General features: G+C 45.6%; 5 protein-coding genes across 7 annotated transcripts in view; 2 read left to right on the forward strand and 3 right to left on the reverse strand.

Annotated features, from left to right (window-relative positions):
- LOC135823305 (trans-1,2-dihydrobenzene-1,2-diol dehydrogenase-like) overlaps positions 1-4,417 on the forward strand; it is an 8,734-nt gene extending 4,317 nt beyond the window's left edge. Inside the window, exons 3-6 of the mRNA XM_065336168.1 lie at positions 384-623; positions 851-998; positions 2,184-2,332; positions 3,621-4,417. Coding sequence (XP_065192240.1) covers positions 384-623; positions 851-998; positions 2,184-2,332; positions 3,621-3,767 — 684 coding nt within the window. The 3' untranslated portion in view covers positions 3,768-4,417. The remainder of the gene's footprint in view (positions 1-383; positions 624-850; positions 999-2,183; positions 2,333-3,620) is intronic.
- Positions 4,418-9,144: 4,727 nt separating this feature from the next.
- LOC135823311 (uncharacterized protein C16orf52 homolog B-like) lies at positions 9,145-14,386 on the forward strand. The gene is made up of 3 exons (XM_065336171.1): positions 9,145-9,354; positions 10,612-10,833; positions 13,244-14,386. Exons 1-3 carry the CDS (start codon positions 9,249-9,251, stop codon positions 13,435-13,437), a joined length of 522 nt encoding a protein of 173 aa, XP_065192243.1. The 5' UTR covers positions 9,145-9,248; the 3' UTR covers positions 13,438-14,386.
- An 82-nt stretch (positions 14,387-14,468) lies between these two features.
- Positions 14,469-19,711, reverse strand: LOC135823309 (uncharacterized). 2 transcript variants are annotated; one of them, XR_010554659.1, is made up of 4 exons: positions 19,411-19,711; positions 16,378-16,823; positions 15,686-15,840; positions 14,469-15,226 (listed from the first exon to the last, which is right to left on the reverse strand). XR_010554659.1 is itself a non-coding variant. In XM_065336169.1 (4 exons), exons 1-3 carry the CDS (start codon positions 19,612-19,614, stop codon positions 15,721-15,723), a joined length of 1,359 nt encoding a protein of 452 aa, XP_065192241.1. In that variant the 5' UTR covers positions 19,615-19,711; the 3' UTR covers positions 14,471-15,226; positions 15,686-15,720. The 2 variants fall into 2 exon arrangements, 1 of the variants encoding a protein (XP_065192241.1); XM_065336169.1 differs by having other exon boundaries at positions 14,471-15,226; positions 18,822-19,711.
- A 4,483-nt stretch (positions 19,712-24,194) lies between these two features.
- LOC135823310 (uncharacterized) lies at positions 24,195-56,339 on the reverse strand. 2 transcript variants are annotated; one of them, XM_065336170.1, is made up of 4 exons: positions 55,408-56,339; positions 54,103-54,548; positions 53,693-53,847; positions 50,873-51,386 (listed from the first exon to the last, which is right to left on the reverse strand). In XM_065336170.1, the coding sequence occupies exons 1-3, from the start codon at positions 56,198-56,200 to the stop codon at positions 53,728-53,730; spliced, it is 1,359 nt and encodes a 452-aa protein (XP_065192242.1). In that variant the 5' UTR covers positions 56,201-56,339; the 3' UTR covers positions 50,873-51,386; positions 53,693-53,727. The 2 variants fall into 2 exon arrangements, 1 of the variants encoding a protein (XP_065192242.1); XR_010554660.1 differs by lacking the exons at positions 50,873-51,386; positions 53,693-53,847; positions 54,103-54,548; positions 55,408-56,339 and adding exons at positions 24,195-24,618; positions 27,359-27,513; positions 27,769-27,879.
- On the reverse strand, positions 38,288-48,468 carry LOC135823091 (uncharacterized). The gene is made up of 4 exons (XM_065335920.1): positions 47,630-48,468; positions 40,834-41,279; positions 39,563-39,717; positions 38,288-38,656 (listed from the first exon to the last, which is right to left on the reverse strand). Exons 1-3 carry the CDS (start codon positions 48,426-48,428, stop codon positions 39,598-39,600), a joined length of 1,365 nt encoding a protein of 454 aa, XP_065191992.1. The 5' UTR covers positions 48,429-48,468; the 3' UTR covers positions 38,288-38,656; positions 39,563-39,597.
- Positions 56,340-61,269: the final 4,930 nt, after the last annotated feature.

Here is a 61,269-nt window from a genome sequence, read left to right on the forward strand (position 1 = left end):
CATTGCGGTACACTGATAGGTTGCACTCTAAAAACAAAACATGTGATGTAAACACTAGAACACTAGAGTGGTGTTCGTACTGTTGTGCTCGCTGAAATCCGACCAGAAGTGCAAAGCTGGTGCCCTGGACCAGTTTCGACTACATCACTGTATTTGTACATGTGTATGTCCAGCCGTATTCGTGCCACTTCCAGGGCGTAAAGGGCCGTGCAAGTTGAGGGCGCCAAACGTGCACGTCAGGTCGGATTTCACCGAGCGCAACCGTGTGTGATAGCATTACAGCGAGAGAGGTAGGGCTGACGGTGGTCATGTAACAAGAACAGTCGGTCACGTTGTAGGCCTGCCCAAAGCTCTCCATGATCTATGGGTTTGTTTACCTGCAGGCGTTGTGGACCGCTTTTATGCCAGCATACGACTTTGTCCGTGACCTTCTGAAAGAAGGCAAGAGTGGACCAATCGGGCAACCCAAACTGGTGACTTGCCATACAGGGTATAAGGAGAGGCCCTGCTTACCACTGCACAAGCTGAAGGACAAGGGGCAGTCTGGCGGGGCAATGATGGATATCGGCATATACGGCCTGTATGTGGCTTTCATGGCGTTCGACGGAGACCACCCAAAGCAGGTGAGGACTCGGTCTGTGTACTACTGACCTTGGTCTCTATCCCGGCTACAGCTATCTATCACAGCCGCTGTGCAGTCGGCATGTAATCGTACGTCACATGGTTTTGGCCGGGTAATATGGCAGGTTTTCACCCAGATCTCCACTTTCGGCAAGGTTGTACTGATTCTCTGTAGTACACATGTGAATGCTGATATTTGTGTGTCACGTATCGTTTCCCTGTTTGCCAGGTCGCTGCGTGCGGTACCCTTTACGACACGGGCGTGGACGAGATGGTGAATATCACGCTGAAGTACCGAGGCAATCGCATGGCCGTCAGCACTGTCAGCACGAACACGGCGCGGCCTCTCAGCGAGGCAACTATACATGGCACTAAGGGTAAGCCTTAGCGTCCTCTACGGAAGATTTTTGAAATTTAGAACCTAAGTGCCGGGGGCGAAAGGTGGTAAGGTCACTCTTGTAATTTGTAAATGTTTTTGCATTGTTTTTGCTTACTGCCATGGCTGGCTATCGCCCCCTCTCTCCATATTGGCCTATATTCCCTGGGCACGGGAAGGTGAAATAAAATAAAATAAAAAATAAAAAATACCATAGTATGATAGTGACTGCAGGCGCATAGCTCGTGAATAGTCAGTGTAGTCCAGTCAGCACACCAGCAAACTGCCACCATAGGTTCTACATACCGTATTTTTCGGAGTATAGTGCGCACCTTTGTATAACGCGCACCCCCAATCTTCATTGGGGGTGCGCACTTTAATCTTCATTGAAGTACATGCATTTCATATTCGGAGCATAGTGCGCACCTGCGATTTAGGGCCTAAAATAGCACATCTAAAGTGCGCACTATACTCCGAAAAATACGGTAGTCGAAATGGGAGAACAAATGTGGCTGCTATGAGGTTGCCGGTGGTACATGGTCATCACACCACAGATGTACTCCAGTACAAGACCACCACACCAGAGATGCGTGAGCTATGCCCCTGGTACTGTAGCATGTCTGATAAGAGATACAGTGCTGCTAATAGCTGCGAGTTCATGCTTTGAGCACTGAACCGAATATCTGACACCATTGCCTTGTGTGTGTGTGTGTGTGTGTGTGTGTGTGTGTGTGTGTGTGTGTGTGTGTGTGCGTGTGTGTGTGTGTGTGTGTGTGTGTGTGTGTGTGTGTGTGTGTACGTACACATAATGTGCAAGCATGCATGTCACATCGCTGTGCATTTTGGTGCATTGAGCATTGTAATGTTGTTTGAGCTGTCTTGACTACAGCTGATCATGTATCGATAAGCAGTCTAATTTGGTGTAGCTTTCGGATTACTCACTCAGCTGCTACATACCTATTGCTTTGTGTGTAGATAACAAACCTGTGGCATGGTGCATCTTGATGATATATGTATCTTCACTCCACTGCAACTACGAAAGTACTCCTTTGTACACAGTGACTCCAATGAGTTGATCTCCTTTTCTCCATTCCTCTTCTGATATGGTTTCATGTCCCCATTTATCAGGCTTATAGCCTCAAGCTCTTTTTTTGAATCACCAAACCTGCTGTTTCCGTTCGTCCAGGCTGGGTGCGCCTCTGCCATCCGTTCTGGTGTTGCACGAAGGTGATGATTCAACGTGAGGATGGCAGCCAGGAAGAGAAAGAATTTCCCGAGGACAGTGGCCGCTACAATTTTGTCAACAGCTCCGGACTTCGTTATCAAGCAGATGCTGTGAGTACATGCACCTCTGTACCTTTAAAAATCATGAAATTGTCCGTTTCCAAGCTTTGAGCTGAGCTTCAAGGTTTGCCAATATTCTTACCTCTAAATCTTTTTCCGTCAACAGCGACAATGGGATCCCACAAGACTTATATTGTAAAGAGGGTGCTGGCCAAGAAGGCCAAGCAGAACCGTCCCGTGCCCCAGTGGGTGAGACTGAGGACTGGCAACAAAATCAGATACAATGCCAAGCGTCGCCACTGGCGCAGAACTAAGTCTTCTCATGAATCGATCTCCAGGCTTGTCAGCCCGGAGATCTGAAAGAACCTGATTGTGGGGACGGTTTGTCCTCATTATTGTGGAAAGCTCTGTACACCTATTTAAAGTGGCCGATGCGTGCATCTTCATTTCCCAAACATGATATGCAAGCTGTCAGAAGTGGAGAGGTGATTCTGGACTACCAGTATCCTGATCTAGAAAATCAATGTGTAAAATACCATTTTTTATTTCCTCCTGTCACTATCTTCATAAAAAAAACACTTAGATTTGATTGTGGCCATTGTGATCACATGATTGTATCATCCAATGTGGCAGGGAGTATGTTGGTGGATTGTGCTTGCCAAAACCACATGACGAGTATTTGTTTGGCTAAATGTGAGTATTTAGTTCTTCAAGTAGAACCGGTGGGGGCCTTGCATGATATTAACATTGAGAACAGCCTCAAAGAGAAGTGGCGAGCACACATGCTCATTCCCGGCTGGGCACTGCAAAAGTCACAACTCATTTCACAGAATCATTTTTCGACGATTCGTCAAATTGCCCTCATCAGGATGCAATATGAAGCGGAAGTCTTCGAAGGAGCAGTTATATGCAATACAATAATCTGGTGTTATTTTCAGTGAGGTGTTGATAATATTTCTACTTTAAGTATGACTACATATGTTACCTCTGTTAGAACGGTCTCTTTCTGCAATTTGCTCCTTAAAGAGCCTGATCTATCAACATCGAGAACACACATATTCTTGCACAGAAAACTCATCATATGCTACTCATTCTTCTGCCGGCACTAAAAGCCGCTCACATTTTCCAGCAAAGTGACTTTGGTGCAAAACTCCAACAAATGAAGAGACATTCGCCTACAGAAGTAGATGAAGCAGGCTTTCTACAGAGCTCACAAGAAAGTGAGAAATGCCTCTAGTCTGCTGTGAACGTCCCTGCAACATTAGCTCACTATTAGTATTTTTTTATGGGTTGTTCATTTCGAATGTGTTTCATGCCTGCCTGTGCCTATTTCACCTAGCTACGGGACTGTTTTCTGGCTGATAATGAATTGGAAAGTTCAGTGCTGCCTCTCGAAGCTAGCAGCCAGTTCCGACGCATCACGGACGAAGTGCGTAGGCAGCTGGGCGTCCAGTTCTCCGAAGATGCTGGGCACTTCAAGACCTAGGGATCGATGAATCACACCACACACACACTGAACAAGCTTAATTACACCGACTTGAAAGCGGTATGGAACACGGATTGTCGTTGAATTTAGTTTTCGTGATAGAATATCAATAACCGTCTGCGATAGTCTTGGTGAAAATTTAAAATCTGCATTGAGCCACCAATTTTATTCCCGCATTGGCTTTGGTCACGTAAACGTGTTGAAGAAATAGATAGCACGCTATCTGTCCAAATTGCTAGTGGTGACCTCCTACTTTGCTCTTTTCATATAATCCCTGCGTCTGTTCTTTTCATAGGGACTTTTTCCTCTAGGTTACAAGACACACCATTATGGTCCTGGGATCAGTTGGGTTGGGATCAGTTGGGTTCTCCCCCCCCCCCCCCCCCCCCCTCCTCCCCACCCGCCTACACACAGAACCACTATCCTTACTCCTCCATTTCGGAGATTGATGCTTCCGGCTCAGCTATTGATAGGAGTGTCAGCAGCAACATGATTTTTCTTGGCAAAATCCATAGTTGATTGTTTGCAAGGCGCATAGCAGGTGTAATATCTCGCCACTTCCATTTCCATCTTCTTTCTTTACCTCTACTGTGGTTGTTCTTTTCTTTGAGCCAGTTTGGTTTTCGTAAGGACAATTGCTTCATACAGTAGGTGCGTGAATCATGGTTTTGTATGGGGAGGGGAGAGATAATACTGCACAGAGAAGAACTCACAGAGTTGTCCAGCGCGCTCTTCGACCATCGACACTTTTGCTCGCGTGCAACGTATAATCGTGAGCACAAGGGCCCCGGCCAAGTTCAAAGATCAATTGCACGTGCGTACGTGTCCAAGTTTATCATATTCGAGTAAATATCCTTGGAAACGGTACGATAAAAGTGAGTTTGCACGTCGTGTAGCCATTCACATCTGGGGCCAGCTGTACACCGGAACCTTTTGAGGGGCCATGGCGCATGAGTGGTCGGCTAGTATTAGTAATACGTACTGTAAAAGCCATTATTCTAACGAGGCGCATATATATAACGATTTCCTAAAATTGACCAGTTTACGTGTATCAAAGGTAACGATTCTCACTCATTCTCAACGCTCAATAGCAACACTATGACATAGTTGTATAGATTTCTGTCTAACGTTTTCTATTTTAACGACAGATTTCTCCTCGTTAATTCGTTAGAATAAGCACTTCGTTATAATATGGCTTTTACAGTATCTATTATTGACTGAGTACGAGGTCAGTATAGGAAATAAAACCTCGTGAAAGACGGCGCCGCAGTACGGGAGACCGCCGGACGATCACGTTGACAAACCCGACGGCGGTAACGGGAAGAGCGTCACGAGGACGAAGCGATAACAAGACAGATCTGAGGAGAAGCCAGAGACTAAGGGGCGTTCGAATTGTCTTCATCAACTTTTCGAACAAATTTTTGAAAGAGATAAGTTGAAGTGTCCCAATAGAACGGTTTCTATCATTTTAGAGTTTTTCAGTGGAATGGACCGTATGCGTGTTAAAACAAAATGGCGTCACGATTTATTGAAAGTGGTATAGTTGGTGGAACGAGTGTTCAAACCCATTTGAACTTCATACTGTTCGTCTTCTTTTTGACATGCTCTCTTTCCATCGTCCTTAGCTTTTGTTTGTTGAGAGCTGTTTTGGCTTTCTCCTATACCTCTGGGGGATGCCAAGTGATGGTTTTGAGAGGCTGGTGATGGCTGTGAGCGAGAGTTTGCCAATCGGCGTCGTCCTCGCTATAGCGATGAAAATACTAGTTACTGCGCACCTGGCAGATATCACAACACGTCGGAGCGTCCAGGAGCAAAGGAATCTTGGGTTTTCACTGGAATCTAGTTCCTCCAGCATCGTGTAGCCCACCGTCGGTGAATGGCGGTCCAGAAAGGTCGAAACTGGTCTTCTGCAGCATCTCGCAGTCCTGCGAGGCACACTGAATACGCCTGTCATGTATTCTACAAATAAAAATCACGAAGTAGTGGACTTTACAGTGATGAGTCTATCCTGTATGCTGCAAAAGACGCAGGAAATGTGACTGGTGTCCGTACACTGGACGCCAATATCATCCCAGTCTTCTCCTGCAGGATCTGTTTGACATTGACATACCGGTATGCAGTGGGTCGACATTGGCCTGGTTTGGCAGCTATCTGCCTGGGTGGATGTAGCAGGTTTGCATTGGCGCGTCGTCCAGTCCGACATTTTCTTGTAACTGTGGAGTACCGGCAGGGTCTGAGAGGTTGCTCGTGCTGTGAACACATCTCTACTGCCTGTCTCGTCCTGGAAGTGCCGTCTCGCCGCTTCCTTGCTCTACAGTCACGCCGTTATTTCGCTTTGTTTCGTGGTGCAGCTCAAAACCTGCCCAAACAACTGTGAGCTCGCAACATGGTATGGACAAATTGCACCACTCATGTTGATTAACTAAAACCGGGATAGTCGAGTAAGCGAGTTCACTCCCTGGGCCATGGCAAGATCTGTTCAGCGCGGGCTATTCCAACCTCCAAGTGCATAGTCACCGATCGATCCATGCGATGGTGGTTGACCTACAAAGAGCCAAGGTCTACGAGTACTACTATTGGATGCTGTCTACATGCAGTCAACAAAATCAAAGTACCTCAGTATGCCCCAGAACAGGGCATGTGCATCTATAGCATGACACAACAGGGGTTCTGGCGGCACCTGTCAAACAAGCAGTAGCGACTAGTGCCAGCTACCTATTGGAGGCTAGCCGCTACAGTCTGTCACTGGAGATAATTATCATGTTCACTGTTTAGACTGAGCACAATCAATGATGCCCAATCAATCTGCCCAATGTGTGTTCTGTTCCACCTAATTATAACGTCCCATCGCATCAACCCTACTACACGCACATGTCGTCACTCTAGCACGACTTGTGTTATTATTGTTTATTTTGATTCGCACGATAAATAGAGCACAATAAACGTTAACTTGACCGAAGGTTAAAGGCGACTGCAGATAGAGGAACACATCGAGGTACAGGTACCGGCATCAATACAGTATCAGAGAGGTACGCAGAAAAAACTCTCGTAAGCCCAAGGGGAAGTGGTTGATGAGGGATGAATGCACTCTCCACGCTCGTCTACACTGTTCGTGGAAATGCACACATACATACAATAATATACAACATAGCAATAGCATGCACAGAACCGAACAATTTCATGCTCACACATGCAAGCACAGACCTGAACATTAGTACCAAAAGCCGATACAGACAATATCCCCATACACACAGACGCACACACACACAATGTCCCATGTATGCGCCCGTGGCGAGAAAAGCACGCAAATCTAAAAATGCACTGGATGTGAACCCACAGGTTTTCTCTAATAGCAATGGTAGCGGATCTGATTCTGAATGAAACACACACACAATACAATTATTGAATGCCCATCCGCAGATGATGGCAGGTCCTGAAAGAACAGGCAGTGTTCCAGTGATGGGGAACAGAACTTCGAGTGGCGAGTGAGGTATACACACACACGTGCGTGCGCGGGCACACACCAAAGTATAAAGAAAAAGAATCGACATCGTAGTATTCATTGGTTGGGGAATGGAAAGGAAAATAAAACATTGCTGTAGGTTATTGTTGTAAGGACACTGGGAGCACAACAGAAAGGTAAGCAACTTGCTTTGAAGCAAAGAAAGTTATTATTCCACGGATCTCAGAAGGAAGGAACGTTCCAGAATGCTGCACTGGCAACAGGCGGCCTGCATGTGCGCGGCCCCTGCAGTCGGTCCAGCTGCCGGCCTTGCAGTGCTGAAAAGAATGTGCAGTACAGCATGTCACATAGTATCGCAGCCTGGACAAATAGGCGCTGGGAAGTCCTAGTTATGTGCTCACCTACACCACGATGCACCAATCTTCTGAGCTACTTTGGCAACAATTTTGTCCACTTGAGACTCCCATGGGCTGAGCCAGTTGTTGAGGGCTGCATCAAGGTGGACGGCAATGACCGCTGATGGCAAGGCAATCCATGACACACAGTCACTAGGGCATCGTCAACATGGCGCTGAGGCTGGATGAATAAAATCAACCTTTAGGCTGCCGCGGGATTGACAACGAGGCCGCTGTCTCGAAGCTAGTCAGTCAGCCTGGTCACCGCCATTGACGAACCAGTCGCCACCGCCAGCAGTGGCGGTAGGTTGTGACAAGTATGGTGCAATATTGTCAGCAAATTCAGTACTCAGGATAAGATGAGTGACAAAGGGAACGTTGTGTTTGATAATATTGAAGTGAACAGGGATGATCACAAACCCTGCGTGTACTCCACCGTGAGTTACAAGAAAATTCCGGACTGGACGACGAGCAAACACCAACCTGCTACATCCAACCAGGCAGATACTACAACGATAGCTGCCAAACCAGGTCAATGCCGACCTACTGCATAATGTCAATGTCAAACAGATCCTGCAGGAGAAGACTGGGGTGTTGGCGTCCAGTCACTGAGTGTACAGACACCCGAGTCACATTTCCTGCGTCTTTTGCAGCATACAGGATAGACTCGCCACTGTAAAGTCCACAACTTCGTGATTTTTATTTGTAGAATACATGACAGGCGTATTCAGTGTGCCTCGCAGGACTGCGAGATGCTGCAGAAGACCAGGTTCGACCTTTCTGGACCGCCATTCACCGACGGTGGGCTACACGATGCTGGAGGAACTAGATTCCAGTGAAAACCCAAGATTCCTTTGCTCCTGGACGCTCCGACGTGTTGTGATATCTGCCAGGTGCGCAGTAACTAGTATTTTCATCGCTATAGCGAGGACGACGCCGATCGGCAAACTCTCGCTCACAGCCATCACCAGCCTTTCAAAACCATCACTTGGCATCCCCCAGAGGTATAGGAGAAAGCCAAAACAGCTCTCAACAAATAAAAGCTAAGGACGATGGAAAGGGAGCATGTCAAAAAGAAGACGAACAGTATGAAGTTCAAATGGGTTTGAACAATCGTTCCACCAACTATATACACTTTCAATAAATCGTGACGCCATTTTGTTTTAACATGAATATCGCGGATTGTCCTGGCGGTAATGACTTCCGATCAGATCGACCATCTCCACGTACATGTAGCTATTCCAAACTCTTCGGAACTAATCCACCTCTCCCATCGGATGAGGTTGTGGAGTTTCGTTTTTATGAAGAGGCCAATAAGCCACCTATTCAGAAAAACGAAACTCCTCGAAAAGTCAAAGAGTGACGATTCGAACGCACCCTAGCCTAGGACAGATCAGTCATCATCATGACTCATTCTACAAACATTTTGTCATACATGATACAGCCTACAGCTATACAGGTTATTTTCGCTACATTTTTTGTTCTAATCGACAATACCGATCGTCGACAAGATCAGATCTGCACAGTGTCTTTACTACTTGTAGCTGCTGATGAAGTAAGTAAGTTTTGTAACCAGTGCTTGTAACATTGTTGAGTGTTGGGAACGGGAGGCCGCTCACGACCATGGAGCGCGCTGCAAGCGTTGGAATGGTCGCGTCGTGCTTCGGATCCGCTGCCCTAGCGGTTGCGTCTCTGGCTACTCCGTCGTGGATCGTATCTAATTTTGCAGGTAAGAAAGGGCACGACACTGACAAGGTATATCACTATCTCCAAGCCTGAATACTGCAACCAGTAGCGTCACGTGTGTTCATTTTGTCTTGTATGCACCCATGGGTTTGGTTATGGAAAGCCCCTCGAAAAACTCCCCACAGCCTTTGCCTTGGTCAATCCCTAGATCTAAATTTAATTCAATGAATCAATCAGAATTTCCCTGAGGTTGCCCTGAGGATATTCCAGTCTAGAAATATCCTCTTGTATCTGTTTACTTTGGTACCAGCCAATGGACCAACCAAATGAGTAGCTAAGCTCTGTGTCTGGCAATACCAGTGTTCTCCTAAGCATCCATGGAGTGCCACTACTGGTTCATCCTCGGTTCCAATACGACAATATCTTCTTGCCGAGGAGCGAATCAATTCTGATACTGACTGAAACGATGCAGTCGGGAAGCTAAAATAGCTCTTCAAAACATTGCCCTTGCATGAAAACTGCTGTAATGAAATCAGTCAAATAGGTCTGAAGAACATGATCAATATTTGCAAGTATTGGGATGAGGTGCAAATTAAAATTTAATAATTTGAGTCCTGCATTATACTCGTAGGCTGTTGATGGAACATTGCAATACGGCGAATACGCGTCGCGTTTTTGTATTCCACGTACTGGCAGACGTCGTTTTCATGCAAGTGCATCCACACAGGCATGTACACGTTGCTCGTACAGCTGTGCGTACAGCTTTTTTGCCGAACACAAACTGCCGGGAGTGACAGAGCGCATCTCGAAACAGGGGTCTGGATACGGTTTCATATGAAGCGTTCTAATTTCCTGCCACATTCCATGTTGCCATGGTTTTCCATGTTGCCATGGCTATCCGGGCGAAAACATCACGCATCCCAGGTTTTTGGGCGTATTGTGAATGGCCCATAACTTAGTTCCTGCCATGTGCGTACAGGGGTGTGCATTTTCAAACCTGTGTGAGCGTGTCCCTGTATGAGAGTGTCCATGGCAGTGTACACAGCATGATAGGTGCGGGAAGGCACTTGGAGCAAGTTGTACTAGCTCAAGAGAGTGCTCCATACACCTGGGTACAGAGCATAGAAGGTAAAGGAAACCTTGCTGTTTCTCGGAGGTTTTTGCAGGAAACGATCATCAGACAGCGCATGCATGTGTGCAGGAATCCATGTGCTCTTCTTGTGTGTGTGTGTGTGTGTTTGTATGCGTTCTTGTGCACTGCCGTCCGTGTGTGAATGTGCCACTGAATGTATCTGTTCAGGCTCAAAGAAGCTTGGACTGGTGTTTGCGTGCCGTCAGCCGACTGGCTTTCCAGAGTGGTGCGGTGCAATGACAAACACGCCGCGTGAGTGGATGGTAACTACTTGCTTGATAACGGCTGGAGCGCTGGTTCTACTCGGTGCCGACGTGTGTTTGCTCCTCGCCGAGTGGAAGAAGAACAGGAGGTTTCTGACGTGGACAAAGCTGTTGGCAGCCGGAGGAGGTGAGTACGGTTTCCAGCCTTAGAGGGTGTGTATGCCTGAGTTGTACTTTCAAACCGTACACTAAGGCAAAACAACAGAGACTTTCCGTATTAGACCCAAGTTTCGTGTTCAGAAGCATTCATCAGACAGTTGGTACTATTTGCAGCAAGAACCCTGGAAACTCTTGTCTAAGTTCTTTTTTACTACCATACTTTCCCAGTTCAGAGCCTCACCCCATTGGTGTAACCCCTATCCTCACACCCCGTCACTTATTCTCAAATAATAATTGCCCGTTGGGGCTTTATCAGGGAGTACTGGAAATCACCGTTGACCTGCCCCATTTTCAGTTTCAGCCCATCATTATTTTCTGCCTGTGAAGCGACATCAGCGCACATGCATACGCCGAAATTGGCCCTACGGTCTCGAACTGATGCATCATGCACTGCTGTATGTAGCACAGGAAAAAATCATTTCATGGTTCGGGTAGACACAGTTTCGGTATCCGTGCCACCCCCAAGGATCACTCTAGGATCATTCAAGGCGCAGTTGCAGCTCCATAAGTGAACGTTTAATGTATGGTAAACACCCGGCTCTTCGTTCTGGGCACATTGTACGTCACTGTGCAGTGCTGCTCAGTGCAATCCAATCATGTGAGTGGAGTCTGTGCCATATATTATTATATACAGGTGTCACTCACTGACTTGTCAGTTTGAGCACTCTGGCAAGGTACGTTCGGGCCTGATTGGAAATTTTTTATTTCCATTGCTATCAGGTTCGGCCTCATTTCTCTGTGCTGCGCTGATGAGTTCAAAAAGAACGAAACAGCATGCTGTCCGCAGATTGAGTATTATATAATTATATAGAAGCCTTGCTTGATACAGTGAAACCTGTCTAGGCGACCACTCGGATACGGCCACCACCTGTTCTACAAGACCACTGAAACCAGAATCAAGGGATGCTCTTTCCAGTCAAACGACCCTGGATAAGGAGACCACCTGGTAACAAAGACCACATTTCAAAGGTCCCTTGAGCGGTCGTCTTCGGCAGGTTTCACTGTAGTTTAAGCCGGGGGTTGTCCCCATACGGTTCAAATGGTCGCAAGACCGGGACTCTGCCGACCGGGTTATGGTTGTAGTCAGGAGCACTATGCGTCCTCGCCTTGTAACATGCTGTCAAAATCGAAAACAAGTCTGTGCCCCGCACCAACCGATTCACATCCCAGTGTCTAGGGCGGCTGCATAGCGCCCGGCGTGCACTGGACTCGTGCAATCGGATTTCATCGAGCAGCACTCACTGTACACGACATACCGCCCTTTAAGTTTTATGTCAGGTGAGTTTCACCGGAGGATGCCTTTAATCGGTGCATCTAGAAATCTAGTCGATTAGTGATGAATTCTGAATTCTATCAGAAATTGAGTTAGGGATGGCGTTCCCTCCGGCGCTGTATCAAAGTAAACGGAAAAGGGGTGCTTTGGAAAGCATGCAATTTACAATGTGGTGTATTTACTGCTTAAAGGGGAAGTTAAGGCAACAATTAAAATTTCACCAGTTGTAGTCTTCGGGGTGCTGAGTCGAATGGTCTTGGTCCGAGAAAGCTGAGACGCTCCCTTCCTACTTGAATCCCAATCGAACTCGCGCACTTCCACCGAAACTGGGTGACTGCGCCCTACTAGATGGGGATTTGTATGCAAAATGTCACTAAAAGCGCCATTTCGTTCTTATAAAAGCACGGATGACCGCGATTGGCCCATATGTTGTAGTCTTTTGGACGCTGAGTCGACTGGTTTTGGTCCGAAAAGGCTGCGATGCAGCGCTCCTCCTTTATTCCCAATCGAACATGGTTGAACAAGCGGTCACGTGCTCGTGGGTGCCCAAATCACCTGGTCACCACGCCAGCAGGCGACAAATTTCACACCAAGGTTCAACACGAGTGACAGGAGTGCACCCAAAAAAGGTCAAACAGGCTAGTAAGTTGTACCCTGCAGGCACGGTGACCAGGTGACTGGTGTACGCAGGAGCACGTGACCGCTTGTTCAAGCATGTTCGATTGGGAATAAAGGAGGAACGCTGCATCGCAGCTTTTTCGGACCAAAACCAGTCGACTCAGCGTCCAAAGGACTACAACATATGGGCCAATCGCGGTCATCCGTGCTTTTATAAGAACGAAATGGCGCTTTTAGTGACATTTTGCATACAAATCCCCATCTAGTAGGGCGTAGTCACCCAGTTTCGGTGGAAGTGCGCGAGTTCGATTGGGATTCAAGTAGGAAGGGAGCGTCTCAGCTTTCTCGGACCAAGACCATTCGACTCAGCACCCCGAAGACTACAACTGGTGAAATTTTAATTTTTGCCTTAACTTCCCCTTTAAGTTGTTGCGGCTGAAACAGTGCACTGTACTTCTTCTTCTTCTTTTTTTTCTCTCCACTACAGTGATGTTCCTGTGTTTGGGGACATTGGTGTTTCCAGTCGGTTTTGCGCTGGATGAGATAGGCGGCGCACCATACAAGCTCCCTCACTTCATGAAGCTCGGTCCTTCCTTCTCCATGTTCATCATATCCGTCTTTCTGTCCATCATCTCAAACTTTCTGGCTAACAAGACCTGTGAGCGACCTCACTTCAGATAGCACGGATTGGCGAAGGGACGTCACCATTCTTTTAGCTGTTCACTGCCGTCCCTCATGCGCCTAAAGGCATAATCCTCTCCTCCCCAGACTAGTCAATGTTTCTTGATTCGATTGAGTCGGTGCATGTGACTGCATGCAGGGAAGCAGCGCAGCACATCATCGTCACACTGATTGTACGTTCTCAGTACTGAGCATGTACCGGTGGTACTAACGTTTCTTGAGCAAGCATGTATGTTCATGTGTCAAGTTAGTTCGCTCTGAAGAGTGAAGTAATGGTCAAGGGTTGTCACGGCGATCCGAATATAGCATATGCTGAACATCATAATCGTGATACTTGAGTATGTACGAAACGTTTTTTTTTTTACTGTGAAAACCCAGTACGGTGTTTTTTTTTAATACTCCCTGGCCTGTATCTGTACATCGTTTTGTGCCTGATGCATGTGAATGAGCATTGATCACTGTCTACAGTCATAACGAGCACTTCTCCAGCCACAATTCTATTGGATCCCACATTCCTATAATATTACTGTCATCATTGAAGCACTAAAATGCTAGACTATTCCCGTTTCAACCGCACAAACAGTTGAATACCGGTTATTTAAATAGATTTTTTTATTCTTGTGCTAATATCAGTCACATCACCACTTCGTCTTTCGTATCACCACTTCCGTTGAGATATTGATACCTCAGACCCATCCGCAGACATCTGTTGTGCTCCAACAGAGCTCATTATAGTGTTGGTGCAATGTAGCTAGTGTACGCTGCTATCACACACAATTTGCATTGCCAGATCTCCAATTGTACGCATACAAATTTCACGGTTCGCGTGAGACTCGCTTAGGTCGAGTTTTCCGCATCCATAGGATCTACTCAATGCCTACCTCTTTAGGAGCTGCATCTGCACCTTCATTCACGTGCATTATAACGAAGCCAACAACCGTGAACTATGCGAGGAACATGCACTATAATGCAGGAAATGCACAACGCATGCACTGGCATTGTTCAATAGGTCACAGACAGAGGCGTTGTACGAGTATCTGGTGAGGCATGCACCCTTCAGTGCAGACAGATCAGCCGCTGCTCACGGTTTCATCAGCAGACTTTGACAGAAACGCCGAGCGCCAGTGATTGTATCCTGTGCATGCTGGTTAGTAGTGGTCTTCATTCAAACGTTTCAAGGACTATGCTAGGTCAACGCGGAACTTGTGTCAGAATTGGAGCGCACAATCGTGTAATCAGCAGGGGGGGGGGGGACGATTCAGGTGTAAGGAAACACTTGTGTCTAGTACCTCGGATACATAGGGAATCACAAACGTCGGTAATAGAAAAAGCACACGTGCGCCAGTTTTGGGTGATCGCCGCAAATATGATTATCAGGAGCCAGCATATGATGATCCACGAGATGAGATTAAAATGACCTGAGCCCCTGAACGTGAGCATGTACTAGTACCCGGTGGATTGAAGAAAAGGCAGGACAAATTTGGAATGTTACTTCAAAAGAAGTTTAAACAAACACGGCTGCGAGTATCTTTGATTGTTATCATGTAAACGTGGTTCGAAGCACTTGAACATGTGTTGGATATGTAATGTTTACCAGTAAGGAGTTCAATAGGACCTACACAGGTATCATCAGACTGAACAAATTGTGTGTGTGTGTGTGTGTGTGTGTGTGTGTGTGTTTGTGAATGTGTATGTGGTTAGACCAGTATCATATCACAGCATGTTCATGTACCAGCCTCATATGATATCGCACACAATCCGGCCTCAGTATACTGCTGTTCAGAGATATCTGAGAGAACACAATCAAATAACGGAAACACAAACCAAACAGCAAATGCAACTGCTTAGGAACAGGAAAGTATTACACAGCTCACTTTTTGCCGAGACTCGCTACATGTACATGCAGCTCCGCTCTGCCCCCCCCCCCCCCCCCCCCCCCCCCGCTCAGTGTCGAGTACTTTCTGCAAGTATTGAGTGACTAGTCTGGGCTCTATGAGCGGCCACATCACTTCATGCACTAAAAATGGTCCATGACCGGTAAAAAAACCATAACCAGTGCGAACGTCCACTGTGCCCCAAGACCAAGTCACCGGAATTATATCAGAAGGAAATTTGACATTCTGTCCACAGACTCCACTATGCTAGTATTATAATTCTGCAATCAGTTCTAGACATTGGACCTATTGATGTTACAACCGTATATGAACAAACCCACACAAATACAGTATCTAACATTCTGTTAGCTTACCATCTTGTAGACTATGACATCAGTGTGTATGTCCATCACTGCTTGGCAGATAACAGGTCTTTGAACACGGTGATGTGATGCGGATAATTGATCCGCAAATCCGGGATCATGTGGCTGCTTTTCTGCGAGTGCCGAGCGCCATATTTGAGTACCATCTATCAATGTTGAAGTAAATAGTGGAGTAATTCAAAATTAAAGCTCATCCAGGAGATAAACGTCTCTATATTCAATCCGTCACTGAAGATAATCTTCAGAAGGGTGAGGCTATAGTGCGTTCCAAAAGTATAGACCTCTACTTTTTGAATAATTCAAATTTGGTTTGAGCTTTTTGAGAAATTTCTTACCATGTGGTAGGAATGTTGCTCAGGAAGGTCTCGCAATTTTTTCATATAAGTTTCTAAGCGATTGGATAAAATAAGTCCAATTACGGAAAGTTTATGCACAAAGTGATCACAGATTTAATGTGGTATATATAGATGCGATCCTAACGGGTTTTTTGAAACCAGAGGTCTGGACATTTGAAATGAACTATAACTCGTACTAGGAGACTTGCGCAACAGGAGGTAGTCAACACACCCAAACTCTCATCATGTACAAGCTCGTTTCTCCAACATGAACTGTTAGTCTGTAGAATCAAGACTGGCATTGTCAACAGGCATCATCAAAGTCACAACACTAGCACTGGAACTCACCGGAATAATATAACATCCTTGAGATTTGAGTGCCCATGCCTCAAGAGTGTTATACCCATTAGGTGTGCGTACAGGATGACGTAGTAACTGAGTGTCACTCACACCCCGACATGCCACAACACTGAAACCATGACGTTTAGCTGCTGTCATATCTACTGATACACCGTTGCATACATCAGCTGGATACGCATCAGTCTCCACTGGTTCATAGTCTTGGTTGAATATGCACAATGCCTGAACGTTCACACCATCAACCAGAGAAATGCCAGTGGTGTACTTTGAGCCAATTAAGTATGACAGCATATCATACATTCGACCTGACTGCCGACTGGTCACATCCTTCTGGAGCCGCACTAAACACCTGTCCAATATCTGTAGCCGCTGGTCGTTCGTGACAGGGAGGGTGTTGTGCAAATATAGCAGTTGCACAAGGCGAGGATCGCATTCTGCACAGAAGTCAGGGCGGAGAGAATTGAGAGAAACACACAGTGGTATGGACAAAGACCAACAGATACATTTTATAGAAAAGAATATGGACCAAGGAACTACAAGTTACGCTATAATGTCGACTAACACCACCGGTTACTAAACAATCAGCTCATGCCATAACATTGCACAACACTGACCGACTGTACTGACGTTCTACAACAAACTGGCTAACAGCTCTAGCACATCTTGGATGCGCACTCCAACAGCCCTCCAACTACATTCTAGGATGACATTGTGAAAATGAAAAAAATCAAAGATTAATGACATCTGAAAGACTAAGTGATCCATTTGTCATTTCCACGCCAACAGACTACTTCCTATAAAACAGACACAGTCAGGGGAACAACACTGGATGAATTTTTGTTGGTGTGTGAGTTACGAATTTGGTGCACATACTTCTTGAAGTACACACAAGTCCATACTGTCTGTCCTGTTTACAAACATCATCAGGATGCACATTGCAATTGTACTGCATTCTGGTGATAGCAATTTGTCGAAATGTCAAAACTGATACAGTGAACTGAGATGTGACTTTGCATAGCTGAGGAATAAAGCAGGTGTGCTCAACACTTCCCATAGTATTATGAAGCTGCAGGATGCCCCATCCATATCCCTAAAATGTACTCGACTTCAAAAATACTAACCCAAGTTTGGAATGGCTGCAGACTTTCCATCTGCATGATTCAAAATCATACCCATAATCCTGCCATCATGACTTTATTTTAAAACCCCAAGTGGAATCACCAGTTTACAACAGGGTCCTAGCCAAAGGGGGGGGGGGGGCAGCCCCCCCCCCCCCCCTACTCTGTTTGGGCACCCCCTGTGAAAAAAGTGCAGCCCCCTACTCATTCTCCGATTTTCATGTTTTTCATGCAATTCAACGAAAACACAGTGGAAAGTCACTATTAGATTGTTCATAAAAGCACATTTGTCTGGGGCAAAGTCGGGGATTCGCCCCATACGTGGCATTTAGCGTGGCAAGACAATATTGGAAAGCGAAAAAATGGGATACGGGGTACTATTTTAACCTGGCTAGAACCCTGTTACAACAGACATTATCATATGTCTAGGTGGCCATGAAGTGGAGACCCCAGGTCGGCGGAGCTCCCTAAACCTCACCATCACTGCCACTACTCATGCTGTACATGCTTCCCTAGGTGCAGGCCGTGTTTGGCATTTAAGTGGCCGTTGTAAAAAAAATAATAATAAGGGACCATCGCAAAAGTTCGCAGAAGCCCTCGAAACGAAGACCGTGAGTTTCGGGCCTGACCACCCTCCCTCCCCCCTCAAACGAAACGACAGTCACAATATGGGCTTCATTTTTTCACCTGGATGCTCACACATAATAATTATTATAATACTACACAAGCATTGTTGTATCAGTGTGTAACAATGTACAGCACTTTATAAATGCAACGATGATATCACCTTGCAGTGGGTGATCTAAGAACGAGAACAGCTAGAGGCTATGCAGTTGTATCCTTTGAGCATTACAATGAACGTTGATTGGTGTATATTGCTTTCACATTCCCCATACGCGTCCTGACAAGCGATCTACGCCGGCTGTGATGGCATGCTAATCCTACAGCTCCTATAATTATGTCGTCAATACCTTTTTGAATTGAAGCCCGGTTTGCGATTTTCGCACCGACTCCCTCCCCCCCAAACGTATGCTCTTCGTTTCAGGGGCTTCTGCGAACTTTTGCGATGGTCCCTAACAATAAACTGTATGCGATAGCGAACTTGTATTACCGGAATACTGTGGAGCAAAACCATAAACTGAGATATTTCTGTTCTTGTTTAAATGAACACCTGGTTTCGACATTGAGACACCAAGGACAATAGCTATAGAGGATTGTGGCATGGGTGTCAATTGCAACTCCGTGTGAGCGGAAATTCCACAACCTACAGACACAAGTCTCTATACAATCGTTTTCCTTCCAAAACAGACTTACTCTGTATCAGATGATCAACACTGATCAGCTCCAGCAAGGCACTGCACTCTACACCACACAGTGTACAGTAGAGAAGTAGTCTCAGTACTTCAGTATGACGATGCTTGGGATCGCCTGTACTGTGTATGGACAGGTAGCGATTCATCAAGTGTTGGGCCAGGTGACGATCAGGCATATTCAACATAAGCAATGCATGTGCACAATGATCAACATCTCTACATTCCTCAATGCACATGACATCAAGCTGCTGTTGTAGTAACTTCGTGAATCCTGGAGTTGAACATCGACACTTTGCGGCCCAGTATAGTGCCCATAACAGGTTGTGTTGGTTCTTGTTTTCTTGCCAGACGTATGTAGGTAGACTGGCTAGTTGCTTCAGAGCAGATACTGCCAACTTGGTCACGTCAGTGTTCTCCTCACTGATAAGAGCACACGCCTGCAGGATATCCCCAACCTTGCTTGGATAACGTAGTTCAGTAACATGTCGTTGAATGAGAGAACGTTGTGACAGTAGATAGCTGGGTTGAAAAGTGCGCGACTTCACGATGCTATGAAAGATTGATTCAATGGCATCATAGGCATCACGTACCGTAGTGACTTGACGACCAGGCTGATCTGATCTCCACCTAACTGACTGCCTGGACTGTGCTGATGTCTGATTCACCTTGCTAGTAACACATAACCTTGATCTGCTGGTTGACTGGACTAACCGGCTCTGTACATTCACAGCATAAACACGCTGAACAAACTTACTGACAGTCTTGAGATTGCCATGTAACTTTGAAGCAAACATGTTCTCCTGGTGATGTTGTATATTCAGTAGTACACGGGTGTATAGCGTACAGTGTATGGTGTGGATTACTGAGAATTTGTCAGAAGATTACGTACTGACGGTCTGTAGAGAATACCACACAGTGCGGCAAAATACACACACACACACACACACACAACAAACACACACAACATACACATACACACACACACACATACAACAGATAAGATACGAATATACATGCAACTGTACACAATATCTACAGCCGCAGTGCTAGACATGATGAAATCCGGGATCATGAATAATACATTTCCATACAGCGGTGCACAACCCAATGTTGGAAAGTCTACGGCTGCACAGTGTCCAGTACTAGCTGACTTTCATGAACCAGATTTCAGTGACCAACACTTACTGCCTCAATCAGATCAGTCACGAAGGACATGATTCGTAAAATTGCTTTTGGGTTTTTTCAGTAAAATGCAAAAGATCACTTCAGTCAGTTTATAACTACATGTACACGTGTTGTTTGACTTGAAAACAAACTTCAGTCAACCACATCGAAATTCTCTGGCAATTAACCCTAACTAAGGATGGGTAAACGAGTCACCAACATGTACCCCGGCGTACTCGTTCTCTACTACATGTATTTTTAGGAGTTGTTAAACCTCTCGATTTTTTCGTCGGCCAAAAGGTCGGATAGGGTGGTAAGATTATGCATATCCGATACACAACACAGTATGACATTGCCACATTGGGCGCGTTCCATTACACACAAATCAGTCAATTCTACAATAAGTTTATTGTTGACGCACTGTTCGATTACACATATTCCGTCGTTAGAATTGAATTTATCCAATTCCGTCAATTCTGAAGAGAAGGCGGAATTTCTCTAATTCTGGCGCCAGAATTGCACGCTCGGTGTGTTACCGGTCTGGTCATGCATGACTCAGGTCAAGGAAGAGCCTCCCTGGTCGGTGTGGCGCGAAAGCAGGGCTACAACTGCATGTAATTGCTACTGTCTTATGTCTTCCCGAAAAGCTATTTGCCGCAGATGAGTTTCCGCTGGGAGGTGATTGTTAGAGCAGATCATTTTGGGTGGTCCTTTCGCACACGCGTTCAGCTTTATCGAAGCCCAATATTGTTGCAGACATGGAGCCTTCACGATCACCGGGATGGACCGGTAGTCCGGTACACGAAGCTGGATCCACGTGCACGCGAGGGTGTACGTAATCTCTTTTTACGACCAATTTTGTTTGTGATATGCCATGAATAAAATGCGTTGTGAATTCCGGTCGTTTACTTACATGGCCGGAATTCGCACATTTTGGTCATTCGAGAAGTACAAAACCAGCGAAATAATTTGGGACCCTAAACTAGATGGTTACCCAGTTCCAGAATTGTGTAAACGTGTAATCGAAAGCGCCCATTGAAATCCGGAAAACTCGAACGCACTCAGCGGTCTCAGCCCGGCAGTCAACTATTGTTTCTTCAACATTCATCTTCTTTTTCGTACATACATAATTCTCTTACCCAGGTAAGTTATGATACTGATAGTGATAGCGGTATGATACAGTTGCACAGTGAATAGAGATGTTCAGGGCTGCGCAGATTACCACAGCAACACTGTTGTGAATGTAACAAACTATTAGCCACGTCAGTAGCCAATACTAGCAATAGTGCACCTTCTCAGCGATCGACGCCAGGATAAGGAATATTCTTCAACTGATTATAAACCAGCGAGTGCCACTAAGTCCTTTCTGACCTTGTCATAATGACACGCTAGCGCTAGCTGGTAGATCTACATTATGAAGGCGAGATCGAGGTGCTCTTGTTGTTTCTTGTTTTTTTGTCGTTTTTTTAGCGCAAATGGCCAAAATTTGCAAAAAGGCTTTTGATAACACACGTACACGCGTCATCACTCACGTGTCAAACCTCACATAATTATATGGACACCTAGTACCTGGCCTGGACACGGTATCGGTACCGCGTACCGGGCTGTAGCGCGCGTACAGACAGCCGCGAGTCGGTGCATGCATGATTTTCTCTGACTGCTGAGTTGGCGCTACCCCAAACAGATTTCACAAGCCGCACTCTGGAAATTACGGTAAACATGTATTCATCCGGATAGACACCCCCCCCCCCTCCCGGTAGATCCACTTATTATTCAATACGAGATCAAAGCTTAGAGAGCGTGTGTGGGCAGGCGTGTGTTTACCGCCATATTGCCAGGTGTGTCTTTACCTTTTATTAACCATGATAAGTACTGAGCTGCAATGGTGTCTTCAACTAATTACATGTACTTCATTCTCCCGAGATAAAAGAAAGCAAAATTATTCAGAACGGAGCAGCAGTGATATCCTGGACATGCGTACACTACATGACATATTGTTAGATTGACAGCATGAAACAAGGTGGAGGACACTGTGTTCGGAAACAGTGGCCTTACTACAACCTCCGCGGTTGGCAGAGCCCCGGTCCCTTCGGACCATTTCAACCATAATTATTATGGATGTTGTACCCGGTTCTGACCCTCATTATGCTAGGGGAGTTTTAGACTTCTCCTTACATCGGTCGTGTATTCTTTGATCGCTCGTGGATGTCGTCCTGGTAGTTATGTCAGGCCCGTAGCAGCCCCATTTAGGTTGGTCCGGCAAGATCCGACTTTGATGCTCCCCCCTCCCCCCCCCCCCCATACTCATACATATGCCGGTACATGTACATGTACATGACTTTATCTTGCCCGTAAAAGAGGCCATTACCCGCCAAAAAACAAAAAAAAACATGTACACACATTGTACATGCATGTACATGTACATGTACATGTACATGTACATGTACATGCATGTAATCGTGACCATGCAGAGTGACATAGGGCGAGAAAAGGAAGAAGGACGTTCTGCATGAGTCAGGAAAAGGGCATCAGCATGTTGTGTCCGTCCAAACAGAACTTGTTGAAGCCTGTGAAGGCATAGCAACAGTATCTAAATGCATGTGATAAAAGAACCAAAATGTACCTTTGGAGGAGGAGAAAGGGTATTGCAATGGACTATCTTTGGTACAAACCCTATCTAGAAAGAATTGGAGGAAGAAAAGAATCCGAACACGTTTCAGGAAGTACAGAGTAGGAACATTCACGGGCATGACTGTCCTCATGACCTTCAGCAGGGTCATATTCCTGATGACATGTACAATGTACAGTCTGTATCGGCTATATATAGCGTACCCTTTTGATTTCCGTGATTTTATCACTATAACCGATGCATCACTATATGCGATACGATCGATTTTCTTCGATCGACACGTGAAAGGCAAGGAAATACTTCCAGCATGGCGTTTTAACAAATGAGCATGCTGCATAGTTGACAGTGCCCGCATTTCCATAAAAATATTCTGTTATGTACATGTACATGTGTCACTATCAAAATAAGCAACGTGAAGAAAGTAAAAAATAGGGCCTTTGATATTATTGCAACTTGTATTTTAAAGTTATCACTACAGGCGATAATAATGTAGTGTGTTATGCATGTTTTGATTCTTTGTTGCCATCGTAATATCCGATATATCATTACATCCGATAATATTGGTTATAGTGATATTTGTACTGGATAAAATACGTTTTGCTTTTGATATTTCGTACCAATATCACTGTAGCCGATATATTCTTATATCCGGTCACTCTATAGCCGATACAGGCTGTACAATGTAGGTCTACTACCGGCACCAAGAGTCCATAACTCTTGCAGGCACTACTATGTAATACCTCTATACTACTTATTGCACACATCATCATCATCATGGGTGGACATCCTGAGCTGCTCACATGTCATGGGTGAGCTCCCCCCCCCTTTTTTTTCTTCTTTTTTTTTCTTCTTTTTTTTGGCCGAATATTGGTCCGGCAGCTGCCGGACCTGCCGGACCGCCTGCTACGGCCCTGTATGTAGCTACTTTTAAACTGAATTGCTTTTCTTAAATCTTCTTTTCTTCCAATTTCTGCCAATGGCGTCATTCTCTCGGCTCGTCAGCTGTCAACAGTTACTGCCACCACCATGACACTGTCGCGAGAAGGTGCTCTCTGTAGATGGGGTTGGTGATGTCCAGACGCGGCCATGGGTAGGCCTTCACCACGTCGAAACACTCCGGCTACACGTTGGTCACGGCAACTAGTTCCGTTCGTAAATCACTTGTTTGTTGATCTTGTTACGTAAACTGGTATTGGCCAAGAAGACTTGATTTTCAAGGTTTATCTAATACTAGTTTTGTTGAACTAGTATTAGGTTATATAATACTACATGACATGTAGATTGTAGTGACTTGTTGATGCGAAACAAGAGAGCCTGGTCAGAACCATTGCTAGGATCGGTCTATGTTGGTTCTATATTCTCATACGGACAAGACACGTCACCAGGCTATAACGCACATGATTGGTCACTACCCGATCTCACATGGTTTGTGCGGCCTTACAGAACCCCCCCCCCCCCCCCACACACACAATATCATGGCAGACGCTACTAGTACTACATGTAGCTCAGTCAAAAATCAGGATCCTGGCTACTCCAGACGCTACATGTACTACGTAGTATGGACAATGGAAGCTGAAAACACACATGTGATGGATTCACAATATCAAGGGACTGTATATCCACGCACAAAGAACAAAGAATTGGGAATTAAACCCACTGAGACACAAACACTCAGGCACAAACTCAACAATGCCTTGATTTCAAAAATACAATCAACATGCATACTTCACTAGCAATAGCAGCATTACCCTCTCACAACGGATGTACTCCGTTACTCAGTTACTCAGCCGGGAGTGGAATTAAAGAAGAGGCAGCTTCCTCATTGTTCAGCTCAGCAGAAAAAGTGGCAAAGAATCGGAGAAATGAAAACTTCAATCACAAGACAAAAAGAGATGTCCACAACTTTCTTAGTAATCACAAAACAGACCTCATATTCCAGTCTCACATGATATCACACACTTCCTCACGGCACAACTCGGCATAGTATCCTGCTGTTCAGAGATATCTGAGAGAACACAGAAGAATTACACAAACAGCACATACAAATATTTGTGATCGGGAAAGTATTACACAGCTCACTCCACTCTCCATGGTGGTTGTCCAGTTTCTTTCCCGACCTGGCTAGCTACTTGTAAATGTATCTCTGTTCCATACTGTTACGATGGCAAGAGTACATAAAGCAGAATGTGCGACTCTGTAGATGGGTTCTGGACAGTATAATTCTCCGTTTATATACGTTTTGATTGGTCATGGATGATCCACTTCTATACTCTTGCTCTGTATCAATCAGACCTGTCAGTGTGATATCAGTTTTAAAGAAAATCTAGACGGCAAAGATTACGTAAGCGATATGGTGCACTTCTCCATATCTAAGTCTAGTTTTCTGTGTAGGACTCCGTGACCAGTCCAGAACCTGTGACCAGTCCAGGACCTGTGACCAGTCCAGGACCTGTGACCAGTCCAGGACCTGTGACCAGTCCAGGACCTGTGACCAGTCCAGGACCTGTGACCAGTCCAGACCCTGTGAACAGTCCAGGCCCTGTGACCAGTCCATGCCCTATGACCAGTCCAGGCCCTGTGACCATTCCAGGCCCTGTGGCCAGTCCAGGCCCTGTGATCAGTCCAGACCCTGTGAGTAGTCCAGGCCTTGTGAACATTGGTAACTTATTGAACCGCCACTTTGTCAGTGCTGGCTTATAGGTTGACCCGGATGCTCCTATTCCCACTATTTCCTCCCTACCTCCACCAGCAACTACATTGCACTCCCTGATCATCACCTCATCGACTGTTCACAAGTATATTGCAAGACTGCCTCTGAACAAATCCCCCGGAGCTGATAGGATCACCAATGAGATCCTCAGGAAACTGAGCTACTCAATTGCCCGCCCACTCTCCATTCTTTTTAACCTTTCCCTCTCCTCCGGCACATTCCCGTCATGGAGGAAGTCAGCCACTGTCATTCCAGTGTACAAAAATAAAGGCGACAAGAACAACCCATCTAATTACCGACCAATCTCCCTCCTGTCCTGCGTCTCCAAACTGCTAGAGAGAATAGTGTACGACCGCTTGTACGACCATATCTCCCCTCTTCTTCACCCCGCACAATCTGGCTTCCGTCGTAAGGACAACACATCCCTGCAATTGTCCCGCATAATCAAAGGCCTCTGCTCCCTAAAAGACCAGCGGCAGGTCTCCTGCATCTGTTTCTTCGACTTCTCCAAGGCCTTTGACACCGTGTGGCACAAGGGCCTGATCGCCAAACTTCGTGCCCATGGTGTCCCCGGCTCCCTACTCGCCTGGATAACTAACTACCTCTTGGACCGAAATCAGTGCGTCACAGTAAATGGAACTTTATCTGACCACGAGTCTGTGACATCCGGAGTGCCCCAGGGCTCCATTTTAGGTCCCCTGCTCTTCCTCACATACGTTAATGACCTCCCCTATTCCATTCCCAATATTTTTTTGGTTTGCAGATGATACCACTGTCCTTGCTTCCTCCCCATCTCACGCCACCCTGTACCCCAAAGTTCAGACCTGTATCAACGACATTGTTCACTGGATGAGCACTTGGTACCTTAAGCCAAATGTGACCAAAACCGAGCTCGTCTTTTTTTTCCCCTCCCACAGATCCAGTGCCCATCTTCCACTTTCCCGATGATCCCGGTTACCCTATCTCTGTAGCGCCCCACCATAAACACCTTGGCATTGTCATAGATTCCGCCCTCTCCTGGTCTCACCATGCTGATCATGTGTCGTCCAAAGTATGCCGATCTGTCGGCATAATGTCAAGTCATTTGTCCCATTTGCCCCAAAATTGCCGGATTGATTTTTATAAATCATACATTCTTCCCCTCTTCACGTACGGCTTCCCTGTGACAAGTCGCAATACCAAACAAACATGGCTGAACCAATCACAGTTTCTACTGAGCCCCCCAGACCAGTCATGAGGAACCTATCTGAAAGGAATTTGTCAATGTTCTCAATAGATAGTCCACTACACAACTCTAGGGGTTCACAATACCTACTGCTAATCAGCACACTCCTTTATGGTGGTACAGCCTCCTGGAACACATCATGGTCAGCCAAGATATCGGATATTCTTCTACTGATAGACTTGAGGAGATCTTGTACTGAAGTATTATCACTGGCAGATGGTTAGACTGGGTATTCAGGTATAGTGTTGTCCTTGTCACCTTTCTGAGGTCCCATTTGGCGTTACCCTGCGCACGGGGTTCTCCCCTGCTAGCGGACCGCGCTCAGACTGTGCAGGTTGCGCCAATGCACTGTATTACCATTTCCGGACGACAATAGTGTTGTGGAGCCCAGTTTCGGTATGATTCGTATTGACCGGTTTACAGGTTTGCTTGTGTGATAACGAGGAAGTTCACTACTTCTAGGTTAACATTGATCGTAATCTTCAACCCATGACACTGGAATTCCTGGAATAGTCTTCCACAGGTCATCTAATCAGTGTCACTACCCGTTGTATTCATCAACATAGCTAGGTCACCACCACGATATGGCCTGATCAATTCCTTGATGATGTCCTTTTCTAGTTCGGTCAGATCAAAGGAATACGCCCAACAACTCGCATACCTCACTCTCATCAAAGAAGCCGAATCCACGACATTCTATTAATGTTCTGCTATCAGTTATAGACATTGCACCCAATGAGGTTGAAAGAATAAAACACTAAACTACACCATGGCAGATACATGTACAACATCTAACATTCTGTAACTTACCATCATGTAGACTATGACATCAGTGTGTATGTCCATCACTGCTTGGCGGGTAACAGGTCTTTGAACACGGTGATGTGATACGGATACTTGATCAGCAAATCCGGGATAGTGTGGCTGCTTTTCTGCGAGTGCCGAGCGCCATATTTGAGTACCGTCTATCAAGTGCAGAAAGAAATGGTGCAGCACATCAACATTGAGGCACATCCAGGAGATGAAAGTCTTGATAGTCAATCTGTCACTGAAGACAGTCTCCAGAAGGGTAAGATTGAGTAGTGCTACGAGACTTGGGCAACAGAACGTAGTCATGCCCGTCAGAACTCTCCCTATGTGCAAACTTATTTATTCAACCTGCACTGAAGTATCAAGACAGACATCATGATCAAAGGCAAAACACTAGCACTAGAACTCACCGGAATAATATAACATCCTTGAGATTTCAGTGCCGATGCTCGAAGAGTATCATACCCGTTAGGTGTACGTACAGGATGACGTAGTAACCGAGAGTCACTCACACCCCGACATGCTACAACACTGAAACCATGACGTCTAGCTGCAGTCATATCTAATGATACACCGCTGTACACATCAGCTGGATACGCATCAGCCTCCACTGGTTCATGATCTCGGTTGAATATGCAGAATGCCTGAACTTCCACACCATCAACCAGAGATATGCCAGTGGTGTACTTTGGGCCAATGAAGTATGACAGCATATCATACATTCGACCTGACTGCTGATTTGTCACATCCTTCTGGAACCGCACTAAACACCTGTCCAATATCTGTAGCTGCTGGTCGTTAGTCACAAGGAGGGTGTTGTGCAAATATAGCAGTTGCACAAGGCGAGGACTGCACTCTGTACAGAAGCCAGGGCAGAGAGAATTGAGAGAAATGCAGACGGTAGTTACACAGACCAACAGATACATTTCAGCATGTGGAAATGAAAAAACAAAAATCGACGACATCTGAAAGTTGACCATTTGTCATTTCCACGCCCACCGCCTACTTCCTATAAAACAGACACAGTCAGGGGAACAACACTGGATGAATTTTTGTTGGTGTGTGGTTACGAATTTGGTGCACACACTTCTTGAAATACACACAAGTTTATACTGTCTGTCCTGTTTACAAACATCATCAGAATGCATATCGCACAGTGCACATTGTACTGCATTCTGGTGATAGCAATTTGTGTAAATGTCGAAACTGATACAGTGGACTGAGGTGTGATTTTGCAGTGCCGAGGAATAGAGCAGGTGTACTCAAAACTTCCCATAGTATTATATGGCTGCAGGTTGCCCCATCCAAATTACTAATATGTACTAGATTGCGAAAATACTAAACCAAGCTCGAAATGGCTGCAGACTTTCCATCTGCATGACTCATAGCCATCATCATCCAATTGTACTGTATAGTTGCAGGATGCCTCACCCGTATCACTAGAATGTAGTTGATTGCTAAAATACTAACACAAGTTTGGAATGGCTTCAGCCGGACTGTCCAACTGCATGATTCAAAATCATACCTATAATCCTGCCATTATGACTTTATTTTAAAAACCCAAGTTGAATTATGATCAGTTTACAACATACATCATCATAGTGTGTATGTGAAAGCAAATCTGCACTTGCAGAATATTGTGTAGCAAAAACCATAAACTGAGATCGTTTCTGTTCCCGTCTAAAACAACACTTGGTTTCAACTCTGAGACACCAAGGACGATTACAACAGAGGTTTGTGGTATGAATGTCACTTGCAACTCCGCGTGAGCAGAAATTCCACAACCAACAGACACAAGTCTCTATTCAATGGGTCTTATTCCAGAATAGACTTACTCTGTATCAGATGATCAACACTGATCAGCTTCAGCAAGGCACTGCACTCTACACCACACAGTGTACAGTAGAGAAGTAGTCTGAGTACTACAGTATGACGATACTGGGGATCACCTCTACTCTGGATGGTAAGGTAGCGATTCGTCAAGTGTTGGGCCAGGTGACGATCAGGCATATTCAACAAAAACAATGCATATGCACACTGATCAACATCTCTACATTCCTCAATGCACATGACATCAAGCTGCTGTTGTAGTAACTTCGTGAATCCTGGAGCTGAACATCTACACTTTCCAGCCCAGTACACTGCCCATATCAGGTGTTGTTGATTCTTGCTTTCTTGCCAGACATACGTAGGTAGACTGGCTAGTTGCTTCAGTGCAGATACTGCCAGTGTGGTCACGTCAGTGTTCTCCTCACTGATAAGAGCACATGCCTGCAGGATATCCCTAACCTTGCTTGGATAGCGTAGTTCAGTAACATGTCGTTGAATGAGAGAACATTGTGACAGTAGATAGCTGGGTTGAAAAGTGCGGGACTTCACAATGCTATCCCATATTGAATCAATGGCATCATATGCATCATGTACCGTCGTGACTTGACGACCAGACTGACCTGATCTCCACCTAACTGACTGTCTGGAGTGTGCTGATGTCTGAGTCAACTTGCTAGCATCACATGGCCTTGACGCGCAGGTTGACTGGACTAACGTGCTTCGTACACTCACGCCATAACCACGCTGAACAAGCTTACTGACAGTCTTGAGATTGCCATGTAACTTTGAAACAAACATGTTCTCCTGGTGATGTTGTATATTCAGTAGTACACGGGTGTATAGCGTACAGTGTATGGTGTGGATTACTGAGAATTTGTCAGAAGATTACGTACTGCCGGTCTGTAGAGAATAACACACAGTGCGGCAAAATACACACACACACACACACACACACACACACACACACACACACACACACACACACACACACACACACACACACACACACACACACACACACACACACACACACACACACACACACACACACACACACACACACACACACACACACACACACACACACACACACACACACACACACACACACACACACACACACACACACACACACACACACACACACACACACACACACACACACACACACACACACACACACACACACATACACACAACATACAACAGATCAGGTATACATGCAACTGTGCACAGTATCTACTGAGCCGTGGTAGATGAACATGATCCGGGATCATGAATAATACATTTCCATACTGCAGTGCACAACCCAATGTTGGAAGTTCTACAGCTGCACAGTGTCCAGTACTAGCTGACTTACATGGACAAGATTTCAGTGACCAACACTTACTGCCTCAATCAGATCAGTCACGAAGAACATGATTACCAAAATTGCATTGGGGTTGTTCAGTAAAATGCAAAAGATCTCTTCGATCAGTTGATAACTACAGTCAACTTCGCTTATAACGACATTCGGCGGGGCATCAAAAAAGTGTCCTTATTCGCGAAGTGTCGTTATACCCGAAGTCTCATGATATGTATTACAATCCGCGATATTCATGTTAAAACAAAATGGCGTCACGATTTATTGAAAGTGGTATAGTTGGTGGTACGAGTGTTCAAAACCATTTGAACTTCATACTGTTCGTCTTCTTTTTGACATGCTCTCTTTCCATCGTCCTTAGCTTTTGTTTGTTGAGAGCTGTTTTGGCTTTCTCCTATACCTCTGGGGGATGCCAAGTGATGGTTTTGAGAGGCTGGTGATGGCTGTGAGCGAGAGTTTGCCGATCGGCGTCGTCCTCGCTATAGCGATGAAAATACTAGTTACTGCGCACCTGGCGGATATCACAACACGTCGGAGCGTCCAGGAGCAAAGGAATCTTGGGTTTTCACTGGCATCTAGTTCCTCCAGCATCGTGTAGCCCACCGTCGGTGAATGGCGGTCCAGAAAGGTCGAACCTGGTCTTCTGCAGCATCTCGCAGTCCTGCGAGGCACACTGAATACGCCTGTCATGTATTCTACAAATAAAAATCACGAAGTAGTGGACTTTACAGTGATGAGTCTATCCTGTATGCTGCAAAAGACGAAGGAAATGTGACTGGTGTCTGTACACTCAGTGACTGGACGACAACACCCCAGTCTTCTCCTGCAGGATCTGTTTGACATTGACATTATGCAGTAGGTCGGCATTGACCTGGTTTGGCAGCTATCGTAATAGTATCTGCCAGGTTGGATGTAGCAGGTTGGTGTTTGCTCGTCGTCCAGTCCGGAATTTTCTTGTAACTCACGGTGGAGTACGCGCAGGGTTTGTGATCTTGTGATCATCCTTGTTCACTTCAATATTATCAAACACAACGTTCCCTTTGTCACTCATCTTATCCTGAGTACTGAATTTGCTGACAATATTGCACCACACTTGTCACAACCTACCGCCACTGCTGGTGGTGGCGACTGGTTCGTCAATGGCGGTGACCAGGCTGACTGACTAGCTTCGAGACAGCGGCCTCGTTGTCAACCCCGCGGCAGCCTAAAGGTTGATTTTATCGATCCAGCCTCAGCGCCATGTTGACAATGCCCTAGTGACTGTGTGTCATGGATTGCCTTGCCATCAGCGGTCATTGCCGTCCACCTTGGTGCAGCCCTCAACAACTGGCTCAGCCCATGGGAGTCTCACGTGGACAAAGTTGTTGCCAAAGTAGCTCAGAAGATTGGTGCATCGTGGTGTAGGTGAGCACATAACTAGGACTTCCCAGCGCCTATTTGTCCAGGCTGCGATAATATGTGACATGCTGTACTGCACATTCTTTTCAGCACTGCAAGGCCGGCAGCTGGACCGACTGCAGGGGCCACGCACATGCAGGCCGCCTGTTGCCAGTGCAGCATTCTGGACCGTTCCTTCCTTCTGAGATCCGTGGAATAATAACTTTCTTTGCTTCAAAGCAAGTTGCTTACCTTTCTGTTGTGCTCCCAGTGTCCTTACAACAATAACCTACAGCAATTTTTTATTTTCCTTTCCCGCATTCCCCAACCAATGAATACTACGATGTCGATTCTATTTCTGAATACTTAAATGTGTGCCCGCGCACGCACGTGTGTGTGTGTGTGTATACCTCACTCGCCACTCGAAGTTCTGTTCCCCATCACTGGAACACTGCCTGTTCTTTCAGGACCTGCCATCATCTGCGGATGGGCATTCAATGATTGTATTGTGTGTGTGTTTCATTCAGAATCAGATCCGCTATCGTTGCTATAAGAGAAAATCTGTGGGTTCACATCCAGTGCATTTGTAGATTTGCGTGCTTTTCTTACCACGGGCGCATACATGGGACATTGTGTGTGTGTGCGTCTGTGTGTATGGGGATATTGTCTGTATCGGCTTTTGGTACTAATGTTCAGGTCTGTGCTTGCATGTGTGAACATGAAATTGTTCGGGTCTGTGCATGCTATTGCTATGTTGTATATTATTGTATGTATGTGTGCATTTCCACGAACAGTGTAGATGAGCGTGGAGAGTGCATTCATTCCTCATCAACCACTTCCCCTTGGGCTTACGAGAGTTTTTTCTGCGTACCTCTCATTTTTGTTTGTTTCTCTCTGATACTGTATTGATGCCGGTACCTGTACCTCGATGTGTTCCTCTATCTGCAGTCACCTTTAACCTTCGGTCAAGTTAACGTTTATTGTGCTCTATTTATCGTGCGAATCAAAATAAACAATAATAACACAAGTCGTGCTAGAGTGACGACATGTGCGTGTAGTAGGGTTGATGCGATGGGACGTTATAATTAGGTGGAACAGAACACACATTGGGCAGATTGATTGCGCATCATTAATTGTGCTCAGTCTAAACAGTATTATTATTATTATTAAAAGCATGTCCGCGTAGGTGGCGGGGGTGCCACTTTCGCTTATGCCATTCAGGATTGATGTCTGAAGAGTAATACGATACAATGAAATGACAGAAGTGACGTCAACAAAAGCCGTTAGCAACAACACAAATATGACTAATGGAAAACTTCATCCAAAGTATAAAATAAAAATATGCATACAACATGTCGATGTCTGTGCAGTCTAAACAGTGAACATAAGAATTATCTCCAGTGACAGACTGTAGCGGCTAGCCTCCAATAGGTAGCTGGCACTAGTCGCTACTGCTTGTTTGACAGGTGCCGCCAGAACCCCTTTTGTGTCATGCTATAGATGCACATGCCCTATTCTGGGGCATACTGAGGTACTTTGATTTTGTTGACTGCATGTAGACAGCATCCAATAGTAGTACTCGTAGACCTTGGCTCTTTGTAGGTCAACCACCAACGCATGGATCGATCGGTGACTATGCACTTGGAGGTTGGAATAGCCCGCGCTGAACAGATCTTGCCATGGCCCAGGGAGTGAACTCGCTTACTCGACTATCCTGGCTTTAGTTAACCAGCATGAGTGGTGCAATTTGTCCATACCATGTTGCGAGCTCACAGTTGTTTGGGCAGGTTTTGAGCTGCACCACGAAACAATGCGAAATAACAGCGTGACTGTAGAGCAAGGAAGCGGCGAGACGGCACTTCCAGGACGAGACAGGCAGTAGAGATGTGTTCACAGCACGAGCAACCTCTCAAACCCTGCCGGTACTCCACAGTTACAAGAAAATGTCGGACTGGACGACGCGCCAATGCAAACCTGCTACATCCACCCAGGCAGATAGCTGCCAAACCAGGCCAATGTCGACCCACTGCATACCGGTATGCCAATGTCAAACAGATCCTGCAGGAGAAGACTGGGATGATATTGGCGTCCAGTGTACGGACACCACTCACATTTCCTGCGTCTTTTGCAGCATACAGGATAGACTCATCACTGTAAAGTCCACAACTTCGTGATTTTTATTTGTAGAATACATGACAGGCGTATTCAGTGTGCCTCGCAGGACTGCGAGATGCTGCAGAAGACCAGGTTCGACCTTTCTGGACCGCCATTCACCGACGGTGGGCTACACGATGCTGGAGGAACTACAGTCAGTATCGCCTATAGCGTTGGTGTTTGATTTTGAGCATTTTATCACTATAAGCGATATATTACTATGACCGATACTGCATGCAATGTATGCGAGTGGGGTGTCAAACGACTCAGCGCGCCGTGCACATACGCACTACATACATGTACAATGTCATGTAGCTGGCTGTAGCTCCTGACACACAAAATCAGGATTTCCTCATGATGGAGGCATATTTTGGCAACTTGTACAAGCAAAACTCACCAAACAGCACTCACTGGACAAGTTCTTCACGAAGAAGTTACACCCTGTTCTCCTCTGACATCGATTGATTTTATATCAATCACTATAACCGATGCAAAAATAGTGTAATAAAGGTCTTTTGAAATATGAATTTGATCACTATAGGCGATATATTACTATAGACGATTATTACTATACGCGATAACTGTGCATACTTAGTTATGGCAAATGAAAATGAATTTGAGAAATCGATCACTATAGCCAGTATATTACTATAGCCGCCAACCTTATAGGCGATACGGACTGTAGATTCCAGTGAAAACCCAAGATTCCTTTGCTCCTGGACGCTCCGACGTGTTGTGATATCTGCCAGGTGCGCAGTAAGGCCACACTGAAGAAGGTCTGTGGTTCGACTCACCCGACCGACCGTACATTTTTCAGCCCGACCGTAACTTTTTTTCGGCGGGCTGTCGTGTGACTGACGTACGTGGACTGAAACACGTCCACGTCTACGTGCTGTGCAGCGTGAGTCTGCGGACGCAGGCGGCTCCTTTTGGACTTGACTTGTAGTTGTACTGCAGTGCAGTGCAGTGAGTGGTACGACTGCTGCCTTGTGCTGGTAGTAGAGTCTACTCGATACGACCACCGGCAGACTGGCGAGACTTATTTTGAAGTGACCGTCCGGTTGAGAGTGATTGCCTCGTTCCAGATTAAGGACGGCCTTCTGTTTTGGGATGAAGGACAGACGAGATTGCACTTTCCTCGTGTATTGGGAACGATATTTCACCTGTACCGGTAAGTTGCTGCTCCATGTGTGCAAGCACAGGAAGCGTCGATGGAAAAAGCCCATGTATTCGTGCACGCCGACACCAAACTAGCAATACATGTACCGGTACATTGTACAATTTGTACTTCGAAGTAGTTCCCGAACTTACTTTCAACTCGCATCGTTCTTCATTTGCTTGATGATTTGGACAGTCAGAGTCACCGCTTGAAGTTATTCTCTTCTCGTTCCAGAGCTACACAATGTTTCAAAGTATTAGCCAGTGATCCCTTTATACAACATGTATGGCATAACACTGCGTAATAATGCCGATGTACTGGGTGTCTAAAGGCAGTACAGTGTATTTACATGTACTAAAAATATATATTAAAAAAAAAAATCCGCCCGCCCGCCCGTAAAAAAAATGTCCATGTTAGTCGAACCACACACCTTCTTTAGTTTGGCCTAACTAGTATTTTCATCGCTATAGCGAGGACGACGCCGATCGGCAAACTCTCGCTCACAGCCATCACCAGCCTCTCAAAACCATCACTTGGCATCCCCAGAGGTATAGGAGAAAGCCAAAACAGCTCTCAACAAACAAAAGCTAAGTACGATGGAAAGAGAGCATGTCAAAAAGAAGACGAACAGTATGAAGTTCAAATGGGTTTGAACACTCGTACCACCAACTATACCACTTTCAATAAATCGTGACGCCATTTTGTTTTAACACGCATACGGTCCATTGGAAGGGACTTTGCTCTGGGCATGGAAATGCTGTCGTTATTCGCGAATTGTCGTTATATCCGCAGTCGTTATTAGCGAAGTTGACTGTACATGTACACGTGTTGTTTGACTCGAAAACAAACTTCAGCACCACATCGAATTTCTCTAGAGTAACTAAGATTAGTAAGAATGGGTAAACGAGTCACCTACATGTACACGTACTCGTTCTCTACTAGTTTTAGGAGTTGTTAAACTACTTCTCGATTTTTTCCTCGGCCGAAAAGTCGGATAGGGTGGTAAGATTATGCATGTCCGATACACAACACAGCATGACATTGCCACATTGAAATCCGGAAAACAATTGCTCGAACGCACTCAGCCCGCCAGTCAACTATTGTTTCTTCAACATTCATCTTCTTTTTTGTACATACATAATTCTCTTACCCCAGTAAGTTTTGATAGCTGTATGATACAGTTGCACAGTGAATAGAGATGTTCAGCACTGCGCAGATTACCACAGCAACACTGTTGTGAATGTAACAAACTATTATCCACGTCAGTAGCCAATAGTGCACCTTCTCAGCGATCGACGCCAGGATAAGGAATATTCTTCAACTGATGATATAAACCAGCGAGTGCCACCAAGTCCTTTCTGACCTTAGCATAACAACACGCTAGCGCTAGCTGGTGATCTCATTATGAAGGCGAGATCGAGGTGCTCTTGTTGTTTCTTGTTTTTGTTTTTTTTGTCCTTGTTTTTTTTAGCGCAAATGGCCAAAATTTAAAGGGGAAGTTAAGGCAAAAATTAAAATTTCACCAGTTGTAGTCTTCGGGGTGCTGAGTCGAATGGTCTTGGTCCGAGGAAGCTGAGACGCTCCCTTCCTACTTGAATCCCAATCGAACTCGCGCACTTCCACCGAAACTGGGTGACTGCGCCCTACTAGATGGGGATTTGTATGCAAAATGTCACTAAAAGCGCCATTTCGTTCTTATAAAAGCACGGATGACCGCGATTGGCCCATATGTTGTAGTCTTTGGGACGCTGAGTCGACTGGTTTTGGTCCGAAAAGGCTGCGATGCAGCGTTCCTCCTTTATTCCCAATCGAACATGGTTGAAGAAGCGGTCACGTGGTCCTGGGTGCCCAAATCACCTGGTCACCACGCCAGCAGGTGACAACTTTCACACCAAGGTTCAACTCGAGTTCAACTCGAGTGACAGGACTGCACCCAAAAAAGGTCAAACAGGCTAGTAAGTTGTACCCTGCAGGCACGGTGACCAGCTGACTGGTGTACGCAGGAGCACGTGACCGCTTCTTCAACCATGTTCGATTGGGAATAAAGGAGGAACGCCGCATCGCAGCCTTTTCGGACCAAAACCAGTCGACTCAGCGTCCAAAATACTACAACATATGGGCCAATCGCGGTCATCCGTGCTTTTATAAGAACGAAATGGCGCTTTTAGTGACATTTTGCATACAAATCCCCATCTAGTAGGGCGCAGTCACCCAGTTTCGGTGGAAGTGCGCGAGTTCGATTGGGATTCAAGTAGGAAGGGAGCGTCTCAGCTTCCTCGGACCACGACCATTCGACTCAGCACCCCGAAGACTACAACTGGTGAAATTTTAATTTTTGCCTTAACTTCCCCTTTAATTATTTGCAAAAAGGCTTTTGATAACACACGCGTCATCACTCACTAGCACTGTCTTGTCAAACCTCACGGACACCTGGACACGAGACTGTAGTGTAGTGTAGCGCGCGTATAATCATAACAGTCGGTGCATGCATAATCTTCTCTGACTGCTGAGTTGGCGCTACCCCAAACAGATAACACGTCACAAGCCGCACTCCTGAAATTACGGTAAACATGTATTCATCCGGATAGACCCCCTCCCGGTACATCCAAGTCAAATATTCAATACGAGATCAAAGAGAAAAAAATTATTCAAAAAATCGAGCATCAGTGATATCCTGGACATCCGTACACTACATGGCATGTACTGATTTGTTGATGCGAAACAAGAGACCATTGCTAGTATCGGTCTATGTTAATTCTATATCCTCATACGAACAAGCCACATCACCGGGCTACAACACACTTGGTTGATCACAATCCGATCTCACATGGTCGTGCTGTGCAGCCTTACAGAACCCCCCCCCCCCCCCACACACACACACACAGATCATGGCAGACACTACTACCTTTTAAGTTTTAAACATGTAGCTCAGTCAAAAATATGGATCCTGGCTACTCCAGATGCTACACAACTATCTGTACTACGTGTACTATGGACAATGGAAGCTGAAAACACACATGTGGAGAATTCACAATAATAATATCAAGGTACATGATTGTACAAGCACGCACAAAGAAGAAATATGGGAATTGAATGCACAGATACGCAAACATTCACGCACAAACTCAACAATGCCTTGATTTCAAAACACAATTAACATGCATACTGCACTAGCACTAGTAGCACTACCCTCTCACATTCGATGTACTTCGTTACTCAGTTACTCAGCCAATACAGTGGAATGAAACAAGACGCAGCACCAACTTCCTCGGTGTTCTGGTCAGCAGAAAAAGAAAGGAATCGGAGGAATAATAACTTTAAAAAATCACAAGATGGACACCAAATTCCAGTCTCCCATGATATTATCACACACTTCTTGCACAATTCGGCATAGTATTCTGCTGTTCAGAGATACCTGAGAGAACACAAAAGACCCACGCAAACAGCAATTACAATTATTTTAATTTATTTAAGATCAGGAAGTATTACACAGCGCACTCCACTCTCTATGGCGGTTATCAAGCTTCTTTCTTGACGAGGCTAGCCACATGTACGTGTATCTCTGTGTTAATACTGACTGTAACGTCAGCAAGAGTACATGATGCAGTGGAGTGTGCAACTCTGGAGATGGGTTTGGAACCTTTGGGGCCAGCAGAATTCCTCGGTTACATTTATTTTGATTAGTCATGGAAGCCGTGACCCTCTTTTCTAATCTTGCCCTGCATCAATAAGACCTGCGAGAGCAGTTTTTTTAACGTACATGTACTTGCAAGTACATTTACTTGTGCATAAAACATGATGTCAAAAATTTAGTTCACGACAAAATAACACTTCAGCCCATTCTCTTAGTTGCAAAGTCAAGTACGTATATGTGGTCGTCGGTGAACAGTCCGGCCCCTGTGAACAGTTACAGGTCTTGCAACCAGTCATACAGTCTAATATACCCTTTCATCCAGCCACAAAACCAACAACCAGTCACGGTTTCGAGTGTGGTCCATTACCAAGTACAAGAAATCCATCCGAAGGGAGAATCTAACATGCTGTTCATTACAGACTCCATTACCATATACATGTCCTGTTATGTAGACAAACACTAGAGACGAAGGGCTGTGAAGCTGTACAAGTTTAACACATTTCAGCAAACATCAGACAGCAGCGTTCACAGCTACTTCGAGCTGCCCCGCCTGCCTTGTTTGTGTCATGTACTTATGTTATACTTCTGCAATCAGTTTTATTTCTCTTTTCAAACCAGACATTGCAGCCAACGATGCTGCAAGACCAAACCAAGACAAATACATCATCTAACATTCTGTAAACTTACCATAGTGTTAAGTATGACATCAGTGTGTATATTCATCACTGCTTGGCTGGCAACAGGTCTTTGAACACGCCAATGTGATGCGGATAATTGATCAGCAAATCCGGGATAAAGTGTCTGCTTCTCTGCGAGTGCCGAGCGCCATGTTCGAGTACAACCTTTCAAGAGAGCAAGAAATAGTGGTGTAATTCAAAAGTGTAGCTCATAAAGGGGATAAATGTCTCTATAGTCAATCCGTCACTGAATATCATCTTCAGAAGGGTCAGACTAAGTCGTACTACGAGACTAGCGCAACAGGAGGCAGTAAAAACACTCCAAACTCTCATCGTGTACATGTGATGACCAGGATCAAACTCGTCGTGAAAGCGACCATACATTGAGTTCAACAAGCTAAACGCTGGACTCCGAAATATTCTAGAAAGCTGTCAGGGTTGTACTCACTACACTGTTGAGCTTGAGGGGACCACGTCTCGTCCTGCAAGGGAGCTGATACCCTTGTTAGTTGAGCAAGAGTAGCGCCTCTTCTCGCATCGTACACTGTAAAGGGTCTGCAGTGCTTCGCGTACTGTGGACTCCGTACCCTTTTGGTGGGAAATCGGCTCTGCCATCTGCTGCTATGTTTGGGGGAATAGCCCGCCTTTGGTGAAGCCACAAGAATGACAGCTACGATTCCCGCCAGCTGCAATGCATCTCAACTACCGCATCGCGGACCAAGGTAATGCCAGCATATGGAGATGATTAATATTCACATTTGGGTGAGCGGACTCCCCGTATTGATCGCTGTACTACATTCTAGTTTGGCTGATTGCACCACTGTTTGAAATATAGAAATAATCCTTACGCATTCTTGCCGCTGTATAGTTTTGATCACATAATGTAGCATATAAAAGGAGCTGTTTTGCTGACATTCATCCTCGACTCTTGGGGAGCACACTACTCCCTCGATTCACTCTCGATCCTGGGAGAGTCACTTCGACTCTCCCCTGCTCTGTCTGGGTCTTTGACTCTTCGCGCTGATCTTTCGATCTAGCATAGCAATAGTTCAATAAACACGGTTCAGGTGGAATTAGAAACCTGTCGTTCTGTGTGAGCTAGCTAACTTGGATGGCGACTATATTGGTCGTCTACCTGGGAGTCTGGGTAGCCACTAGACTGATCTAAGCCAGGTCACAAACTCGCAATGCGGCCGTGACATACAAGCTCTTTTCTTCCCACTGTCACTAAAGAATCAAGACACACATCATCAAAATCAAATCACTAGCACTGGAACTCACCGGAATAATATAGCATCCTTGAGATTTCAGTGCCAATGCTGCAAGAGTATCATACCCGTTAGGTGTACGTACAGGATGACGTAGTAACCGAGTGTCACTCACACCCAGACATGCCACAACATTGAAATCATGACGTCTAGCTTCAGTCATATCTACTGATACACCATTGTACACATCAGCTGGATACGCTTCAGTCTCCACTGGTTTATAGTCTCGGTTGAATACGCAGAATGCTTGAACTGGCACACCATCAACCAGAGAAATGCCAGTGGTGTACTTTGAGCCAATGAAGTATGACAGCATGTCATGCATTCGACCTGAATACCGACTTGCCACAGCCTTTCGGAACCGCACCAAACATGTTTCCAATATCTGTAGCCGCTGGTCGTTAGTACCAGGGAGGGTGTTGTGCAAAAATAGCAGTTGGACATGGCGAGGATCGCATTCTGCACAGAAGTCAGGGTAGAGAGAATTGAGAGGAACAAACAGTGGTATGGACAGAGACCAGCAATATCTCAGAATGTGAAAATGAAAATTTCAAGCGGTAGTTGACATTTGGATGTGATCATTGGTCATATTCACACCAACTCTACTTGTGTTACTCCTCACACTTAAAAGTCAGAACACTACATGAGTCATCGTCGGTGTGTGACTTAATAATACTGTATACATACGTAAGTACATAATGTCTGTCCTGTTTACAAACATACATGGCTTTACACGAGTATGTTACTCAAGTTGTCATGAGTATATTTTAATCGGTCGCATTCTTCAATCCAGTGCATACGTAGATATCGTATTCACGTGCATGCAGGGACATGCTCTTAGACACAAAATGTTTTGCCCGGAAAGAAATGTTTCGGATACATGGACATGTCCTTCAATGCGAGTACTCGGGACTTAAAATTATACACTCTTGGTTATATTTATAGTAAAAATAGGACCAAGGAACTACAAGTTATGCTATAATGTCCACTAACACCACCAGTTACTTGACAATCAGCTCATGCGATAACATTGCACAAAACTGAACGACCGTACTGATGTTATAAAGTAAAACCTGTAATGGCGACCACTCGGATATGGCGACCACTCGGCCTTGGCGACCACTTTTCCTTTTCACGGATGCATTCACATTCAAAACAGCTCGGATATGGCGACCACTCGACCATGACGACCACTTTTCCTTTTTTTCTTATTTATTCACAGTCACGTGGCACTAGCCAATGAAATGGTGATGTGGGCGATAGCCAGCCATGGCGGTAATACAGCTAGAGGGGAGAAAGAAAAAGAATGAAAGGGGAACTGAAAAGCAAAACAAGCTAGGGCAGGGCTGGATATCAACTAGTATGTTGCATTCTGCAGTAGCTGTGTGAATGTATTGTAACATTGGCAGGATTTTAGATGTTGTGGGAGGAGAGACCAATGGCGGTAAGCAAGGAAGAGAGGAGATGTTTGCATAGAGGCAGACCGCGCAATAGGGAAGCGGAGAGAGTTTCTGGTGCGCATGTCTTGAGATTGAGCAAACCAGCTTAGGCAGGAGAGAGCATGAAGAGGAGCAATGCCCAGCTTAATTTTATGAATTGTCTGGCATGCCAAAAAACGCACGCGGACCGAGAGCGGCACAGCAGAAGCAAGGCGGTATAAGTCTGCGCTTGGAGTCAGGCGAGGAAGCCGAACTAATATTTTCAAAAGACGCCTATGCATAACTTCGAGTCGAGCAATCAGTGTTTTAGAAATGCCAGCCCAAATTATGCAGCAGTAATCAAAAATAGGCAGAATGTAAGATGTGTAGATAACATGGCGACAGTCGGTGTGCAGGTGGGTGATGTGTGATGAGAGAAATCCCATTACTGAGCTAACACAGCTGTCTAAATTTTCGATCTGGGATTTCCAGGTTAAGTGTTGGTCAATAATGACGCCAAGATGCTTGTGTTTTTCAATGATGCAGAGCGGGGTTGTGGTGCCTGGAAAGGTGAAGGGACTGGTTACTAATGAAGATAGGTCACAGGAACAACTGGGGGGGGGGGGGGGGGATACACATTACAGCAGTTTTCGAAGAGTTGGGCTGCAATCTCCATTTTTCCATCCAATGAATAACGCCATCTATGTTGGACTGTAACTTGGCACTAGCCTCGGGGAGAGTGGGTGCTGTCACAAGTAGTGCTGTATCATCAGCATATAGTGATGTGTGATCCATTTCTGCCAGATCGTTTACATACATAAGAAAGAGGAGAGGCCCCAGGATTGATCCCTGAGGAACTCCAGACCGTACATGCCCTTTGGCAGACAGAGCAGAGCCGACACGCACCCTTTGCTGTCTGCCCGTCAGGTAAGTACTGAGCCACGTGAAGCAAGTACCATGGATTCCATGGCGCGACAGCTTGTATAGGAGCCCGCGTGTCCATACTGTGTCGAAGGCCTTGCTTAGATCAAAGAAACATAGCATGCTGTAATGGCCGTTCTCACGAACAGAAGACATCGATTGAACAAGTCTGAGAAGCTGCCAGGACGTAGAGTCGCCTTTTCGGAATCCAGACTGGGACGGATTTAGAACAGGAGACAGGTAAGTGTATAAGTGGTTGTACATAATGCGTTCACACAGCTTGGAGATTGTTGACAATAACGAAATCGGGCGGTAATTCGATGCATCGAGCTTACTTCCCTTGTTCTTAAAGACCGGAGTTACAATTGCGTGTTTCCAAATAGCAGGGAAAGCACCAGTTGCAAAAGTGAGGTTAAAGATGAGGCTGAGAGGGTATGCAATACTGGAACAAAATAGTTTCAGGAGTTCATGAGAAATACCGTCCGCTCCCGCAGCCTTTCGGGTCTTAAGGTTGCGGATTTGCTTTGCCACAGAAAAAGGCGTGGTGGTGACATCTTGCAACGTAGGTGTAGTTCTTCCACGTGATGGGGCGTCGGGTGGCTTGAAGTCTGGCACATTCCATGAAGGATCATCTTGTGTTCCAAAACAAATAAACTGTTCGTTCAAAGCATCTGCCACATCCACAGGGTCAGAATATAGAGTACCAGCGACTGAGAGCTGAGTTACAGTCGTTCTGCTGTTGCCTTGGGGAGATCGAAGCTTCCGGACAAACTGGAATAGACTTGGTGATGCGGGTCTTGCCGTGGATGCACTTAGGGATGAGATGTACAGTCGATGGGCAGTTCTAGACATATTGCGAGTATCGTTTCGCTCTCGTCTGTAAAATGCGAAGTTGTAAGCCGAGGGAAACTTTCGGTAAACACTATACGAATCTCGCTTTTTCTTTATTTGATGTCGGAGGGTACTGGTCAGCCAGGGGGGGGGGGGGGGGGGGGTTCATATGGATACGCTTGACAGCCGGCGGCTTCTGCCTGGGAAGAAATCTTGCACAGATGTTATGGAAGATAGAGTAAAAGTTGTCCACAGATATGTCAGGATCGCGCCTCTCCAGGCTCAAAGCTGCTGGCCAATGTATGTGGGACATGGCAGTATTCATACTCGCGACAGTGTTGCTGTCTAGAGAATCCAAAGAAAATACACTAAAATCAGGGACATCCAGGGGAGTCGAACGAGCATCACGAGAACGGTATGTGGGCATTTCTGGGCAGGGTACAGTACGGATGTGGCCAACCACGATAGAATGATCGGATTGACCAAGTGGTGCTGTATCAGTGACAACTAGGTCGAGAGCTGCCCCCATGCCAGACAATGACTCATGTGTTGGAAAATTTACGAGCTGCGTGAGAGAGAACATGCCGAAAAGACTGTGAAGCTGGCGACCAGCGGCATCCGTGGTAGTTCCATGCCAATGACATGACTTAGCATTAAAGTCTCCCATCAACATGATAGATGTTGTTCGGTTCTTAAGAGTACTTAGACAGTGCTGGAGGGAATTGCAGAAGGTGTTGATACTTGATGGAGTAAGGGCTGGTGGTCGATATACTGCACCAATAACCAACTTCTTCACATGAGGCGCCTCTGGGAAATGTATGTTAGCAGATGACAGGGCTATTTCCACCCATGTGGCTTCCAGGAGAGGGATACTGAGGTCAGATCGATGGGTGACCTTTGGAAACATCCCAGACCGTACCATGATACAGACGCCGCCATATGCATGGGTGGCATCGGTAGCTGACCTGTTTTCATCTGGCGGACGATCTCGGCGAAAACAGTCCTATCCAGGGACCGTGAAAGACGACTGTGGAGAGAGCCATGTTTCCGTTATGCAAACAATGAGGGGTTTAACTGTGGAACAAATGTGAGCCAGCTCGGCAGTCTTGTTCTTAATGGACCTGGCATTGATGCACATTATAGGCTGTTATCCTGCGGTTGGCTGTGAAAGTGGGTAAAAAGGCTGAGCTAATGGATTAAGTGTGCTATTAGTAGTAATGTTTGGGGAACAGTGAGGAAGTATCGGGGGGTTGAGGTTCATTATTGTGCAGACTGATCGACGGTTGTGTTGTCAGCTGTACTTATTCTGTCAGCCTTGAATCGCCATTCTCGAGCTGTCACTCCGTCAGGCCAAAAGTCAGTGTTTTGCACAGCTTCCCAGTCATCTGCTGTGACGACTACGTGCGCGTACGCTAGGCCAAAGTACTTTGTCTCAGAGACGGAGCACTTCAGTACAGTCACTTGCTTGTTTTCGCACCATTTTGCGATGGAGGAAGCAGAGCAACCAGGGTGAATTCTTCCAACATGAACAGCTTTGCATTTGGTACGATGGGCACTGCGCAGTTGCTCATGTTTGCGGGGTGGGCGCTGGTAGTATGAAATGACGTTTGTCCGGAGATCAGTATGTGTCCCCGTATTGGAGGTAGCTGACTGTGTCATGGGAGAATGCGATGGGAAGTGAGCTTTGGGACATGCAGATACTACTTTTGCACTGTACGAGTACGGGTTGACTGCAGAGTGCGTATTCCGTGCCTGTGCTGCTGCATCCAGCTCAGGAGAGACTTCTGCTACGGGTACGCTAAGTACGGGTGCGTCAGGTGCGGGTGTAACCTTTTTGAATTCCGAACTGCCAATTTCTCTCTTCAGAACTTCAATTTCGGCGTGGAGGGCTGAAATTTCGGCTTTTTGGCCAACCTTCAGTGCCACTATTTCAATGCTCAGGTTTTCAATACAGGTCGTGAAAGATAATAATGCATTCTCTAGCCTGGATACATACGTTCCGGCTCGTGCATCCACACCAAATGCCCGGAGGCTCTCCACCAGCTCAGCACGGGACAGCTTACTCACGCCCTCTATGCTGTGTTTTGTTGCCAGTTTCCGCAGGTCGTCGAATCCCTGCAAAGCTAAGTCCTGGGTCCCCTGGGCATCCGACCCGTCAGAGTCCATGCCTACCAACTACTACTACCCGCTACTATACTCCAGACCGGCCTGATGCCGGCTGGGCTACTGGAAATCTACAAAGACTACGGAGCTCTAAAAACTCAACCTGACCTCACCTACATCTCAGATCCAACGCGTTATTTCACGGATGCATTCACATTCAAAACAACTCGGATAAGGCGACCACTCGCTCAATGCGACCAACGACCACCCACCCGCGACCACGTTGCACAGTGCTAGTACATGTAAATGTACGCATTGCATAGTGCACCATGCATGGTAGATCTACACATCAGTGCAGGCAGGAAGTGTAGACGTACATGGTGCATGCACGACACTTGACAGGTCTGAGGACCCCAGGCACATGAGTAGTGCTAGAGTAGCATAGGCGTGTGCACTGTGATACACTGATCAAAATGATGTATCACATGTGGATATGGTCACGTGACCCACTGAACCTGGATAAGAAGACCACCTGGCCCGGCACGGCGACCACTTTTTCTCTTCCCCTGACGGGTTGCCTTAGACAGGTTTCACTGTATATGATTTAATACAAATTCTACCTATCTAACTTCACACCGGCTCCAGTTACATAAACCAGGATTACATCTGATGTATGGCGCTGATCTTGCAAGTACATGCATAGAATCACCGCTTCACCTTATTTGCCCTTAAATTCTCTGATTCCACTAGCACCTTACCACACTATATCAAGAACATTCATTGAGTTTTTGTACTCATTGCTGTCTGATGATCGCCACAGGCGTGAAACTCTGAGTCACAGCCAACCCAAGCTCCGTATCCCATTCTATTCTTTTTGTATGATTCAATATCAAACCTAAGCCTGCCATGACAACTTCATTGGAAACTCAAGTTTGAATCATTCAACATACACTCTAAAACATCCAACACCATTATGTATGTGAAAGCATACATTCCTTAGCAGTACACACTGTGACAAAAACCACAGATTGCGCCCACAGACTGCACCCTACATGGATTCTCTGTGCTGATCATGTTTTTCAGCGAAATTCCGCCCCACATGGATTCGCTGTGCTCTTCATGTTTTCAACAAAGTCCACAGATTGCGCCCCACATGAATTTGTTGTGCTCTTCAGGTTTTCAGCAAAACCCACATATTTCATGAACCACACATGTGAATTTTGCACCACACGTACTTGGGCGTATTTCCAGAAGTATCCCGGAAGGTCAGGGACGAGGATTCACCTGGTCTGGCGCCACAAATATTTCCGTGTCACCCCAGGATGCGTGCGCAATCTGAAGATTACGCAGGCAATCTGGAATCTTCAGATTGCGTGAAAAAAATACACAGTGATTCATTATCCACATAAAGACGACATACAGGATATTGGTGTGGATGTGCATTGAAAGTCCGTGCTGCAAGGAAATACTCGTACCACCACCAGCAGACCACAAGTCTCTATTCTATAATTATGTCTTATTCTGGAATAGACTTACCGGTACTCTGTATCAGATGATCAACACTGATCAGCTTCAGCAAGGCACTGCACTCTACACCACACAGTGTACAGTAGAGAAGTAGTGAGAGTACTTGAGTATGACGATACTTGGGATCACCTGTACTGTGTATGGTCATATAGCGATTCATCAAGTGTTGGGCCAGGTGATGATCAGGCATATTCAACTTAAACAATGCATGTGCACAATGATCAACATCTCTACATTCCTCAATGCACATGACATCAAGCTGCTGTTGTAATAACTTCGTGAATCCTGGAGTTGCACATCGGCACTTTGCGGCCCAGTAAACTGCCCATCTCAGGTGCTCTTGATTCCTGTTGTCTTGCCAGACATCAGTAGGTAGACTGGCTAGTTGATTAAGTAAAGATACTGCCAACTTTGTCACTTCAGTGTTCTCCTCATTGACAAGAGCACATGCCCCAAGTGCAACCCTAACTTTGCTTGGATAGCGTAGTTCAGTAACATGTCGTTGGATGAGGGAACATTGTGATAGTAGATAGCTGGGTTGAAAAGTGCGTGACTTCACGATGCTATCAAAGATTGAATCAATGGCATCATATGCATCATGTACCGTAGTGACTTGACGACCAGACTGATCTGATCTCCACCTAACTGACTGCCTGGACTGTGCTGATGTCTGATTCACCTTACTAGTAACACATAACCTTGATCCGCTGGTTGACTGGACTAACCGGCTCTGTACACTCACAGCATAACCACGCTGAACAAACTTACTGACAGTCTTGAGATTGCCATGTAACTTTGAAGCAAACATGTTCTCCTGGTGATGTTGTATATTCAGTAGTACACGGGTGTGTAGCGTACAGTGTATGGTGTGGATTACTGAGAATTTGTCAGAAGATTACGTACTGCCGGTCTGTAGAGAATAACACACAGTGCGACAAAATACACACACACACACACACACACACATATACACACACACACAACATACAACAGATCAGATACTAGTATACATGCAACTGTACACAATATCTACAGCCGCAGTGCTAGACATGATGAAATCCGGGATCATGAATAATACATTTCCGGCCATACAGCGGTGCACAACCCAATGTTGGAAGGTCTACGGCTGCACAGTGTCCAGTACTAGCTGACTTACATGAACCAGATTTCAGTGACCAACACTTACTGCCTCAACCAGATCAGTCACGAAGGACATGATTCGTAAAACTGCTTTTGGGGGTTTTCAGTAAAATGCAAAAGATCACTTCAGTCAGTTTATAACTACACGTACACGTGTTGTTTGACTTGAAAACAAACTTCAGCCAACCACATCGAAATTCCCTGGCAATTTGGCCTAACTAAGGATGAGTGAACGAGTCACCAACATGTACCCGGCGTACTCGTTCTCTACTACATGTATTCTTAGGAGTTGTTAAACCTCTCGATTTTTTCGTCGGCCGAAAGGTCGGATAGGGTGGTAAGATTATGCATATCCGATACACAACACTGTATGACATTGCCACATTGGGCGCGTTCGATTACACACTGTAAAAGCCATAATTATAACGAAGTGCTAACTCTAACGAGTTAGCGAGGAGAAATCTGTCGTTAAAATAGAAATCGTTATACAGTAATTTATACATATACTGTCCTATTGAGCGTTGGGAATAGGTGAGAATCGTTACCTTTGGTACACGTAAACCAGTCGATTTTGGGAAATCGTTATATATGCGCCTTGTTAGAATAATGGCTTTTACAGTAGTTGCTACAGTCTTATGTCTTCCCGAAAACCTATTTGCCGCAGTTGAGTTTCCGCTGGGGCTGATTGTTAGAACAGATCATTTTGGGTGGTCCTTTCGCACACAGGTTCAGCTTTATCGAAGCCCAATATTGTTGCCGACATGGAGCCTTCACGATCACCGGGATGGACCGGTAGTCCGGTACGCGAAGCTGGGTCCACGTGCGCGCGAGGGTGTACGTGATCTCTTTTTACGATCAATTTTTTTTGTGATATGCCATGAATAAAATGCGTTGTGAATTCTGGTTGTTCGTTTACATAGCCGGAATTCACACATTCTGGTCATTCGAGAAGTACAAAACCCAGTTCCAGAATTGTGCAAACTTGTAATGGAAAGCGCCCATTGAAATCCGGAAAACTCGAACGCACTCAGCGGTCTCAGCCCGGCAGTCAACTATTGTTTCTTCAACATTCATCTTCTTTTTTGTACATACATAATTCTCTTACCCCAGTAAGTTTTGAAAGCGGTATGCTACAGTTGCACAGTGAATAGAGATGTTCCGCACTGCGCGGATTACCACAGCAACACTGTTGTGAATGTAACAAAACTATTATGCACGTCAGTAGCCAATAGTGCACCTTCTCAGCGATCGACGCCAGGATAAGGAATATTCTTCAACTGATGATATAAACCAGCGAGTGCCACTAAGTCCTTTCTGACCTTAGCATAACAACACGCTAGCGCTAGCTGGTAGATCTAACATTATGAAGGCGAGATCGAGGTGCTCTTGTTGTTTCTTGTTTTTTCAATTTTTTGTCCTTGTTTTTTTTTAGCGCAAATGGCCAAAATTTGCAAAAAGGCTTTTGATAACACACGCGTCATCACTCACGTGTCAAACCTCACGGTGACCTTGGTGACCTAGTAGTGTAGTACATGGACACGGTCCGTAGATCTAGTCTGCAGCCGTAGTGTAGCTCGGGTACAATCATAATCAGTCGGTGCATGCATGATTTTATCTGACTGCTGAGTTGGCGCTATACCAGTACTAGATCTACCCCAAACAGATAACACAACTTCACAAGCCGCACTCCGCACATTACGCTAAACATGACTGTATTCATCCGGATGTAAGTATTCATCTGGATAGACCCCCCCGTAGATCCACTTATTATTCTATACGAGATCAAAGAAGGAAAAATTATTCAGAACCGAGCAGCAGTGATATCCTGGACATCCGTACACTACATGACATGCACATGTAGAATAGTGATTTGTTGATGCGAAACAAGAGAGCCTGGTCAGGACCATTGCTAAGATCGGTCTATGTTAGTTCTATATCCTCATGCGAACAAGCCACGTCACCGGGCTACAACACACGTGGTTGGTCACAATCCGATCTCACATGGTCGTGCCGTGCCGCCTTACAGACCCCCCCCCCCCCCAAAAACACACACACAAACACAGATCACGGCAGACGCCACTACCATTTTTAAGTTTTAAACATGTAGCTCAGTCAAAAATCAGGATCCTGGCTACTCCAGATGCTACATGTACTACGTGTACTATGGACAATGGCAGCGGAAAACACACATGTGGAGGATTCACAATAATAATATCAAGGTACATGATTGTACAAGCACGCACAAAGAAAAAATATGGGAATTGAATGCACAGACACGCAAACATTCACGCACAAACTCAACAATGCCTTGATTTCAAAAACACAATCAACACGCATACTGCACTCGCACTAGCAGCACTACCCTCTCACATACGATGTACTCAGTTACTCGGTTACTCAGCCAATGGAGTGGAATTCAACAAGAGGCAGCACCAACTTCCTCAGTGATCAGCTCAGCAGAAAAGTGGCAAGAAATCGAAGAAATGAAAACTTCAATCACAAGACCAAAAGAGATGTCCACGACTTTCTTAGTAATCATAAAACGGACCTCATATTCCAGTCTTACATGATATCACACACTTCATAACGGCACAACCCGACATAGTATCCTGCTGTCCAGAAATATCTGAGAGAACACAGAAGAATCACACAAACAGCAAATACAATTGTTTGTGATCGGGAAAGTATTACACAGCTCACTCCACTCTCCATGGTGGTTGTCCAGTTTCTTTCCCGACCTGGCTAGCTACTTGTACATGCATCTCTGTTCCAGACTGCTATGATGGCAAGAGTACATAAAGCAGAATGTGCGACTCTGTAGATGGGTTCTGGACAGTAGAATTCTCCGTTTATATACGTTTTGATTGGTCATGGATGATCCACTTCTATACTCTTGCTCTGTATCAATCAGACCTGTGATATCAGACGGCAAAGATTACGTAAACGATATGGTGCACTTCTGCATATTTTAAAAGGGCATGTTCGATTGGTAAGGATCGGGATCGGGATCCCGATCTCAGATCCGTCGGATCCTTCAGAGTCAACTGAACACTTTATTTTGGACCTTGACTGTTGCCATATTGACGAAGTAATAGAATGGCGCTCACAAGTCACCTAAAAGGGTGAAAGTCGTACTCATCGCACACATCCTACAAAAAGTCAGCAAACTCTATCTCAATCCACGTATGCGTACCACCATGTGAACAAAAATGATTTTCACCCGCCATATACGCACAAAGGTCACATTCGGATCCGTTGGATCCGGCCAACCCTGCTCCCCGAGGTGGGTTGACCGGATCTGAATCCGAAGGATCCATATCCGGATTCGACCAATCGAAAGGGTGCGAATCCAGTGGATCCGGTGGGTCGGGATCCCGATCCTACCAATCGAACATGCCCTCAGTCTAGTTTACTGTGTAGGACTCCGGGACCAGTCTAGGCCCTGTGACCAGTCCAGGCCCTGTGACCAGTCCAGGCCCTGTGACCAGTCCAGGCCATGTGACCAGTCCAGGCCATGTGACCAGTCCAGGCCCTGTGACCAGTCCAGGCCCTGTGACCAGTCCAGGCCCTGTGACCAGTCCAGGCCCTGTGACCAGTCCAGGCCCTGTGACCAGTCCAGGCCATGCGACCAGTCCAGGCCCTGTGACCAGTCCAGGCCCCGTGACCAGTCCAGGCCTTGTGAGTAGTACAGGCCTTGTGACCAGTACAGGCCCTGTGACCAGTCCAGGCCCTGTGACCAGTCCAGGCCCTGTGAGTAGTACAGGGCCTGGGAACAGTCACTGGTCATATAACCAGTCATATCGTCAACAAAAAAACTAATGCTCTGTGACTAGTCGCAATACCAAACAAACATGGGTGAACCAATCACAGTTTTTACTGTGCTCCACCCCCCCCCCCCCCCCCACACACACACCAGTCACAAGGAACCTATCAGAAAGGAATCTGTCAATATTCTCAATACATAGTCCACTACACAACTCTAGGGGTTCACAATACCTACTGCTAATCAGCACACTCCTTTATTGTGGTACAGCCTCCTGGAACACATCATGGTCAGCCAAGATATCGGGTATTCTTCTACTGATAGACTTGAGGAGATCTTGTATTATCACCGGTGGATAGTTAGATTTGGGGTTACCCTGCGCACGGGGTTCTCCCCTGAAAGCGGACCGCGCGCAGACTGTGCAGGTTGCACCACTGTGCGCATGTATGCATGGACAGTCTAACCATTTCCCGACGACAATAGCGTTGTGGTGCCCGGTTTCGTTATGATTTGTATTGACCGTTTACAGGTTTGGTTGTGTGATAACGAGGAAGTTCACTACTTCTAGGTTAACATTGATCGTAATCTTCAACCTATGACACTTCCACAGGCCATCAGTCTCACTACCCGTTGTATTCATCAGCATAGCGAAGTCACCACCACGATGTAGCCAGATCGATTCCTTGATGATGTCCTTTTCTAGTTCGGTCAGATCGAAGGAATACGCCCAACAACTCGCATACCTCACTCCCATCAAAGAAGCCAAATCCACTACATTCTATTAATGTTCTGCTATCAGTTATAGCAAGAGTACATAACCCCCAAGAGTGTTCAACTGCCTGCACAACCTCTATGCTGTGCTGCGACGGCAGAACTTCACATCACGTGACATGGTTCAAAAGGTTATGCTGGCAAACAGTGCAAAGTGACCACAAGAGAGTTGTACCCAAAGCTGGGCTGCGTACAACCCTGTATCTATCATGCACAGAGTGCAAATAATGTGCATGGGTTGATCACGTGATGTGAAGTTCTGCCGTCGCAGACCCCACAGCTGGAGTTGCACACTCTTGGGGGTTATGTAGCCATTGCACCCAATGAGGTTGACAGAATAAAACACTAAACTACACCATGGCAGATACATGTACAACATCTAACATTCTTTAACTTACCATCATGTAGACTATGACATCAGTGTGTATGTCCATCACTGCTTGGCGGGTAACAGGTCTTTGAACACGGTGATGTGATACGGATAATTGATCAGCAAATCCGGGATAGTGTGGCTGCTTTTCTGCGAGTGCCGAGCGCCATATTTGAGTACTGTCTATCAAGTGCAGAAAGAAATGGTGCAGTACATCAACATTTAGGCACATCCAGGAGATGAAAGTCTTGATAGTCAATCTGTCACTGAAGACAGTCTCCAGAAGGGTAAGATTGAGTAGTGCTACGAGACTTGGGCAACAGAACGTAGTCATGCCCATCAGAACTCTCCCTATGTGCAAACTTATTTATCCAACCTGAACTGAAGTATCAAGACAGACATCATGATCAAAGGCAAAACACTAGCACTACAACTGACCGGAATAATAAAACATCCTTGAGATTTGAGTGCCGATGCTCGAAGAGTATCAAACCCGTTAGGTGTACGAACAGGATGACGTAGTAACCGAGTGTCACTCACACCCTTACATGCTACAACACTGAAACCATGACGTCTAGCTGCTGTCATATCTACTGATACACCGCTGTACACATCAGCTGGATACGCATCAGTCTCCACTGGTTCATGGTCTCGGTTGAATATGCAGAATGCCTGAACTTCCACACCATCAACCAGAGATATGCCAGTGGTGTACTTTGGGCCAATGAAGTATGACAGCATGTCATACATTCGACCTGACTGCCGACCTGTCACAGCCTTCTGGAACCGCACTAAACACCTGTTCATCATCTGTAGCCGCTGGTTGTTAGTGACAGGGAGGGTGTTGTGCAAAAATAGAAGTTGGACACGTTCAGGATCGCATTCTGCACAGAAGTCAGGGCAGAGAGAATTGAGAGAAGCACACAGTGGTATGGACATAGACCAACAGATACATTTTAGGATGACATTGTGAAAATGAAAAATGAAAAATCGTTGACATCTGAAAGTGATCCATTTGTCATTTCCACGCCAACAGCCTACTTCCTATAAAACAGACACAGTTAGGGGAACAACACTGGATGAATTTTTGTTGGTATGTGAGTTACGAATTTGGTGCACATACTTCTTGAAGTACACACAAGTCCATACTGTCTGTCCTGTTTACAAACATCATCAGGATGCATATCGCAAAGTGCACATTGTACTGCATTCTGGTGATAGCAATTTGTGTAAATGTCGAAACTGATACAGTTGACTGAGGTGTAACTTTGCAGTACCGAGGAATAGAGCAGGTGTGCTCAAAACTTCCAATCGTACTGTATAGTTGTAGGATGCCTCACCCGTATCACTAGAATGTAGTTGATTGCTAAAATACTAACACAAGTTTGGAATGGCTTCAGCCTGACTGTCCAACTACATGATTCAAAATCATACTTATAATCCTGCCATCATGACTTTATTTTAAAACCCCAAGTTGAATTATGATCAGTTTACAACATACATGATCATAGTATGTATGTGAAAGCGAATCTGCATCAGCAGAATACTGTGTAAGAAAACCACAAACTGAGATCGTTTCTGTTCTTGTCTTTAAAACAACACTTGATTTAAACTCTGAGATACCAAGAACAATAACTATAGAGAATTTTGGTATGGGTGTCAATTGCAACTCTGTGAGAGCAGAAATTCCACAACTAACAGACACAAGTCTCTATTCAATAGCTTATTCCAGAATAGACTTACTCTGTATCAGATGATCAACACTGATCAGCTTCAGCAAGGCACTGCACTCTACACCACACAGTGTGCAGTAGAGAAGTAGTGAGAGTACTACAGTATGACGATACTGGGGATCACCTGTACTCTGGATGGTAATGTAGCGATTCGTCAAGTGTTGGGCCAGGTGACGATCAGGCATATTCAACAAAAACAATGCATATGCACACTGATCAACATCTCTACATTCCTCAATGCACATGACATCAAGCTGCTGTTGTAGTAACTTCGTGAATCCTGGAGCTGAACATCTACACTTTCCAGCCCAGTACACTGCCCATATCAGGTGTTGTTGATTCTTGCTTTCTTGCCAGACATACGTAGGTAGACTGGCTAGTTGCTTCAGTGCAGATACTGCCAGTGTGGTCACGTCAGTGTTCTCCTCACTGATAAGAGCACATGCCTGCAGGATACCCCTAACCATGCTTGGATAGCGTAGTTCAGTAACATGTTGTTGAATGAGAGAACATTGTGACAGTAGATAGCTGGGTTGAAAAGTGCGTGACTTCACAATGCTATCAAAGATTGAATCAATGGCATCAACAGCATCATGTACCGTAGTGACTTGACGACCAGACTGACCTGATCTCCACCTAACTGACTGCCTGGACTGTGCTGATGTCTGAGTCAACTTGCTAGCATCACATGGCCTTGACGCGCAGGTTGACTGGACTAACGTGCTTCGTACACTCACGCCATAACCACGCTGAACAAGCTTATTGACAGTCTTGAGATTGCCATGTAACTTTGAAGCAAACATGTTCTCCTGGTGATGTTGTATATTCAGTAGTACACGGGTGTGTAGCGTACAGTGTATGGTGTGGATTACTGAGAATTTGTCAGAAGATTACGTACTGCCGGTCTGTAGAGAATAACACACAGTGCGGCAAAATACACACACACACACACACACATACACACACACATACACACACACACACACACACACACACACATACACACACACACACACATACAACAGATCAGATACTACATGCAACTGTACACAATATCTACAGCCGCAGTGCTAGACATCGGATGAAATCCGGGATCATGAATAATACATTCCCATACTGCAGTGCACAACCCAATGTTGGACGGTCTACAGCTGCACAGTGTCCAGTACTAGCTGACTTACATTGACCAGATTTCAGTGTCCAACACTTACTGCCTCAACCAGATCAGTCACGAAGGACATGATTCGTAAAACTGATTTTGGGCGTTTTCAGTAAAATGCAAAAAAATCACTGTGTGACTTCAATCAGTTTATAACTACATGTACACGTGTTGTTTGACTTGAAAACAAACTTCAGTCAACCACATCGAAATTCCCTGCCAATTATTATTTGGCCTAACTAAGGATGGGTAAACGAGTCACCAACATGTACCCCGGCGTACTCGTTCTCTACTACATGTAGTTTTAGGAGTTGTTAAACCTCTCGATTTTTTCGTCGGCCGAAAGGTCGGATAGGGTGGTAAGATTATGCATATCCGATACACAACACAGTGACATTGCCACATTGGGCTCGGTCGATTACACACAAATCAGTCAATTCTAGAATTAGTTTATTGTTAACGCACAGTTCGATTACACAAATTCCGTCGTTAGAATTGAATTTATCCAATTCCGTCAATTCTGAAGAGAAGGTGGAATTTCTCTAATCCTGGCGCCAGAATTGCACGCTCGGTGTGTTACCGGTCTGGTCACGCATGACTCAGGTCAAGGAAGAGCCTCCCTGGTTGGTGTGGCGCGAAAGCAGGGCTACAACTGCATGTACTGTAAAAGCCATATATATATATATACCGTATATTCTCTATTATAAGCACAGGTCTCCATTACTAGCACGGTCTCCAATACTAGCACACTGTGAGCACCTTTCGAAACATTATAAGCACAGTCTCTATTATTAGCACGGTCTTGGTGGAAATCAATGCTGCATGCATGATATCTAGCATGTATTTCTTCTCGCTCTGTATGGATGCATAGGTTGAAAAAATATAAGCACGGTCTCCAATATAAGCGCGGTCTCCAATATAAGTACGGGGTAGAGGGGTGTTGAAAAAATATAAGCACGGCGCTTATAATAGAGAATATACGGTATATATATATTTAAATAGAGAGGTAGGCGAACAAAATTTATATACACACAACAACAAGGTTGTCAATTTCATAATACTAAAAGCTTTTCACCCATTTTCATCAGTAGTTACATGGGAATGAGCAAGAACGAAAACGAAGCCAGAATTTAAACTGGGGGTAGATTCGCAGTTTGAGGCCAGAGCTGTGTCGACAAAAGAAGCACATCAAGGTGCTACGGCTGTTCAAGCTGCAACCGGACTGACAACTTTATCACGTGTTTGTTCTGGTACTGCATTCCCCTCATGTGTGGTTTCCCGCATTTTTCCACTGCTCCATACGTTCTTATGGTAGTGTAGTGTGAACTTGAGGCGCGTAAGAATATTCTTGCTGATTCTCTACCCCCAGTATAAATTCTGGCTTCGTTTTCGTTCTTGCTCATTCCCATGTAACTACTGATGAAAATGGGTGAAAAGCTTTTAGTATTATGAAATTGACAACCTTGTTGTTGTGTGTATATATATATATATATATTTAAATAGAGATGTAGGCGAACAAAATTTATATACACACAACAACAAGGTTGTCAATTTCATAATACTAAAAGCTTTTCACCCATTTTCATCAGTAGTTACATGGGAATGAGCAAGAACGAAAACGAAGCCAGAATTTATACTGGGGGTAGAGAATCAGCAAGAATATTCTTACGCGCCTCAAGTTCACACTACACTACCATAAGAATGTATGGAGCAGTGGAAAAATGCGGGAAACAACACATGAGGGGAATGCAGTACCAGAACAAACACGTGATAAAGTTGTCAGTCCGGTTGCAGCTTGAACAGCCGTAGCACCTTGATGTGCTTCTTTTGTCGACACAGCTCTGGCCTCAAACTGCGAATGTACAGCGCCTCCAGTGTGAATCTGTGCGCGCTGTTCCGGGCTGGTGTGATCACACTGAAGCTGCTGTTGCGTTCCTGCGGGATGCATTCAGGTTGCGCCTGCAAATGCTTTGTGATGGCGCTATCACTTGTTGCCACACGTTTGTCAGGCGGCTTCTTGTACAGCTTGTCTGGGATATGCTGCTTGATCCTTTCCGAGAATCGCTGACATGTCTCACCAACGTACGTCCGCTCACAGCGACACGCATACTTATAAATAAAATTACTGTTTTCAAGAGTTGGTGAAACATCCTTCGCGATAGACCTGAATGCGGGTCTGGTTGTATAAATTACAATGGGGGATACTGTAGGATAGCAGTTCAAAATTGCAGCTTTAATCTTTTTGCGGAAGGCAATGCAATTTTGCCCTTTCCACGGCAATTTTGTGATAATACGCGTTGCAGATTCAAGTTGAGCAGAAGCACATCAAGGTGCTACGGCTGTTCAAGCTGCAACCGGACTGACAACTTTATCACTGACACTGACTTTATCACTGACAACTTTATCACGTGTTTGTTCTGGTACTGCATTCCCCTCATGTGTTGTTTCCCGCATTTTTCCACTGCTCCATACATTCTTATGGTAGTGTAGTGTGAACTTGAGGCGCGTAAGAATATTCTTGCTGATTCTCTACCCCCAGTATAAATTCTGGCTTCGTTTTCGTTCTTGCTCATTCCCATGTAACTACTGATGAAAATGGGTGAAAAGCTTTTAGTATTATGAAATTGACAACCTTGTTGTTGTGTGTATATTAATTATATATATATATATAACGAAGTCCTAACTCTAACGAGTTAACGAGGAGAAATCTGTCGTTAAAATAGAAATCGTTATACAGAAATCGATACATATACTGTCCTATTGAGCGTTGGGAATAGGTGAGAATCGTTACCTTTGGTACACGTAAACCAGTCGATTTTGGGAAATCGTTATATATGCGCCTCGTTAGAATAATGGCTTTTACAGTAGTTGCTACAGTCTTATGTCTTCCCGAAAACCTATTTGCCGCAGTTGAGTTTTCGCTGGGGCTGATTGTTAGAACAGATCATTTTGGGTGGTCCTTTCGCACACAGGTTCAGCTTTATCGAAGCCCAATATTGTTGCCGACATGGAGCCTTCACGATCACCGGGATGGACCGCAGTACCGGTAGTCCGGTACGCGAAGCTGGGCCCACGTGCGCGCAAGGGTGTACGTGATCTCTTTTTACGATCAATTTTGTTTGTGATATCATATGCCATGAATAAAATGCGTTGTGAATTCTGGTTGTTCGTTTACATGGCCGGAATTCGCACATTCTGGTCATTCGAGAAGTACAAAACCCAGTTCCAGAATTGTGCAAACGTGTAATGGAAAGAGCCCATTGAAATCCGGAAAACTCGAACGCATTCAGCGGTCTCAGCCCGGCAGTCAACTATTGTTTCTTCAACATTCATCTTCTTTTTTGTACATACATAATTCTCTTACCCCAGTAAGTTTTGATAGCGGTATGATACAGTTGCACAGTGAATAGCAGAGATGTTCAGCACTGCGCAGATTACCACAGCAACACTGTTGTGAATGTAACAAACTATTATGCACGTCAGTAGCCAATACTAGTGCACCTTCTCAGCGATCGACGCCAGGATAAGGAATATTCTTCAACTGATGATATAAACCAGCGAGTGCCACTAAGTCCTTTCTGACCTTAGCATAACAACACGCTAGCGCTAGCTGGTAGATCTGGCGAGATCGAGGTGCTCTTGTTTTTTGGTCCTTGTTTTTTTTAGCGCAAATGGCCAACATTTGCAAAAAGGCTTTTGATAACACACGCGTCATCACTCACGTGACAAACCTCACGGACACAGTAGTACTAGTACTACTACCGGTATACCTGGACACGGTCTGTAGTCATGGTAGTGTAGCGCGCGGACATATCACTCAATCAGTCGGTGCATGCATGATCTTATCTTACTGCTGAGTTGGCGCTACCACTAGTACTACTAGTAGTAGTAGTACCCCAAACAGATAACACAACTCACAAGCGCACTCCGGACATTACGCTAAACATGCATTCATCCGGATAGACCCCCCCCCCCCCCCCGTAGATCCACTTATTATTCAATACGAGATCAAAGAACGAAGCAGTGGTTGCGACTTCGGCGATGATTTGTAAGAAAGGGTTTGCTCCCCACACCGGAGCTCGCGCTATTCCGCCGACTTTACTTGACACTTGACTGACTCACGACTGCCATCCAGAGCACACGAGAAGTCCACCACTTATAGTGCTCTCCAGGCACAAACATCACCAGGGATACAAGCTTACAGAGACGCTCCATTTCCAGCGCGACAAACACCAGATAGCAGCGTGAGTCAGTGTCGCTCCTGGACGGTGAGACCAGACGTTGAGGACCCTCGGTCATTCGCAACGCTGTCACCTCCAAACCAACTAGTCGCAAGCCCGCGCTGGGCACAACAGTACGAAGTAGTGGTTGCGACTTCGGCGATGATTTCTAAGAAAGGGTTTTCTCCCCACACCGGAGCTCGCGCTATTCCGCCGACTTTACTTGACACTTGACTGACTCACGACTGCCATCCAGAGCACACTATACTATAGAGCACTATATAAGTGGTGCTCTTCAGGCACAATCTTCCTCAGCCTACTCAAGCTCAACTGATGAGGGGTGAATTCCCCGAAACACTGTGTATTGAGCAGGGAGTGGTGCTTTCTTGCAGGTTTGCCGAGTCGAAGGTTCGATGGACTTCTCGTGTGCTCTGGATGGCAGTCGTGAGTCAGTCAAGTGTCGAGATCAAAGAAAGAAAAATTATTCAGAATC

The sequence above is a fragment of the Sycon ciliatum genome, chromosome 8, assembly GCF_964019385.1.
Source record: "Sycon ciliatum chromosome 8, ocSycCili1.1, whole genome shotgun sequence".
Lineage (NCBI taxonomy): Eukaryota > Metazoa > Porifera > Calcarea > Leucosolenida > Sycettidae > Sycon > Sycon ciliatum.

Excerpts from the sequence above, each read along its gene's own strand:
- LOC135823311 (XM_065336171.1), top strand. The coding sequence starts at position 9,249 with ATGGAGCGCGCTGCAAGCGTTGGAATGGTCGCGTCGTGCTTCGGATCC. Across the intron at positions 9,355-10,611 it reads GATCGTATCTAATTTTGCAG|GCTCAAAGAAGCTTGGACTG; the intron begins GTAAGAAAGGGC and ends GTATCTGTTCAG. Across the intron at positions 10,834-13,243 it reads GCTGTTGGCAGCCGGAGGAG|TGATGTTCCTGTGTTTGGGG; the intron begins GTGAGTACGGTT and ends TCTCCACTACAG.
- LOC135823309 (XM_065336169.1), bottom strand. The coding sequence starts at position 19,614 with ATGTTTGCTTCAAAGTTACATGGCAATCTCAAGACTGTCAGTAAGTTT. Across the intron at positions 16,824-18,821 it reads TGTTGATCATCTGATACAGA|AATGCGATCCTCGCCTTGTG; the intron begins GTAAGTCTGTTT and ends ACTTCTGTGCAG. Across the intron at positions 15,841-16,377 it reads AAGGATGTTATATTATTCCG|ATGGTACTCAAATATGGCGC; the intron begins GTGAGTTCCAGT and ends CAACATTGATAG.
- LOC135823091 (XM_065335920.1), bottom strand. The coding sequence starts at position 48,428 with ATGTTTGCTTCAAAGTTACATGGCAATCTCAAGACTGTCAGTAAGTTT. Across the intron at positions 41,280-47,629 it reads TCATCTGATACAGAGTACCG|AATGCGATCCTCGCCATGTC; the intron begins GTAAGTCTATTC and ends ACTTCTGTGCAG. Across the intron at positions 39,718-40,833 it reads AAGGATGCTATATTATTCCG|GTTGTACTCGAACATGGCGC; the intron begins GTGAGTTCCAGT and ends CTCTCTTGAAAG.
- LOC135823310 (XM_065336170.1), bottom strand. The coding sequence starts at position 56,200 with ATGTTTGCTTCAAAGTTACATGGCAATCTCAAGACTGTCAATAAGCTT. Across the intron at positions 54,549-55,407 it reads TGTTGATCATCTGATACAGA|AATGCGATCCTGAACGTGTC; the intron begins GTAAGTCTATTC and ends ACTTCTGTGCAG. Across the intron at positions 53,848-54,102 it reads AAGGATGTTTTATTATTCCG|ACAGTACTCAAATATGGCGC; the intron begins GTCAGTTGTAGT and ends TGCACTTGATAG.